The sequence below is a fragment of the Cynocephalus volans genome, chromosome 4 (genome assembly GCF_027409185.1).
Source record: "Cynocephalus volans isolate mCynVol1 chromosome 4, mCynVol1.pri, whole genome shotgun sequence".
NCBI lineage: Eukaryota > Metazoa > Chordata > Mammalia > Dermoptera > Cynocephalidae > Cynocephalus > Cynocephalus volans.
The window spans coordinates 36386278-36458366 of record NC_084463.1 but is presented as its reverse complement, the minus strand read 5'-3'; positions in this window follow the sequence as shown (position 1 = coordinate 36458366).

The window sequence follows — 72089 nt, the reverse complement described above, 5'->3', positions numbered from 1 at the left end:
GGGGCTCATGCCTGTGTCTGGATGGTCAGAGTTCCCTTGAAAGAGTGAAGCCATTGCCACCCCACTGAGGAATACGTGGGTATTCATATCTTTATCCAAACCTGAAGATTGCAGTCCCAGCCCACATGTTCCTGCATGTCCCAGGTCCTCTCAGTTCGGAAATGAAAAAGCCAGGATGCCCAGGTGACCCACACCTAGCAGAGTCTACAACTAAGCCCTGGATCTGCAGTTCAGGCACAGCCTGCTTTGAAACTGGAACTTCCTGGAACCCTGGGCTAGTGACTCTTTGGATTCTATGGTCCTAACCACTTCAAATCATTCTTCCTGAGCCCTGCCTGAGTCACTTCCTCTAAGAAAATTTGTTTTAGCTTCAATGGATTCTCTCTTCTGTCCGTTTCTAGACTTCTGATAGGCTCTATTAGCAGCTGCTCCTGTGCTGTGTTCATTTCATCCTGTCATCTTGTTCTTAATCAGGACCTTTGCCTCCCCTGCCCTGTCCTCTCCCCCTGGTCATACCTCCTCTTATGCTTCCTGGCTTTTGTTCCTTCTGGTAGGAAGCAGGTTCATCCCTATTGCCAGAAACCAGCTTCAGGGTCTTTCTGCCATATGAGCTGGAGTCCTAGGAATGTGCCTCGTCTCTCTTATGAATTTAACTCCAATGATAAAATCACTCGGGCCTCTCAATAGGAGGCTCTGAGGTTTACCATGGGTCGCTTTGCTGCCTGCACTCTAGGGAGCAAGTACCATTCACTTAGTGATAAGTTTCTGGATCTGTATCCCAGCTTTGCCAGCAGTAGAGGACACCTCAACTTAACCATTACTACAGGGGACTTTTTAAATGACCCCACGGAATCGTCTATAGCCTTACAATCTTGTCCTAGAGCAGAGAGAGGGGTTGTCCTTTAAGCCTAAAGGAGAGAAATCAAAAAAAGCAAACAAAGAAAAACAAACAAACAAAAATTGGTGCAAATCCTTAAGAACACCAGTTTCAAAGCCTGTGCCCCTATTTTCTATGTTCTATTACCTCTAAGAACATAAACTGAATACACTCCTGAGCTCCGCGAGGGTCAGTCTCAGTGTCCTATTGTTTTCTAAGACTAAGTCCAACCTCTAAAATCTAATTGGAAGTTTCTAAAATCTTTATTCAGTCTCTCAAAGGGATAGTGCTTTTTTATGATTCCCTGTGACTTCTCTTTCTGTCTCATTGTCTTTTATCCTAGGTTTTCATTATGTCCTCAGCTGGACCCTTCTGACCTCTGTCTCTCTCTCTCTTTTTTTCCCATTGCCCAGATTTGTGTCACCAAGTAAAGAAGGGAATATTGACCCAGCAAGAAGAATTCTCTCTAACACCTGTGTGTATGTGTGTGTGTTTGTACTGGTACTTTCTCAATAGCTTTCCCTTTCATATAAGTTTGCCTGGGTCTTTATGAAACAGTTGAGTTGCTGTAGGGCTTTGGCCCAGGGAGATACTTCCAGGTCACGATCTGGTTTTGAGAGACTACTCTCCTATGTTGGAAGCATATTTATGCATTTTAATTCGACAGGCATATAGTTCTTACAAAATTCCCAGCCTGGATGGCAAGATTTTGCTGCTTCTAAGCTCTAGGGGTAGGGGTTGGCTGGCTTTCACCTGAGTTGTTTAAAGTCACTTGGCAATATTTCACTAAAATCCCCTGCCAGAGAGAAAAATGGCCCTCTACTAGTTCAGAACATGTATTGAGAGTTTCCTCTCTGTAAGGTCCTAAGTGAGCCAGAGTAGAGTAAATGTAATTGATGATATTTTCTACCCTCAAGAAGCTTGGACTTTCGGAGAGGTCTCTCTCTTTCTTACTCTCTCTCATGCTCATATATATAATACGTATACATATTTATATAGTACAGAAACACTTATACATCTACATGAAAACAGCTATAAAATAGAACTCAAAGTGAGTACGCATTTTTAATATATAGGGAGATTTGTCGAGATTTCCTAGACAAGAGTTAAGTAAAAGCAAACTCTGCCACATCCACTTGATGGACTATTCTACGGTCATAAAGACCAGGCAAAAACATGGGCACACAAGTGCTAAGTAAAGAAATCATAGGCTCACTAAGACTGCACCTGCATGTCTTAAACCTAGACATAGTAAACAAGATCGAAATCCAGCAGCCACATTTAAAAGGGGTTGTTTTTGAGACAAAGGGTGATTATTTTCCCTATATTTTCTCTTCTCTCCCAAATTGATATTCGTGAATATTATTTTGTGATAAAACATGTTTTGTTTTAAAATCCTCAATTAAATGAAATAATTAGAGGACAGGAAATTCCACTTTTAAAAAACTCCTTTTTGTTATGCTCTTACGAATCTTTCCAAAACGGCGCATGTGTCTTCCTGCAGAAGAAAACCGAAGGAGTCTCTCCAGGATGTTTGGGAACTTGTCAGATGCCTCCATGTCCCGACAGTCACTTGCTGCGGGGCAGTGGGCTGTGTATAGGCCACCGCAGGGTGCAGGTGTGGTTCAAGGTGCCCCGACCGAAGGAAACCTGGGAAGTTTAAAGTAGTTACATCTCTGAAGTGTTTGCCTGATGTTCTCGTAACGGGGGGCGTGAAGCAAACCACGGCTGTCCTGGCCCGTCCGTCTGTCTGAATCACGGGAAACACCACATGAAGGAAGAGCCTGGGCCCTGTTCCTCCTCTTGTAGATGTGACAGGCAAGCATGTGGGGCAAAGCAGACTCCTTTTTCTAGTTTTTTAAGTCTACCACTACCCACGCATTAGTCGTTCCTGCCAATGAATTCCAAGCTTAAGAAACTATTTAATTTCATCATGAATTTTTTCCAAGAAATGGCACCTTCCCACAGACAAATGTGTGTCTCTGCGGGTGGGGGACGGGAGGTGCCTGCAGGGGACTCGGCACCACCCTGAGTAAGCCGAGCTGCCCCTCTGCTTCTGCTGAGTGTTTCCCAGGTGCTTTTCGTTCAGGGTGTGATTTAAGATGTTTATTGCATTTTAAAACCTGTACTATATTCATTGCTCAAGCGTTATCAGAAAAATCCTTATAAAGCCAAGGCTAATCTTTAACTTCAGACTTGCTTAGCAGAAAATTTATTTTGCAACGGAGTGTGCTGCTATGGTGTAACCTAGACACCTTATTCAGAGTCTCAAAGTCTGAGAGTAGAGAGAGAGTCATTACTGAAACTGGCAAAGAGATGGTAATAGCGATGAAAAATGTCAAGCCTTGGTGTGTGACACAGTGCACAACCTCATTTAATTGCAGGGGAGCAAGCCTGGACTTTGAGGAGTTACAGAAAGTGTCTAGGTGACACCGCACAGCAAACTCTAATGTAAGACAAGTTTTCTGTTCTGCCAGTCTGAAGTTCAGGATCATTAACCCGGCAAAGAGATTCTATAGTGGTGACGATAGCCCAAACCCGGTCTGTATACAAATGTGGAGAGTAACTTGTTTGAGTGAAACATTAACTGATTTATTTAAAAGCAATTTGACACCCAATTAAAAAAAAATAGTTTTCTCTCAGGAGCCAGATGAGGGGTTGGGTAGAGTAACTGAAAAATTAAAGCAGTAGGAATCTGCTTTCACTCCAGGATATAAAAAATGAGTCACTTCTTTGATTTAAGAAGGGGGTGTCATGTATATGGACGTTTTACATGTGTCATGTATGTGGAAGTCAGCTCGAGTGAAGAGAAATCTGTTTTCACTTTTGTTCAGGAGAAAAAGATGAAAAAGTACAAGGAGAAGGAGAAAAAAGGAGATTTAGAAAGTGCTGACAGCGATGATTTGAAAATCCCGTGTTTAATTTTCTGCAACTTAAAATGTCATTTACTTCTGGTTTTCTCTAGATGATAGATTTATGGATTTTTTTGATATATCTTTTTAATAATGAGCATGTATTCAGTGTATAATTTTAAAAATTTACCTTAAAAATATGCCATTTATTCAACTAATGAGGTTGGAATTTGGAAGTAAAATGTTCTCAGTAAATCAAACCATGAAATCCACAGATGAATCAAAATCGATCTCTTCAAGGTCCCCTAAAGAAATAGAAGGTGTCCTGTGGCCAGCAAGATCTGTATGTAACTCACGCTGTCCCACTGGGAAGGTGTAAGAGAGATAAGGTGAGAGGCAGGATTAGCAGGTGCCCCTCACCCCTCTGGCTGGTGTGTAGGACTGTGCAGAACAGAAGCAAAGGGAGCCCTATGGGTTAGCCTATTAGCTCCTTGCTCCAAATCCAAGCTCACCAAGTGACATTTCAGTTATTATAGGGCTTTTCAGGGACATTTCTTAACAGGAAGAGAAATGTGTTAGTTGTCAAATGTGGGAGTATAAGTCCTCTGGGTATATACTCATTTCATTTTAAATTAATAAACTGGCATTATGATTTTATACATCAACCTATAGGGACTCTGTTTAATGTGAGTCAGCTCCACCAGGCTTTGGTGAACAAACTCAGGGTTAAATTTCTGTGCCTGCCAAGATGAGGAACTGCTTTAGAACTTGATGACACCTTCTGTAGGGTCTTTCTCACTCGATCCCCCTCCCCCATGTCTCACTGTATAAATCTGTAAGCTGCAACAGTCGTGTTACAAACTAAATCGTTCATGTATACCAGAATGCTGCAAAAACTAAGTGGTTCTTATTCAGGGAGAAACTATCAATGAATTCATGAAGCAAGATTATCCTTGTACTTTCATTGTTAACTGCAATCTAGTTTAAGTGAAATCTGGGGTTTTTCTCTCAGCATAATATTTTCAAGATTCATCCAAGGCCTTGGATAATCTATGGAGTTCTTTCCTTTTAGTTGTTGAGCCGTATTGTCCTGTTGTATGAAAATGCCAGTTTATCCATTCAGCTGCTGATGGACATTGGGTTGTTTCCCCTTTGGGGCTATTATAAGTAAAGTTCCTATGAACATTCACATACAAGGGTTTGTATAGGCATACATTTTAATTTATCTTGGATAAATATCTAAGAGCAGAAAGTGCAGGGATAATATAGTAAGTGTGTGTCTGAATGTATAAGACACTGCCAAGTTGCTTTCCCAAGGGGTTGTATGACCAGCAGCTTACGAGTGTTCTGGCAGCTGCACGGCCTCATCAGCACTTGGTGTTTCCGGTTTTCCTAACTTCAGCCCTTCTGTTGGGGTGGTAGTGGCATCTCGTGACTTCACTTTGCATTTCCCTGATGGTGAGAATGTTCATGTGCATGTTGAATATCCATGTATTTTCTTTCACAAAGTGTCTGTTCAAATCTCTTGCCCTTTTTAAAGAATTGAGGTGTGTGTTTCCTTATAATCAAGTTTTAGAACTGTGTTATATACTTCAGATGTCAGTTTGTTGTCAAATATATGTATTGCAAATACCTTCTAGCGTACACCTTTTCACTTTCTGGATGGCATCTTTCAAAGAGCAAAAGTTTTTAGTTTTGAGAAAATCTAATTTGTCTACTTTTTCTTTTATGGTTTGTGCTTTTTTTCGTCTAAGTAATCTTTGCCTACCTCAGAGTCACAAAGATTCTCTCCTGTGTTTTTTACTGTAAATTCAGTAGTTTTATTTGAAGGCTCTGATACACTGAGAATTAATTTTTGTGTGTAGTGTGGGATAAGAGTTGAGGTGTATTATTCTTGTTTCCATATGGATATTCAGTTTTTCCTGAACCATTTATTGAAAAGAGCATCTTTAATATTTAATTATTTTGGTACTTGTGCCAAAAATCAATTGGTTATATGTTTGTGGGTCTACTTTTTAGTCTCCATTCTCTTCTATTGATCTATGTGTCCATAATATGCTATTCCCACACTGTCTTGTCTACTGTAATATTATAATAAGTCTCTAAATATGGTCGTTCTAGTTTTCCAACTTTTTTCCTCTTTTTCAAAGTCATTTTTACTATTTGAAGTCCTTTGCTTTTCCATGTAGACTTTAGAATTTGCTTGTACATTTATACCAAAAAATAAGCATGGTTGGATTTTGATTGGGGTTACACTGAATATTTACACCAGTTTAGAGAGAAATTGACCTCTTCATTAAACCAAATCTTCAAATATGTGAATGTGACACAACTCTCAACTAATTTTGGTCATCTTTAATTTCTTTCAGCAATATTTTGTAGTTTACAGTGTACAAATCCTGTACCTGTTTTGCTAAAACTATTCCTAAACATTTCATCTTTTAAATTCTATTAGAAATTATGTTTTCAATTCAATTTGCAATCGTTCATTGATAGCTTATAGTAATACAATGGATTTCTGTATGTTTACTAGTATCCTGTGACCTTGATAAACTCACATATTGTTTTGTAGGTTTTACTTAGGATTTTCTATGTACACTCACTTGTAGTCTGGGAATAGAGGCAGATTTACATCTTTCTTGCAAATCTGTGCTTTTGAGATTTGAGAATGGCTATATTTATTTTTCTTGTCATGTTGTTCTGGCAGTGAAGTCTAGTATAATGCTGGGGGAGAAATGGTGAGAATTGATCTTAGGGAAGATAAATCCAGTCTTTCACCATTAAGTGTATTGTTATCTGTAGGTTTTTCATAGAGACTCAATAGCCTGGGGAACATTTCCTGTCCTTTGCAAGGTCAATATTTGAAACTGCAAGGCTTTGGAAAACCAGGCCCTGTGAGATACATTTGTTTTATGAATCCTCTACAAATGATAAAAAAAATAAAAAGGCAAATGATCCAATTAAAAAATGAATGAAGCATCTGAAGAGACATTTCTTCTAAGAAGATCAACAAATAGACAACAATCACATGCAAGGATGTTCCATAGTCCTAGCCATTAGGAAAACACAAGTCAAAATCACAGTGAGGTGCCCCCTCAAACCCACCAGCATGGCTGTAATCAATGCAGCAGATGATAGCAAGTGTTTGCAAGGAAGTGTGGAAATTTCAACCTCACACACTGCTGGTGGGAACGTGGAAGGTGCTACCACTTTGGAAAGCAGTTTTTACAGCGGCTCAACACATTAAGCATGGAATTCCCACGACTCAGTAATGCTCCTCCTAAGTAAATAACAAAGAGCAGCAAAAACTTACAACCACATGGAAACTCATACATGAATCTTCATCATGGCATTATTCATACTGCTATAAAGTGGGAAAAACCCAGATGTCTACCAACTGATAAGTGAATAAACAGAATGTGGTATATTCATACAACATAATATTATTCATTAATAAGAAATAAACAGAAATGTGGGTGAACCTTGAAAACATTCTGCTGAATGAAAGAAGCCAGACACAAAAGGTCACATATTGCATGATTCCATTTACATGTAAAGTCCAAAATAAGGAAAACTATGGAGACAGAAAGTGTATGAGGGGTTACTGCTGGGTAGGTAGGTTGCAAAGAAATAGGGGTGACTGCCAACTGATATGGAGTTTCTTTGGGGGATGATGAAAATGTCCTAAAGTTGATTATGGTGATATTGTGCAACTCTGAATTGCATACACTAAAAACTAATCGTGCAATTGAAATTGGCAAATTGTATAAAATGCGAGTAATAGCTTGGTAAAGGTGTTTAGAAAAAAAAAAAAAAGACAAACAGAAGCAAATTTGAGAATTCAGCTGTCTTATTTTTGAAGCCAGACCTTAAAGGCATTTGTAAAAATATCAATTGATGCCACTCTTCTCACAAGTATTTTTTGTTTTGGAAAATATAGTTATTTTTATGCAAATATCTTATATAATGGGTTTATTACTGTTATTTTTAAATGAATTAATACCTATTTTTGAAATCTTTCAGATTTAATCTCCAATACGATAAACAAAAGCTCTTTGGTATCCTCAACAATTTTTCAGAATGAAAAGGGGTCTTGAAACTAAAGTGTTTGAAAAGTGCTAAGTCAATAGAAAACACACCCTCCAAGCAAGAAAAGGGGGCCCAGGGACCCCACCTCCAAGGAGAGTGAGCATCTGAAGGGAACGGTGCACTGCGTGAGAGGCTTCTGAGCGGATGCAAAGCCGGATAGCACAGCTGCTGTGGAGTTATTGGACAGGTGGGAGGGAATGCGCCCAGGTCTGAGCGGAGGACGGGCCTTGGAGACGACGAGACTAACCTCTGTCGCAGAAGACTCTGAGAGATGTGCTGCCTGGGACATCACGGAGCACCTGCCCGATGGGCGCGGCTTCAGCTCTGACGTGGGTGACCTGCCAGGAGAGGTAAGGGAGGAGAGTTGGAAGGTTGGGGAGAGAAGACTTGGGATGGAAGAGTGCACTGCAGCAGGGACATGTGATGGGTTTGCTGGAAATGCTAAGGCCCCAGCCAGGCTGATGCTGTTGTTTGAATGTTTGTCCCCCCAAAACTCAGGCTGAAACTTAATCTTCCATGTGGCAGTGTGGAGAGGTTGGGCCTTTAGAGGTGACGAGGCCTTGAGAGCTCTGTCCTAATGAGTGGATTAATCCATTCACGGGTTAATGGAGTAAGGGGTCATCGTGGGAGGGGGACTGTGGCTTCACAGGAGGAGAAAGGAGACACAAGTGAGCACGTGAGCACACTCGGGCCCTCACCTGTGATGCCCTGCACCCCCTTGGGATCTGCAGAGGGTCCCCACCAGGAACAAGGCCCTCATCAAATGGACCCCTTGGACCTTTGACTTCCGAGCCTCCATAACTATAAGAAATAAATTCCATTTCTTTATAAGTTACCCAGTTTGGGGCATTCTGTTACAAGCAACAAAGAAGGACTAAGGCAGCTGACAGTCTTGAATTTTCCGGGGCAGCCATCTGCTGGGTGGTATGACTCTCGGCTGCTGGAGGCTTCTCAGCACACGTGGTCTTGTCAGATAATCCTCATAACTGTCCGCCCTGTCGCCCTCAGAACTTGCCGCCTCTCTCCACCTGGGAGGCCTATTCCTGAAATCGATACAGGATAGATGGACACTGCCTTGGAATGAGGCCCAGGGCACGGCTCCCGCAGAGCCTGAGCCACACAGTGGAGTGGGCTGCGTTTCTGCCACAGAGAAACTCACAAGAGCTCTGGGCCCGCCAGGTGAGGGTGGGTGGCCACTCGGGCTGGACCCTTGACACAGGCCGGGAGCTGGGGTGTTCCCAAAGGCCCCATCCCACAAGGCTTGAGCAGACTGAAATGACGTTGCTGGAACTGGGCACATACGGTTTCTGTCCACGTGAAACTCAGCCAACACCAGACGACAGACGCACCCCTTCTGCATTCCGCCAGCCAGGGACACAAGGAGCTCCTGGCTGCTGGAGCCGCGCCACCTCCTGGTGAAGCACCAGCGGCCACCTCACTTGGGTGAGTTATTTCACTGCTCTGTGCCTCAGCTTCCTCCAGTTTGAAACAGAGACGGTGGCACCTGCTCACAGTGTTGCCACGGAGACTTTGTGGGATTCTGCGAGGACAGCACAGAGAATTGGTGTTAGTTTCTATTGTCCTTGTCCTGACTGGTCCCTGGGTTGACCCACAGGCTCCATCCTGCTTTTCTCACGCCCTGCATTGAGGGTGTCCTTTCCAGAGCACTGAGTGCGAGGGCTAGAGGAACAGGTCATCGGTCCCTCCTTTAGCAATGGGGGCCCCAAGACACAGAGGGAGCCATGAGTGGTCGTGTTTAGAGCAGACAATATGCTAAGGCCGCCTTGGGAGGACAGGCATCCTGGAAATGCAGATGACCTCTGCTGGAGCTGTGTGTCCCGCCGAGACACAGGACCCTAGGAAGGGCTCTGGAAGCCCCACCTGTGCAGTCGTGCTCATGCTCACCGGCCTCCTCTGCAGGCTTCGCTGGGCTCATGTTCTGGTGCGAAGCTGTGTTCTGGCTCCCCCAGCGGGGGAGGGGGGCAATTTAGCATTTGCTGAGGTATTTGCATAAATAATTCAAACACTGCTTTGGTTAAGTGCAACATTTTCATCCTGGAAACGCTGAAAAGTCCATAACAATAGCAGTCTCATGGCTACTGTAGGTCAGCGCACAGGGTCCCTTAGTGTTTCTTAACTCTAAGCAGTTAAAGATAAGTTCGATGCTAATTTCCAAAAAATGTAACAAGTGTGAAGACTGAAGGCAGCACAGTGAGGTTATAAAAAGAAGTGGGAATTGGGGGGTGTAAAAAAGCCCAATTCTGCCCAAAGCTGTGTGCTGTGGGTGAGCCCCTTAACCTCAGACCCTCCTTCTGCAAATGAGGGGCTTCAGAAAAGGACCCCTGGGTTCCTCGTGTGTTAGACAGGGGTCAGTTCAGCTCTGGCTCTGCTGGAGGCTCTGTCTAAGGTGTGAAAGGAACCATTTCACTGCCTCCCCTAAGCACAGTTGGTAAAGATAAATGAGCAAAGAGTGCTGCGATGAACATTGGGGAACAGGTATACCTTCGACTTGATGATTTCCATTCCTCTGGGTATATTCCCAACAGTGGGATAGCTGGGTCGTATGGTAGATCTATTTGCAATTGTTTAAGGAACCTCCATACCATTTTCCATAGAGGCTGCACCATTTTGCAGTCCCACCAACAATGTATGAGAGTTCCTTTTTCTCTGCAGCCTCGCCAGCATTTATCGTTCATAGTCTTTTGGATTTTAGCCATCCTAACTGGGGTTAGATGGTATCTCAATGTGGTTTTGGACGGAAAATGTGGTACATCTACACGATGGAATACTACTCAGCTATAAAAACGAATGAAATACTGCCATTTGCAACAACATGGATGGACCTTGAGAGAATTATATTAAGTGAAACAAGTCAGGCACAGAAAGAGAAATACCACATGTTCTCACTTATTGGAGGGAGCTAGAGATTAATATATAAATTCACACACACACATACACACACACACACACACACAAACCGGGGGGGGGGGGAAGAAGATATAACAACCACAATTATTTGAAGTTGATACAACAAGCAAACAGAAAGGACATTGTTGGGGGGGAGGGGGGAGGGAAAAGGGAGGGAGGTTTTGGTGATGGGGAGCAATAATCAGCTACAATGTATATCGACAAAATAAAATTTAAAAAATAAATAAATAAAAATAAAAAGCATTTGATAATAAAAAAAATAAATAAATAAATAAAAAAAATTTAAAAAATTAAAAAAAAAAAAGATAAATGAGCAACTTCCAGAACCATTACCCGGCACCTGGTCTCTGCTGAGGACTGGGGCCAGGGTGTGCACCTCAGAGAGCACGTTTCCCATCCCAGCACCTCTGTCTGCTTGCATTACAAGCCTCACTCCACACACATGCACTAAACTGGGCACGCTCCCCGGTCAAGCCCCTGCTTTCAGAGTGGCTGAGCTGTGCTGGGGACAGAAGTCTGTCTGCCCCGTCTTCCCTCCCTCCTTCTACTATTGCATTCAAAGCTGGCTACTGTTGCATTTTGCCAAAATGACTGTAAAAAGACCCTAAGATTGAAAAGTACAAATGGGCAGCCTGAAGACACCCCGGCTTCTTCCAGTTCCCTGGCAAATTCATTCATGAAACAAAAAGCGCAGCTCGGTCGATTGGCATTTTTGTTTTGGGGTGCCTTTTTAAAGAGGAGCTGCAAGACCAGCCTGGCCTCAGACAGTCACTGCCTGAGCCTCAGACGTGATGAGAAAACACTGCTCACAGCCATCAGCGCTCATGGTCCCTGCAAAGTGCCCAAGACTCATCTGCAGACACTTCCGTGCCTCCCTTCCCAGGGAGCCAGGTCTCTGCAGAACTGGCTGGCTGCGTCCTGATTTCCCCAGAAATCCCCACTCACCCTACATGGCCTCTTCATAGCCTCAAGAGCCTTGCAGCCCAGAGTGCCTGCAGCAGAACCCAGCCCTTCCTCTGGGGTCTCTTCCTAGTGGCCCCTTCTCTCCCCACGTATTGAGACGAGCGGACTGGGTGCTGAGGTCTGGGAAAGGTTTTGCTTGTTAATCATGTCCCTCCTGGTTTGGTGCATGTTCCCCAAGGGTTTGGCACTGGGCGTGTTTCATATAAATCTAAATGATACATTTGGGTTCCAATGAACCATAAAAAATGCACCTATTTTGGCAGGGAGGTGTCTTTGCTTTAGGAAGAAAAAGGAAATAATCCTGCTTATGAAGGTAGAGTGGAGTGACTGGTGCTTTTTGATAAGGACGTCCATTAAATTAGTAAGAACACGTTTTATAGGTGCTGGAATCTTTACCAGGAGGTCGCCTGTAAGGCTGCAGGGGGAGGGAGGGCTGTTCCATTGCAGGGAGCAGGAGCGAGCAGGAAATACCAAAGAGCAGGTGGGAGGTGTCCCTGCCTACATCCCAGGTGGTAATAACGATGATAGTAGTGCCACTTGTCAATGGCCTCCTGTGTGCCAGGCACAGTGCTGGTGCTTGACCCCTGTGAGCTCATTAATCTTAACGAGCAGCCTGCAAAATGTATCATTACTTCTCCCTCCTACAGATGAGGAAACCAAGGCCTGGTGCAGTTAATCCACTTGTCCAAGATCACTCAACTAGAAAGTAGCAGAGCTGAGGCTCCAGCCCAGATCTTCTGGATTCCGAAGCCCGTGACTTTCATCTCTGTGCAACAGGGTTCAGCCGGTGTGCATTACTGCGTCGATCATGATTTATTCAGGAATTTATTTAGCATTTTACACTCCTTAAAAATGTATGAATGTGGTTCACTTAAACCCAGTGTTCGCAGAGGCTGTATTTGCAGGAGTCCAAAACTGGAAACAAGCCGACATCCTTCAGTGGGTGATGGTTGAGAAACTGCAGTAGATCTGTACCACGGAGCTCTGCTCAGCGGTCAAAAGGAACTGACTCTTGATATGGGCAATGAGGTGGCTGGCTCTCTGGTACCAATTTTCTGTTTTAGTCCGTTTTGTGTTGCTATAAAAGAAACCCCTGAGACTGGGTAATTTATAAAGGAAAGAGTTTTATTTGGCTTAGAGACAGCTGCATCTGGCATGGGCCTCAGGCTGCTTCTACTCATGGCGGAAAGTGGCAGTCAGCTGGTGGGTACAAGCAGATCACATGGCGAGAGGAAGCGAGAGAGAGAGAGAGAGAGAGAGAGAGAGGTGCCAGGGTCCTTTAAACAATCAGTTCTTGTGGGAACTAATAGAGCAAGAACTCACTCATTAATCCCCCCTCCCCCAGGGAGAGCATTAATCCATTCATGAGGGATCCACCCTCATGACTCAATCAGTTTCCAACACTGCCACATTGGAGACCAAATTTCCACATGAGTTTTGGAGGGAACAACACATCCAAACTCCATCATTCCACCTCTGGCCCTCCAAACCTCATGTCACTCTCACATACAAAATACAATCATTCCATCCCAATGTCCCCAAAGTGTTGGCTCCCAGGCTGAGCCTGGTGTGGTGGGCAGGTGGAATGGGCACCCAGCACTCTCGCAGACCTGCCCTTCCCATGCTGTGTGGTGACAGCAGCCTCCCTGCAGGGTGGGCAGAGAAGGAAGGCGTTGACATGAGCGTGGAGCTGTGGCCATCTGATCACACTCCAGGGACGTGGTGGAGGGCAGTGCAGGCTGGGCCAGGGTAGAGCTGCTGTGCTCCCCCCAAACCATGTCCCCATGGCACAGGGCTGACACTAACTAATGGGGAAAGCACGGGGGTAAGAAAAATGTCCCTACTGAGCGGTCAGCAGCAGACTCCCCCATGGGCTCCCTCCGGGGCTCAGTGGCACTCGGGCCTTTGATGGCTCCAGGGTGGACTTGTGGAATGACACCCTCTACCACATGGCCACTCACCACCAGCAAGACCCTGGCCAACCAGGGCTGCGGGAGAACGAGGCTCCAGGCTCCCACTACTTACCTCTTGGACCTGGGACAGAACTCCCTGACCCCTCCACCACCACGATGACCCTGCCACGTAATCATTCTCAGAGATGGGCCACTGCCTGCAGCCAGAGTGCCAGCAGCGCTGTCAGGTCCCGACTTGACCCACTTCCTTGTTTGACTTCCTGACTGGGCTGCTGGTGCCCCATGCCTCACCTGACCCAGTGCTGGCTGCATAAATTTTAATCGGTGAGTTCCTGACTCAGCCTCACGCACACACAAGACACACATGGCACACGCCCACGTAAACACGGGGACCCGGCCTCTGGGTTTGTTCTTCCCAAGAGAAGGCCTGGGTAGGCCCAGGCTGCACCATGGGGCCGGGATACTCACGAGGAAGCCTCTGCCCGCCTGCGGAGCAGCCTTGGAGCAGCGCGGCTGAGCTGCACATGCCAGGAGGCCAGGGGAGAGCAGCGCTTGGCAAAACACATGGTGCAATTTAGGCAGAAAAGCATTTTAATGAATGTTTATGCGAAAGAAGAGAGAGCGCCCTTAATCCCATCATCACAGCGCTAACTGGAGGTGTTCGGAAGCCAGCTTCAGGGACCAGCCAGCTGCGCGGCTCCTCAGCTACAAACCACGGGGAGCAGCAAGGGGCTGAAGCTACAAAGACGTGGGTGACAGAGGGGAGGCGAGGACACTGGCAACCACAGGAAATGGCCTGTTCCCCCAATTCTCCCAGAAGCCCGAGAGGGACAGACTGTCTCCAGGTGGACCACAGAAACACAGACAGACAGAGATTGAGGAAGAAGAAAAGGCTGGAGTGGAGGCTGAGGGGCCACCGCACCCACCCCCCATCCCACAGGGGAAGCCGGGACCCAGAGGGGCAGGGGCTGGTCCAAGTCCCCTGGCCACTCCCTGCTGAGTTGGGACCAAGATCGTAAGTGTGGGTCTTACTCTCTCCAGCCTTGCTGTCACAGCCAATGCATCTAATTCTTCTGAAAGTGAGATTTTGCCAGGTTGTCCCCTCCACAAGTCATTCCCTGTAAGAGGAATCCCTTCACTGTGCTGTGAGAGATGGTGAGGACCCCTGTATAAATGAACACATCCCAAGGGTGCAGGGACAGCGGGTCAGGGCTGTGCCTGGGGCAGCCGAACTCTGGCAGGTCATCTCCAGGGACCCTGCCATTGACTCCATCTTGTCAAGCAAAGATTTCACTTCCATGTGCACCATGATATGTAGACATCTCGGGAGGCCCTGTTATGAAGAGTCACGTGAACTTTGGCAGCACACACGTTGCCTTATCCAAGGAGTCCTCTGGCTGGAGAGCAACCATCACTGGCGCCTGCCGCAGCCTCAGGGGACCCTGACACCCCTCCAAAGGCTCTGGCCTCAGGCTGCATGTCCCATCGAAGCTGGCTGGTCATGGCAATTGGTCCTTACTGTTACATGTGATGATGTGCCAGGCGCAGGCCCCGTCATCAGTGCCCTGAGAGACAGCGGCGGGGAGCGGGAGTTGAGGCTGTGGTAACGTCCCCAGCAAGTCAGTGGGAACCCAGGTGGGGACGGCATGGGAGGCTCTGGAGGCACGACGCCTTCGAGTTTAAAAGCAGCCAGAGAGTGGAGAGGAAGGGCCGAGGGCAGGGTTGGCCCCACGCTCCCTGTGCTCAGCTCGGTGGACAGCACGAGCTTAGCAAGGCGGGTCCCCAGCACCCTCAGGATGCCCGGCCTGCACGTCACCTGATGGCATTCGTGAGCAGGGCCCGGCAGTCAGCAGAGTGCTCAGGCCGTGCTCGTGGACTTGGCTGTTACCAATGTAAAGGGGAGCAGAGGAGCCCTGCAGGGAGCCCCCGAGCAAGAGCAGGTTGCAGGAGAAGAGCAGGAACAGCTGGTCCGGGATGAGACACCGGCCAGGGACGAGGCAGAGGACCGCACCAGCGGGGCCGGGCACCAGGTGGGGACCTGCACGTGAGGCCCTGAGGCCCTGGGAATGCCCTGCCCTGAGGACCCGCACTAGGAACAACAGGCTCGTGGAGAAGCTCCACGCTAAAGAAATCATGGAACAGAAGCGGGTAAAAAGTGCAGGGCAGCGCCAGCTTGCACGCGGGCAGCGATCCCAAACACCTCACTCTTCTTCTTGGACTGACGTGGACACGGTGGCACACAGCACTTGCATGTGTAGCCGAACCTGCAAGTGACAGCCGTGCCCAGACGCAGACCCAGGCAGCCTCACCTCCCCACTACGGACCCTTCCTCCATGACCCAGGCATGCCCCGCTCCCACAGTGCAGGCGCCATGGAAACCCATTCTCCACCTCCCTCATCGTTCTCATTCTTTCCCAGGAGGAAAGTCCCTGGAGACCAATGCCCAGCTGAGAATGACAAAAGACAGAAAAACAAACATCATACAGCCCACTTTTAATGTCACCCAATGTGCCTCAGGCCCAGTGTCCTGGTCCTGACTCCTCACTGGCCTGAGGCCCCCATGGTCACAGCCCCCACGGTCCTCCAGCTGCCACACCTGGTACCGTCCAGCATCCTCTCCCTGTGGCCCTGGTTTGTGTGCATAGCACACGAGCTGCTGGGGAGCCCCAGGCCACTCACCCCTGGGCCTTGGAGAGTGCTGCGTCCCTGCCGTCGAGGGCATCGGAGGGACCCTTTCCCACATAGTGTCAGTCAGCCACGTGCAGCACAGCCCAACTGGGGAGCCGAGCTCGAGGCCTGTCCCGAGGCAGAGGGCAGCCAGGGGAGAAAGCATGGAGGTGGCCGAGCCCCAGTCGCAGCTTCAGCAGCCGAGGGCCTGAGCCCAAGCCCACCCTGGGGACCCAGGACAGCCCCTGGACCAGCGGCCTCTCCTGATCCTTGTGGGGCACAGAAGTGGGGAGGAGGCGACAAGAGGGCACTGGACGTTTACACAAGAGGGGCAGACACCCCACCCTGGCAAGCCCACCTGCGTCTCCCACTCAGCCAGAAGGAGGTGCTGCTGAAGGTGGAGCCAGACACAGAAAACAAGGCACCCGCAAATGTTCACACGGTCTGAGTCAAAATGTGCAAAATCCCACTGCCCCCGGGCGAGCCGGGTCCCCTCCGCGACCTCCGCGAAAGGTTGACCATCAGGCTCAGCGCAGGCTCTGGTGCATCTGCCCGGGTGTGCTCCCTAGTGCCATTTGTCCAGCCGCAAGATGACCGTTGTGCTCCTCAGTGGGGGGCTGCACCCTAACAAAATGTTTGCTTAGGAAAGATCCGCTTCCCTGTGTTTGGTGTCTTCCCTCCTCTTTTTTAAAGAACACTGAGTGGTTAAGTTCAGGGGGCCACAGAGAAGTGTCAATGCCAAGGGTCCTGAGGGGAAGGAGACAGACGTGCCCCTGTGACCTCATGCCAAGGGTTTCTAGCACAGTCCTCAGAGGCCCCGCACAGCTCCAGCCATCTGTGTGATGGAGAACGTGGTCTTCCAATACTCCGGGGTCACATGGCCAGGCAGGGGGACGCAATGGCTTCCCGGCCCCTGGGAGCCACTGCCCCATAGTTCCACACCCAGGCCCCTCCTGGCCGCCCTGGGACCCACCCCCCCCACCCACTGCAGAGTCAAGTTCAAACCTTGCTCCTCTTCCGTGGCGTCTTTCATGTGGTTTTAGTCTAATCTAAAAGCACCTCCCTTCTCCATTGTCTTTGTATTTGTGAACTGTTTTTTAAGTCACCTTTGGAAAAATCTGGTGCCTAGAAAAGTATGTATTTCACGTGTGTGCAGTTCCTGTGTCTACAAAGGATTCTGACCTCTCACCCCACCATGGAGGGGAGAGGCAAGTTCTGTGTGCGTGTGCACAGCTGGGCTCTGCAAAGCCACCATCCTGGCCCTGGCAGAGGGGGACTGGGAGTAGAGCGGGCTCCCCCTGGGCCTATCCTCATCAAAGCTGGGGAGAGGGGAGCATGTCCATTGAGGGGGGCTCCCGCATAGCAGCCCAGGCCAAGCACTCCACAGGTGTTAGCCAGCCCTGCAAGTGAGATCTGCTCATCCCTAGTTTTGAGGAGATCCAGGCTCAGGGAGGCTTGGGGACTTGTGAAGTACTGGCACCCAGGGCTGGCCAGAGCCAGCAGGGGCCTTCCAGCACCATGGCCCACGTGCAGCCCGGAGCAGAGGATGCCCATGGGGCACACCTTGTTTCTCAGAGCTGGGAGAGCCAGTGGGGCTTCGGTAGGTCAAAGCTCTGGTTCCTCCTTCAGGGCGCAGGGCTGGTTATGGTGCAAATCCCTCGGGAGACACTGAGAAAGCCACACGCCCTGCATCCGCGCCAAGTGTGCGGGCAGCAGTGGGAGACAGATGTGCGCACTCGACTGCATCTGCAATTCCATCTGGTCCGCTTTCTTCTCTCTGCCAGGAGCAGGCAGCGGCTTTAGAACTTCCCTCTGATAGATCTAAATGATATTTAAGGCTTGACAAGTTACACTTTTGGTTTTCAAAAGAAATCACTTTTTGTGAAGAACTACCTTTCTTGGCATAAAATAATTGGAAAGTACCTCGGATATCTCAATAAAACACATCAAAAGTAACTTTCTTCAGCTTGTTTTGACAGGTCCCCTTGTGGTTTCTGTCAACTTTAGCTAAACATCAGGTTTTCTCAGACAGAACAAACCATTAAAATATTCAACAGAAAAAAAGCAAATAGATATAATTCCTTTTCTGTTTGCCTGTTTTCAAAAGTTGATATTGAAAGGGGAGGCCAGCCCAACTCAAGCGCATTCTTCTGATTCATACATTTGCCATAATTATTTGCATAGGATTTAAATGTCTCAGCCTTGGACCCTACCATTTTTTTAAAAAATGCTGCCCTGTAAAGCTGAAACATAGTGGGCCAGTTTCATATTTACAAAGGGTTGTCCACTTCTGTCGAGTCAGATAAATGCTGAGGAAACCTGTGTAGGTTTGCGATTAGAATGTTAGAGAGAGGCCTAAAGCAAGCATCTCCCTGTGAGAGATGAAGGGGAACCCATCCTGTGAGCCCAGTAACTCTGCCCTCCATGCTCCACTGGAGGAGAACGGACCAACGGACCTCCAGAAAACAGAAGACAGGACCCCACACTGCAAGGACATGGCTCGAGCTGAGTTTCCAGCTGACAGCGGAGGCAAAAAGGAAACTTGTCCAGGGAAATTATTTCCATTTTCTAGCAAAAAGAAAACTTGTAAATGTGTCTAAAGACTTCTCCACCGCCTAAAAAGAAAAAACAACAAAAAACCCACAGCTTTTTCCCGGAGGTGAGTGGGAGTGGGAACCTGCATGCGCACTCTTGCACAAGGCTGTTTTGTGATGTGGAACGGCCACTTCAGGTGGAGTTCTAAAACAAACTGAAATGCACAAAATCTCTGTTCAAAGGGCCATTCCTTGCCCAAGCTTTTGGAAAGACGACAGCGGCATTTTTGGGTAAATCAGGGAAACCATCTACGAGGAAGTTGCAGAAAATATACGAAACTCTAAATCTCCCATCCTCCTCTCCTGCACCTGCTGCTCATGGACTTGCCAACACTTTGTGCAGAAATGTCCAGACCTGCCTGTCTGTCCAGAGCTGCTTGTCTGTCCAGAGCTGCCCCTCTGTCCTGGACTGCACATCTGTCCACAGCTGCCTGTCTGGCCTGGGCTGCACATCTGTCCACGGCTCTCCTGTGCCCGCCCTCTCTGAGTGCTTTGCAGGCTCTCATCTTAATCCTCATAACAACATTATGAGGCAGCTTCTGGTATTGTCCCCATTTTCCACATGTGGAAACTGAGGCAAAGATTCAACACTCCCCAAAGTCAGACAGAAAGTCACTGAGCTGGCTCCACAGCAGGCCCGCCCAGCCTGCCCGTCATCCTGCCTGGTGTGTGTGACAGTGTTCACTTCACAGCATCCTCAAGAGAACTTTCACAGTACAGATAGGTTGGAATTACTCTTTCCTGATTCTTGGAGTTGTATTTGAGTTTCTTTTGGATGCAACACCGTGTCGAGACAAGGCCAGGAGATGAGCTGGAGAAGCCGGTTGTATTTGTGTTAGGAAAGGTGAATTCAGCCCTGCTGGGAGGAGGATGACTTTAACACATGCTCAGCTCCTGCTCTGTACAGGGCTAAGTTTGAGGGACAGAGCCCAGTAGGGTCTGCTCGTGCCCTCAGGGAGCTAACAGTCCCCCAGAACTTTGCTCAGCAATGCAGGAAAATAGGCTGAGGCTGGGCTTCAAATGGAGGGATTACAAATGGGACTGGGGCCGATGGGGAGAGCCTCAGCCTCGGGGGGACTCAGGGTGGGCGGCAAGCCTGAGAAGGGACAGGCCCTGGGGTGGGAGGAAGGCAGATCCTGGAGGTCTGTAAGGCTGCTAAGGACAGAGGTGCCTGCAGACCAGTGACGCTGGAAGGAGGCTCAGCATGAGTGCATGGGGGCTCAGGTGCAAGTCAGCATGCTCGGCCTGGTGCCACATGGGGGTGCGTGGTGGGGAACACTGGGCACAGCCATTGGTAGCTGCAACCAGAGGCCGGGCAGCAGGAGATGAAAGCCTGAGATTCAGAGAGGAGGGGACAGGACAGACTCTGAAAGGGTGGACTCGGTAAGATGTGGTGATTGGCAGGATGTGCAGGGCACAGGGGCCAGTAAGAGAGGGAGAGAGGGACAGAGAGAGGGAGGGAGGAACAGAGAGAGGGAGAGAGGAAGAAGTCTGAGGGCAAGCCCCAGGTTTCTGGCCCTGGCATCGGGTGGATGGCAAATGTGGAGGGCAGAGGAGGGGGCTAGGCTTCCTAGAGGGGCAGGGAGGGAAGAGGCAGCTGGAGAAGGTTAGCTGCGTGTGCCTGGACAGCCAGGTGACAGTACAGGTGGGCCATCCTGTGTATGGATCAGCAAGGGGCCTGGGCTGGAGACGCTGGGGCAGCGCTAGCACATTTAAATGGTGCCTTAAGGGGAGCAGTTTCCAAGTAGTGGCCGTTATAATAAAAACCCCACCCGGACAGGCCGAGCCCACAGGAGGGAGGGATGGCAGCTCCCAGCAGGTGTGCAAGGACTTGGCTCAGACTGTCACGCTGAGACACTTGTCGAGCCTCCGGGCACCATGCTCAGCATTGGGCTGTGAGGCGCTGAACTGGGTCCCCCAAATTAATGTTGAATTCCAACCCCCAGAACCTCAGCATGTGACTGTATTTGGAGATAGGACCTTCAAAGAGGTAATTAAGTTAAAATGAGGACATTAGGGTGGGCCCTAATCCAATCTGACTCGTGTCCTCACGAGAAGAGATCAGGACACAGACACACAGAGGTATGACCACGTGAGGACATGGGGATAAGATGGCATCAGCAAGCCAAGGAGAGAGGCCTCGGGAGAACCAGCCCTGCAACACCTTGACCTTGGATTTCCAGCTTCCAGGACTGTGAGAGAACAACCATCTGTCATTTAAGCCCCAGCCTGTGGTATTTGCTACAGCAGCCCTGGGAGACCATGCAGGGTCCAACGCTTTAATGCCTCATTTTGCTGGGAGAGAGGCCCACGTGGGTGACAGCACCCTTCATGCCACAGGAAGGGCTGCGAGTCCTGAAAGTCCTGGGAACACAGAAGAGGGAGCCATGGATAGTCTCCATAGGAACAGGTCTTAAAGGACGAATGGGAGATTACAGGCCGGAGGACACGGGTCCCTCCAGGCAGAGACCCCACCGTCTGATGTGGGGCAGGTGTCTTTCTGTGACATTGAACTTTAAGAAGAGCAAGCAGATGAGTCACCTGGCTGAGCTGAATGAACTGGCCCACTGAAGAACCTGACTCACGGACAACCACATAAGTGGCAGCAAACACCTTCCAGCTATGACCGTCCTTGTGGAGACGTGACGATGCTGTGAGGCTCCTCCACAAGGCAGCATCTAATTAAGGGCAAGTGGCTGTGCAATCTGCAGAGTGACGTCCTTTGGCCAGAATGCTGAGCCTCACCAGGACACCTGTCCTTTTCCCAAACATGCAGAGACCATAATAGAGGAGCAGGTGCCAGGCCTCAGACAGGGCAGTGGGGTGAGGGCGCTGCCCTGTGGGGAGGGTCTGCACTCCCACCACCCTCCCGCCTTTCGTCAGCTCCAGACCTCAGCACCTGGCGTGTGGAAGGGCGTGGAGACCCCGCCTCAGGACAGGGCGAGAGGGACCGGCGTCCAAGCATCTTGGGGCCTCGCCCAGGGAGCAGCACATGGCAGGCGCCACAGGCTGAGGGTCACTGACTCTGTCAGTGACAATGATGGTGACTGTCTCATTTTCCTGACCACCACTCCCGGCCTCATCCATCTCAGTGCTAGAGTTCTGAAACTAGCCTCCAAAGGACATTTAGGATCAAGGGGTGACAGGGTGGTTTGGTGTGGATCGAGTGTCCTACAGATGATCCCAAATGCTGTTGGTGGATCGTGAGCTCCACAAATAGCCTGATGTAGTTCTCAGTGGTTTCACGGCGAGGAGGGACACTGTGGACCAGATGTCAGCAGGGACAGCGCTGGCCCCTGTGGGACATTCTTTTTCCGGGAGTGAAGACCATTTTTCCTGGGTGAGCCCCCACTTTGGGTGTCTTCCCCACCCACCAGGCCCCGTGCTAGCCCTTGTTCCCTGACTGCTCAGGACGCCCCTTCCCCCCACCCTTGACCACAGCCCCAGCCTCGGACCTCGGTTTCCTTTCCTGACTCCTGGGGGACTGAAAGTGCACACTGCTTAGCCCTCACTGTACACGGCCTCAGAAGCTGTCAGGATGCGACCAACCACAAGCGTCCGAAGAGGGACAACATCACGTCACCCTCCTCCGAGGCCTGGCGACAGCCCAGCACATAGCAGGATGTGGTAACTGTCACATGAACGAGCGAATGGACAAGCTCTCGGTTTCCCAGACACACCTGGCAGAGGGGCCGGCAGTTCATGGACAGAGAGGAGCATGGAGCTGGGAGGACAGGCGGCTCCAGCACGTGACGACGGGAACAGGTCGTGACACAGGCAGAGGAACGCGTCTTCGTGCCTCTGCGTGTCTCACCATCTGAGTCAAATCGCATGTGAATATGTTACTTAAGCTTGGTCCTTTCAATTTGGGTTGTGTGTGGAATTGATGTGTTAGCGTAGAATTTGTCACCATAACATACAAAGTGCTAGAAAAAAGATGGGGGACAAGCTACACCAAGGCTAAGAATAGAATCTAATTTACGCAAGTTGATTTTACTTGTAGCAGGAGTGATAATTAGAGATATTCTGAAAAAAAAAAAAAAAAAAAAAGCCTGAAAGTGAAGATAATTGGAAGATTTATTTCTCCTAGGCCACTAGATAGGAAAGAATGAAATCTTTAATTACATCAATAAGAAAATAATTATTGATGGTCACAAACGATGTCTCAATTCAGGGAAGCACATGGCCTACTAGAACTGTCTAATCAATTTAAAATCTAAAATTGTTTTTAATAATAAAGACAAACTCTGGGGTGAATAAGCCACTCACTGGAAGACTGGGGGTGCTGCCCCTTTGAATCTGAAGTAGGTGACCCCAGCAGACCGAGGGAGACGATGACCCACAGTGGCAGGGCCTCCTACCCCCTGTTGGCAGCTGCACTTCCAGGAAAATAAATGGGAACCAGGAGTGGTGCGTGGACATGTCAGAAGAGACCCCCCACTTCTTATCTGCTGGTCGCCTCCATGGGCCTCTGAAAGCTCCAAGAACACGGATCTGCAGTTGCCCTCACTTCAAGTTGGGACTATGCTGTTTTCTCTCTAAACTCACCATGGGGAGGCTTCTCCCACCTCTCGGGAGCCGCCCCCACTTCCCCAGCTCCAGGGCCTCCTCCCAGGTCAGCTCCTCTTTCAGGGTCAGCGTCTCCCCAGCTCCCCCGCAGCTGCAAGTAGCACTTCCACTCTGAAAGACTTGATTCGTGCCTGCTCCCCTGTGACCAGAGGCCCAGAGCAGGGAAAAGCACAAAATCTGCAAGTAAAGGTTTCCAAAAAGCCATCTTCTAAATTGACTCGTCTCTGGAGTGATGCTGAGGGCTCTTTGTGAGCAGTGGACAAGGACCAAACTCCTCAGTGTGGCAGACGGAGCCCCTTCCAGTGTGGACCAGCCTACCTGGCTGTTCCCCACCCTTGTCCCTCCCCCATTCCCCCACCTTCAAGTATGCCCCCCCATCCCCAGCAAGCTCGTTCTCATCCTTGGAGACCCCTGCAAACATCACCACCGTGGGAAGCCCCCCAAGTTGGGGTCCACACAGCACATGCCCACACTTTTCTCACAGCACAAGCCGCACTGTAGGGTGAGCATCTGTTTACTTATCTCTCCTCCACCAGACTCTGGGCTGCCCGAGGGCTGGCACCTGGCCTGACCCATGCGGAATTCCCAGGGCGGGACAAAGGCCCTGCATCTGTAAGTGTTCAGGATGGGTAAATGCATTTTGCCGCAAAACAAAGTTTTAATGAACCTTACGAGACAAACCATGGAAACCACATGAAGCAGTTGAGAGGCCACAGGATGGAAAACTCAAAAACAGAGGGGTAGAGACGTATGTGATCAGCATTTGCTTTGCACCTCCTGACGTGCCAGTCACCATGCTAAGGCTGTCCAAGCCTGGTCTCGTGGGACCTGGGGACTCACAGATTTCTGCTCCCTATTCTTACAGTTTTGGAGGAGTGGGGCGTTTGATCTAGAGGGTTAGGCCATGTCTCTTAGAGTCCGCACGCATCTGGAGAAGTCTGTGATTCTCACCCATTCCAGCAGGGCTTGTGGGTGCCTATGAGAACTGAGTTTTTGAGAAAGCTGAAGGTCAGCTCTCCACCACCTGCCTCCTACTGCAGAGGCCTCACAGGCTGCAGAGAACAGCCCCGTCCGCCAGAACAAACACTAACAAACAACAACACAACCGCAGCCAGGACTCATGTCCTGCTCCTCAGTGCTCTTTCTACAAGTCGCTGCCTCCACCCAGTCCAGCTGTTTCAAAGGACACTTCTTACAGCCTCACATGCTCACGCCTGGTAGGCTGCAGACGTCAGGACGTGGTGTCGACCGTGAAGAAGCTACGGGCATCTGCTCTCTGTAAGGAAAGAACAGTTGGTGGGGGAGGAGCACTTGGGATTTTAATACTTAAAAACATTGACAGTCACCAGGATTGACATTCCAAACCAATACCCAGATGGAGAAGGTGGCCTCTTCCGTGGCATGGCCTGAGGCTGCTGGTAGTGTTCAGCCTCCGCTGCTGCATGTGACAGCAGATGACCACAAACCCTCAGGGGCTGAAGCTGACAAGAAAACGTCGATCTGGCTGGTGAAGCTGCAGGATTCCCATGTACCTGCCGAAAGTCACTGAGGGGATTCCATTGACCTTGGCTGGACCCCCTCAGATGTCTGGGGGTGGCTTGCTGATGATGAATATGGGCTCCCAGCTGAGACCCCCTGGGAGACACAGCAGCGTTCCACATGCCACCCCCCAGTAGCCCAGCCCTGGCATTCCCCATGGCCCAGTGGTGGACACAGCCAGTCACTTGACCAAGCCCAGGGCGGGGGGGTGGGGTAAAGCTCCAAGGTTACCCCAAAGGATGTGACCATAGGAAGGGGCGAGCTTTGGGACCACTAACGCCATCAACCTAACACCCATACGCCTGAAACTCCTCTCCACAACATCCTTCCACTGACACTGCCTGAGTTTTTATTCCCTCTTTTAAGTTCCACATGTTCCCCAGGGCTACACACAGATCGTCCGAGAACTCAGGCTCACGATGCCACGGGCTACTTCCTTCCAACCCTCGGCTCTGCGTGGGAGCCCTGGCACTGTGTTCAACACCTCTGCCTCCCGGCACGGGCTCCTCACAATCCAGCCTGACCCATGCAGCCAAAATCACTGCCCCCGGGAGGGACAGCTTTCGTCTTTGGTCTGCTTCACATCTCTGCCTTTTGAAACTGATCACTGATTCCCACAGATGTGACCATTCGGGCACTTAGGGACCCCCTGAATCTCTTCCCAGGAGGTGCATTTGCCAACACTGTCCCATCATTCTTTCTCTCTTGCACTGACACTGTTGACCCCTTGTACCTACCGCGATGCCCAGCGCACAGAAACTGCTCAGTGTGTGTTTGAGTATGAACCTCTGAGCGGAGAGAGCTCCACGTGCCCGGCGCGTCACCACGAGCCTCCAGGGCTTCCCGAACACCAGGGCCCCTCCAGGCTCTTCCAGGTGTGGTATTGGATGACTGGATCCCAGGAAGCTTCTCCATTTCCTCTGCGGTTTGAGGTCGTGTTTGTGCAGAGCAGCCTGTCTGAGCACATTTGCGGGAACAGCGCCCTGAAACACAGAAATGCCTGTGTGTCCCGACAGTCCCGGGAGCCAGAGCTCTCCAACTCCTGACGGTCCCCGTGCCTGCTGGGGCATCCCAGGCCACTCTGAAAGCCATGGAGAAAGCGCTGTGGGGTGCAGCCCAGCCCTCAGGCAGTGACAGGCACCGAGGTTTGTCATCCCAGAGCAGCAGCACAGCATCCTGCTGCAGCCTGGTGTCTGGTGGCTTCGCCAGATTCTCTCGGTAAAGACTTTCCCCTGCCTTCTCAAAACAGCCTTCTAAGAACGGTGGGTCTGGTTCAGTTTGACCTGGGAGAAAACTGTGCTGGGAGACCTCAGGGGATGCTACTCATAGGCACAGAGCACCTGAGCAAGGCGCATGGACCCCAGCATCCCCATGTCTCTCGCCCCCTTCCCCCCACTCACTGCTCAGCCTGGGCAGCCAACAGCAGGGAGAAGACAGGAGACACACAGAACCTGGAAAAGGTCATTTACCAGGAACTGTCGGGAGGGTCCCCCCAGGGAATGAGGCCAACCGGTGACCTGACACGGCCATTCGTGGTGCTCTTGTTGATGGCAACCTGATTTAAGGATTTTAGTCTAGATTGTAGACTGCATTTCAGAGAATGCAAAGGAAGGGAGATACTTGTGCGTGGGTTCTGGGAGCTATGTTTACAAATTGGAACTGGGTAGAAAAAGTGACGGATTCAACTTCCTGTGTGACATCGTGTAACTGGCTTCTCAGCAAGTGCAGGCTACAGCAGACATCAAAATGAAAGTGGCCTCCAGAAGTTCTTTCAGAGGCCATCCGTGCAGCCTGGTGCTCCTGCGAGGCCTGTCTTCTGCAGGAGTCCTCCGAGGGCCTTGCCTCCCACCCAGCTGCGGGGAGGGTGGATCTGCAGACTCGGAGGAGGCCTGGCTTCCAAACACGGCCTGGAAGGATTCAAATGGCTTGGTGAATACGGTAAGTGAGGAGCTTGAGCAGATTATGAAGCAGTGAGATGGATTTTCCTTATGTCTCTGGCTCTGGTTACTATTTTTAGCATGAAACACACATATGCATTTGGGGAGGGGCTCAGTTTCTCCAAAGCCATCTTTAGGGTGATGCCCATCCATGTCTCTCCTGCACCCAACACATGCCTCTGGCCTGCAAGCTGGGTGCACAGCAGAGTCCCCCCAAGAGCTTGTGAGACCTCCAGTGCTCTGCTACACACCAGCCACCCTGAGGCTGGGTCTCGGGGGTAGCTCATGAGCACCCACACGCGAGAGACCCTGCAAGTGATCCCAGGGCAGCACCGGGGGCCCCCGTCATCAGGCAGAGGTCCACTGTGTCCCTTCCTCCACATGTTCCAGATGGCATGGGGCCTGGTCTCACCTCCCTTCTTCATCTTGGAAATCATTACAAGAGCCATTTCTATACATACAGTATAGAAATTTCAGAGCCAAACAGATTTTGGAGAGGTGCTAGGGACAAAGAACAGGAAGAGGGACAAATTCAGGTGATTCTCCCCGAGATGGCCCTACCTGTCCTGCTCCCTGGAAGAGTGATGCATGAGCAGCCTGCTCTGAGCTGAGGAATGAATGGAGGACCAAGGCCCCTGGGTCAGCCCAGGTGCCAGGCCTCGGGACATCCTCTTAACGCTGCTCACGGTCCTCCAGTGCACGGTGTGCTTCAATACCCAGCTTGGGGAGAAAACAGCACTTCTGCCCCTTAGAAAGGTAACAGCAGCATAAAATCAGCAAATCTCTTGAAGAAGCTTTCAGTAAATGTGACAACAGCCACCTTCTGGAACTGGGATTGCAAAAAGAACTCAGCGTCTTCAAATAAATATAAACACTCCCATGTGGGGGGCAGGGGAGAGTGTGAGTCCTGGGGATAAGAGGAGAGAGGTGGATAGATGACAGATGCTAGCCAGATAGGTAGGCAGCTAGTTAGATAGCTAGATGGATGGGCAGATAAATGATAGAGATCGGTCCCTCACAGAGGGCCCTTGTACATGTCAAGGATAACAACGTGCTATGAACTAAAAAGTATGACTAACCCAGGCTTCCCACTTCAGATCTAAACTCAACAGCATCAAAATTGTTAATTCCGGCCAGAAAATGAGGAACTTGCTATAACTCATGTTTCCACAAAGGAGTCTGAGCAAAAGGTGAGGGAAAAGGCCGGGAATCTGAAGACGAATTCTGGTCTGACTTTGCTTAACAAGCCACGTGACCCGGGTTCTCGTCTCCTTAGCACGTGTCTCCTCCCTGCCCTGCCCAGAGGAGCAAGGCCAGCCCTCCTGGCATCCAAACCTCAGCCTTGCCCCACGGCCAGAGGAGGTCGCAAGTACCCACACAGCACAGTGAGAATTGAGTTGCCTTCAAGCACCCCTGGAGGCCCTCCATGCCAGGGCTTCCTCCATGCCAGGGCTTCCTCCATGCCAGGGGCCTCCTCCATGTCGGGGTCTTCCTCCATGTCGGGGTCTTCCTCAATGTAAGGGGCTTCCTCGGTCTCGGGGCTTCCTCCATGTCAGGGGCTTCTCCGTCTCGGGGCTTCCTCCATCACGAGCTTCCTCCTTCTTGGGGGCTTCCTCCTTCTCGGGGGCTTCCTCCGTCTTGGGGGCTTTCTCCATCTCGGGGCATCTTCCATGTCAGGGGCATCCTCCGTCTGGGGCTTCCTACGTCCGTCTCCGGGGCTTACTCGGTCTCGGGGTCTTCCTCGGTCTCGGGGGCTTCCTCGGTCTGGGGGCTTACTTGGTCTCGGGGCTTCCTCCATCTCGGGGTCTTCCTCGGCCTCGGGGGCTTCCTCGGTCTGGGGGCTTCCTCCATCGAGGGCTTCCTCTGTCTTGGGGGTTTCGATCATGTCGGGGGCTTCCTCCATGTTGGGGGCTTCCTCCGTCTCGGGAGCTTCCTGCATGTCAGGGGTTTCCACCTTCACAGACTTCCTCCGTCTCGGGGGCTTCCTCCGTCTCGGAGTTTCCTCCATGTCAGGGGCTTCCTCCACGTGGGGGGCTTCCTCGGTCTCAGGGTCTTCCTCAGCATCGGGGCTTTCCTCGGTGGTGGTGGCTTCCTCCGTCTTGGAGTTTCCTCCACGTCCGGGGCTTCCTTGGTCTCGGGGCCTTCCTCCCTCCGCGTCGGGGGCTCCCTCCGTGTCGGGGGATTCCTCGGTCTCGGGGCCTTCCTCGGTCTCTTGGGGCTTCTTCGGTCTTGGGGGCTTCCTCGGCCTTGGGGCCTTGCTCCGCCTCAGGGGCTTCCTCCGTGTCAGGGGCTTCCTCACTCTCTGGACCTTCCACCATCTCCGGGCCTTCCACCCTGTCCCGGCCTTCCTCCACCTCGGGGCCTTCCTCCCTCCACGTCGGGGGCTTCCTAAGTCTCGGGACCTTCCTCCGTCTCGTGGGCTTCCTCCGCGTCGGGGGCTTCCTCAGTCTCGGGGGCTAACGTGGTCTAGGGGGCTTCCTCGGTCTCGGGGCTTCCTTCATGTCACAGGCTTCCTCCGTCTCGGGGGATTCCTCCATGTCCTGGACTTGCTCCGTCTCATGTCTTCCTCCCTGTCGGGAGTTTCCTCAGTGTCCGGGGCTTCCTCCGTCTCCGGGCTTCTTCCATGTCAGGCGCTTCTTCCATGTCAGGGGCTTCCTCCGCGTCGGGGGCTTCCTCCCTGTCATGGTCTTCCTCCCTGTCCGGGCCTTCCTCCACGTCAGGGGCTTCCTCGGTATTGGGGCTTCCTCCATCTCGGGGGCTTCCTGCATGTCAGGGCCTTCCTCCATCTCTGGGCCTTCCTCCCTCCGCGTCGGGGGACTTCCTCCGACTCGGGGCTTCTTCCATGTCAGGCGCTTCCTCCAAGTCAGGGGCTTCCACCATCTCGGGGCTTCCTCCATGTCGGGGGCTTCCTCGGTCTAGGAGTTTCCTCCATGTCAGGGGTTTCCTCCATGTCGGGCCTTCCTCCGTCTGGGTGCCTTCCTCCCTCCGCGTCGGGGGCTTCCTCAGTGTCGGGGGCTTCTTCCATCTCGGGGGCTTCCTCCACCTCGGGGGCTACCTCGGTCTTGGGGGCTACCGCGGTCTCCGGGCTTCCTTCATGTCACGGGCTTCCTCGGTCACGGGGGGGGGGGGTTCCGCGGTCTCGGGACCTTCCTCCGTCTCAGGGGCTTCCTCCGCGTCGGGGGCTCCCTCTGTCTCGGGGTATTCCTCCATGTCGTGGGCTCGCTCCGTCTCGGGGGCTTGCTCCGTCTCGTGGCTTCCTCCGTGTCGGGGGCTTCCTCCACGTCGGGGGCTTCCTACATGTCAGGGGCTTCCACATTCACGGACTTCCTCCATCTCAGGGGCTTTCTCCATCTCGGGGGCTTCCTCCACGTCGGTGGCTTCCTCGGTCTCGGGGCTTCCTTGGTCTCGGGCATCCTCCAAGTCTCGGGCTTCCTCCATGTCACGGGCTTCCTCGGTCTCAGGGGCTTCCTCCCTGTCAGGGTCTTCTTCCCTTTCCGGGCCTTCCTCCTTCTCGGCGCCTTCCTCCCTCCGCTTGGGGGCTTCCTCCATCTCGGGGGCTTGCTCTGTCTTGTGGCTTCCTCCGCGTCGGGGGCTTCCTCCATCTTGGGGGCTTCCTCCGTCTCAGGGCTTCCTCCGTCTCAAGGGCTTCCTCCGTCTCGGGGCTTCCTCCATCTTGGGGGCTTCCTCCATCTCGGGGCTTCCGCGGTCTCCGGGCTTCCTCCATTTCACAGACTTCCTCCATGTCAGGGGCTTCCTCGGTCTCGAGTGCTCCTGCACCTCAGGGTGTTACTTTCAAGCCTCTGATGCTCCATGTTATCTCTCACACGTGTCTGATAATCGCTGGGGGACCCTGAAGGTCCTTCAGAAGTTTTCCTCCTTCCACGGCCACACATGTCCCGGTTTGCATGCTGGCGTCCTGACCTACACGGACAGGTCAGAGGCCAATCGGTTTTCATTCCCCTTCTCCTACTGAAGCATCCCCGTGCCTTTCAGGGCAGCATTGACCCCAGACTTTTCTTAACCCTGAACGTCCCAGCTTCCTTTGCAGCTGGTGTTGTCAATGTGATGTAACGACGTCCAAGGAGGGAAGAGCAAGGGTTTACGGGGTATTCTGGCTTCTTCTGACTTTCCTGACCCAGGTGCCCCCTTTCTTTCTCGTTGCTTTCTCCTTTTCCTCATCCTGCTTTTTTCTTCCCTCTTCCTGCTTTTTCTTCCTCTTCTTCTGGAGAGTGTAGACGTGAGGCAGGAGGCTGAGCATCCATTTTGTAGCCATGAGGCATCCATGAGGAAGCGAGCAGGAAAATGACAGGACTCAAAACGCAGTGCCGGAGGAAGTGCGGCTCCAGCCCTGCCTGCCCACTGCCTGACGGGCACGCCTGACGGGCACGCCTGACGGGTGAGCCACTGTAGCGTGGTGTCTGCCGCATTCACCCAGATGCAATTCCTGACTGATACAGGCCGGGCATTGCTGCTGTCTCAGTAGAACAAACTTCCATATATGAGAATAACTTGTTCCTGACTTTCAGTAAAATCCAATAAGCACTCTATGTAGTATTTAGTACATGCCCGAGCACAATGAGTTCTGAGAAGGAACTTACGTTTTGCTGGTGAGATAGATCCCAGTTGAAGTCTTTAGGGCACAATGCAACTGGGGCACAAGGTATCTACATGAAAATAACGAAAGTGCCCCAAACTGCAAAGACGAAATGCCATGAGAATTCCCCAAGAAAGTCAGTGGCATGGCCTGGAATTATCTAGAGAGCCTCACAGGAGGAGGTATTATTTGTGATGAGACTTATTTTTAATGGGGGAGGGCCAGCACAATTAAGACAAGTCCCAGTGGAGAGGGCACCCTTGTGTTTGCTTACACCTTGAGTGCAGTCAACTCAATCCACAAAATTCCAACAAACAGGAAGAACTAGTAAAGATTATTTTCATCTACAGATGTAGACCTATGCAATGCTAATTGATGTTTATTAAGACATCTTTGGGGAAACAGAAAAACCCCAAAGGAACTTATTATCCAAAGACTCAATTGCTCCCAAATTGTTTGGGTGTTAAGAGTAAGTTGGTACATTGTCGGTTCACATTCAATCTAGTACTTGTGAAATAAATGAAGATGTTACATGTCTGTTCAGTCAGTTAATTATACTCCCCAAAACTTATCCATACCGAAAATCTGTGGCTAGAGAGTAATTTGCTTAGATTCAGTCTGCATATTAAATGATCGTCTGCTTTTTTCTTTTTGTTTTGGCTGTATTTCCCTTTTGCTTTCCTTATTTATATTCAGTTACTTCCTCCAGTACCCTAAAAAACAAAGGGTTACTGTGATTAATTTCTAATAAGAAATAATAAGGATACAGGGATCATGTAGGAAGTTAATCTTTCTAGCCCAATTCTACAGAATTGAGCTCAGGAGCTCAAATCTGTAGTTATTAGGCAGGCGTTTATGTCAAAGGCAAATTCATTTCTGGCAAAATAGGGAAACAGATTATTTTAGATCCATGAAAAATTAAAGGACTTTGCACAAAGTAGCTAATCTATCACAAATGTGTTGTTTTGAGTTTTCAAAAATAAGATTTTATAAGCAAGGTATTATGTGTTAATTATCTAACACTGGACTGGTACAACCAAGTCAGCGTCTTTGGTCACACGTTCCCAGTCCATCTTGGACTTCTGAGGTTGAGCGTCACATCATCTTGATACACTGGACTAAGAATAGTTATGAGCTATTGCTGCTGCTCTGAAACCCCAAAGAGTAATGACTATTCCAACAAATGATGAAAAAATGAACATCAATGTCTTGACAAAAGGCAAATGAATTATTTATGCAAATGGAAAACTGAAACTGGTAGTGGGATTTGTCCATACCAACCTTATGAAAGAAATGATCCTCAGATACCAATTTGGCTTAGCACAATAGAGTTCCTCAGAACGCCATGAAAGTAGCTTCAATAACTGTTCCACATCCCTTGACGGTGGCTGTTTCCCAGACTCAGATTTCCAACCCTAGATTGTGCAGGGACTGTCTTTTTCCAGTGCCCACGTCACGTCCAAGCTCACCAGGAAACTGGCGTTAGCTGTAATGCACAGCAGCCATGGCCTGGAGGTTAGGTTGTCCGTGTGTTGTTCCAGTTTTGCCTTTTTCTCACCCTACCAGCCAATCTAAACTTGGTTCAACTTTTTAAATAGTTCTGAATATCTTGCAATGATATGGGAGTTCAGTTTTGTTTATTCTTTCAGTTCAGTTGCAAGCTATGCTCATAATACGTCTAGAGCTGACTAAGGGCTTATATGTCATTCATTTCAACCTCTTACTTTTTACATATGCGAAACTGGGACTCAAAGAGGAGAAATAATTTATTCCAACTCTTTCAACTAAAGAATATGAAAGCCAAGACCAGAACCCACACCTCCCGAAGCCCACAGTGGTACTTTCTTCCTTTCACCACTTCATCTCAATCGTACTTAACAAGAGAGATGGTGCATTTGGGTCACTTTTTTAACAGCTTTAAAGAAACTTCCTAACAAAAGGTTAATCTCAGTGGGGTTCTGTTATGACATAGGTTATTACATTATTTAAAATCTACTATAAAACAAATAAGGCTTCACTCCTCAAAATATTAAAAAATAGAATTACCACATGATGCAGCAATTACACTTCTGAGTACATAAACAAAAGAACGGAAAGCAGAATCTTTGCATACCCACATTCATAGCAGCACTATTCACAACAGCCAAGAGGCAGGAGCAGCCCAAATGTCCATCGATGGGTGAATGGATAAGGAAGATGTGGTACAGACATACAAGGGAATATTATTCAGTCTCGAAAAGGAATGAAATTCTGACACCTGCTGCAACATGGTTGAACCTGAGGGTTAGGCTAAATGAAATAGGCCAGTTACAGAAGGACAGATACGGTATGATTCCATTTACACAAGGCCCCTAGAGTAGTCAGATTAATAGAGACAGAAGGTAGATGTGTGGTTGCCAGCAGCTGGGAGTAAAAGAGAATGGGGATGTGTTGTTTAATGATGTAGACTTTCAGCTTTGCAAGAGGAAAAAGTTCTGGAGATCTGCCATACAACAATGTGAATATGCTTCTCAGTGCTGAACTGTGAGCTTAAAATGGCTACGGTGGTAAATTTTATGTTACGTGTTTTTTACCACAATTAAAATTAAAAAAAAAAAAATAATGTTTCTCAAATATAACTACCAGATATAATCCGAGCTCAAGATGATGCAACGTCTTGTGCAGGCCTGAGTGCTCAGATGGCATTGCAAAGTCAGAGCTCAATTTTTCATCTGCAGTGGCTGTGCAGAGACACCCGACAGGGCAACACAACAAATGCTTCTTTTTCTTCTCAAATGTCACCAAAAGAAATATTTTTGTATCATTTTGCCAGTTTTCAAATCTGTTAAAAAAGAAATCAACTCTAAGACCTTTCTCTCTGCTGCATACTATAACTGAGACAACTAATGCTGAGAAGCCTTTTGGACAGATGGTTTCACTATTTTAATTAAGTATATATATATTAGACTGTTGGAATTAGTGTATTTGACACGACAGACGTTTTCTGTGCTCATTTAGAATTTTTAGTCATTTACTGTCTGTGTGGTGTCAGAATCAGGGCCCCTCATGAATTTTATTCTGTTCAGTTTAGTGCTTTATTTGTATTTTGTCATTTTACGGTTATTTCTGAGTAGTCTTCCAGTGTAATATGTAAAAAAGATATTTTAAAGAAATAGAAAATGCTTTATTGTAAGCATGAGAACTAATTTGAGTTAGGATGGGCCATTTAGTGACCACTACTCAATTTGAACATTTTCCATTTTCAGCCATAATCCCACATGAGGTTTTCTCCATGTGTTGCCTCCTGGCTTCAGGTCTGTCCCTTCTTTTCCAACCTCAGTGGAGGCTTAAAACCCCAGACTTAAAATCCTCCTTTGTGCTCTAAGTAGTCACCCGGTTCCCTCTACCATCCTGCTGCCAAATCTCTCTTCTTGAAATACTGCACTTACTGTGCTTTAGGAACCTACAATGTCTGTCTCACATCCCCTAACCTCAAGCCCAAGCACCCACTCTTGGTTCCCAGTTCCTGGGCATTTGGCTTTGCTCAAGCTGCCAACCGTGAGGCTCCTCCTCGGCTCCACTCTGCAGGGTGCTCTGGTCAGGAGGTGCTTATATCCCCCCTTGGACCCTCTCCCAACCTCTTCACCCCTTTTAATCCCCCTTTTTTTTGGAGAGACGGGGTCTTGCCGTGTGGCCCAGGCTGGAGTGCAGTGGCTATTCACAGGTGCGATCCCACCACTGATCAGCACAGGAGTTCTGACCTGCTCCGTTTCTGACCAGGGTGGGTTTACCCCTCCTTAGGCAGCCTGGTGGTGTCCTACTCCTGGGGGGGTCACCATACTGATGCCAAACCTCGGGCAGACAGCTGACTGGCACAGCACACTTCAGCCCAGAACTCCTGGGCTCAGTGATCCTCCAGCCTCAGCCTCCCCGGTAGTTGGGACTAAGGTGCGTGCCACCGCGCCCAGCTCCTAATGCTTCTTAATCACTAAAACTCAGTTTACACACTCCTATGAATCTGCCCAACAGAAATGGAAATGCGTCCACACAGAGTCTTGTACACAAATGTTTATGGTATCGGTATTCATAACAGCCCCAAACTGGAAACAATCCAAATGTCCGTCGCCTGATGAATGGACAGGTAAAATGTGTCCTATCCATACAACGGATGACTCTTCAGCAGTGAAAAAGAAGAAACTGATACAAGTCACGACGTGGATGGACCCCAGCAACGTTGCGCTGAGTGAGAGAAGGCAGACACGGAAGACCACACGTTGTATGATTCCACCTGCGTGAATGTCCAGAAAAGGCGAATCAACAGAGGCAGAAGGCGGGTTAGCAGCTGCCTGGGCCGGGTGTGGGACTGGAGGGGACCACGGACAGGTACTAGGGACCTTCCTGTGGGGATGGAAGTGTTCTGAAACTGAATTGTGGTAGGGGTCACACAATTATAAGTTTGTCACATACCATTGAATTATACACGTAAAGTGGTGTATGTTAGTGTGTAAAATAATTAACATTATTACTAAGTAATGCAAAAATTGTTAAAACCCTTAAACATGTTTTTAAACCTAGGTAACATCCTCCTCCCTGTTCACCCATCTTCCCTTCTGCAAACTTGAAAAGCGCCAGGAGTCACAGCATGTCCCCCGGGCCATGGAGATGGTCTAGTCAGCGCAGGCCTCGTGGTTTTGGAAGTTCACTTCCTCCCCTGAGAAAGCCCTTTGAGAGCCTTGAGTATTCACCCTCCTTTACTGTCTTCATCCAGTGTGGACCCTCGTCTGGGGCTCAGGGCCACCCCAAGTGTGGCCACCGTCTCCCTCCCCAAATGGCTGCTTCATGGGGAAAGTCGAGCCTGGCACAGTGAGGGCGGGCGCTCTGCACCTGCCCGGCTTCCCTCTTTGGCTTTGGTTCTTCCTCTCCCAGGAGCAGACCTTCCCCAGATCAAACCCCACATCGTCCCTCCTCTGACCTCCAGCCCGGCTCACCTGCCTCTGCCTCCCAGTAGCACCTGCCTGCTCGTGGGCTCACGTCTCACTGGCTCCGGTGGCACGTGCCCGTGTGCAAGTCCTGTTTGCATTTCTTTATATTCTCAGTCATGGCTGGTGGGGAAGAACATGCAGGGGAACCTCCATGAGCTGCAATCATCGCACCTCCTCACCAGCAGCCCTGCAGCCCTGGCGCCCGGCAGGTCACCACCATTTTACGCTTAGACCTAAAGAGGTCACCTGCACTGGCCCCTCACCCCTGCCTCAGTTGCCCTGGTAGCTCCCTCAAGGTGGGACCACGTGATCTGTTCGTGAGTCCCTGGAGGGTTGAAGCTTGCATGCCTCAGCAGCCAGAACACAATAGCCCCACTGAGGCCCGCTACTGACCCCTGAGTCTCCATCACTGCAGCGAAGAGTGAGACGCTTCCTGAAGTGGGACCACATGGCTGCGCCATGGACCCCACCACTGAACACTCGTCCCAGCTCCCCTCGCTGCTCCCCTGCACTCTGCCTCCTGGTGCCAGCAGAGTTGGAGATTTTGGAACTAAATCCAGAACTTCCCACATGTCCCTTTCATGCACCCCCTCGGCAGACACAATCCCATGTCCCCGACTGTGGGTGTTCACCCGTCCCGTTGGGACAGCATCCTGAGTCCAGCCTGAGGCTGACCCAGCCGCTCTCCCGGCCCCATCTACTCAGCGTTGGACGTGGACTTTCAACCCTTTATCCGTGTCACGGCTCTCATCGGTTACACGTGGGTTTAGACACGAATGACAGAAACTTGGTCTGACACTGACTGAGACAAAGGGACTTTTGCTTGTCTCATAAGAGTAAGTCTGGGGCAGGGTGCACCGAGCCCAAGCCCTGGGCCTGCTCCTTCATCTCTCTGTCTTCCTCTGTCATGTCCATCTCTGGGACAGCTGCCTGATGTCACGGACAATGCTGGCGCTCCCATCACTGCCATGTCACAGCACGGCTACATCAACCACGTGGCACAGTGAATGGTCTCTACTGGGAGGGTTTGCCTTCTTGTCTGAGGAACGGGTGCGTCCCCAGGAAGTGTGCCTGTGTGCTACTGCCTGGAACCAAAGGAGAGGTTAGAAAATCGAGTGTTGAGTAGAGCATGGTGTTCCCTGAGAAAAATCAGAGTTCCAGAGCGGGCCCTGTGTGCTCTGCAGCAGCGTCTGCCACAGGAGGAAAAGCATCGGAGAGAGCAGACCCTGGGCTCCCACCATGGCTGGCCCCAGACCTGGGCATCAGTCAGCTCAGGCTGTCATAACAATAGGCCACAGACGTGGGGCTTAAACAACAGACACTTATCCTCCCACAGTCCTGCAGGCTGGAGGTCCGTGATCAAGGCGTGGGCAGGGCTGGTTCCTCCCGAGGCCTCTCTCCTCAGCTTGTAAATGTCGTCCTCTCCCTGTGACCTCACATGGTCGTCCCTCTATAAGTGTCTGTGTCCCGATCTCCACTTCTTATAAGAATACCAGCAATATTGGATTAAGTCCCACTCATATGATTTCATTTCATCTTAATTTTCTCTTTAAAAGTCCTGTCTCCAAGTACAGTAACAGTCTGAGGTTTGGGGGGTTAGTACTTCAACACATGAATACTGGGAAACATAATTCAGCCCATGACAATGACAATGACCCAGGGGTCATTCCTGAGATTGCCAGCCTTATCCAGACACATGGACATGCACAATTCTGCAAGCAACGTCTGAATATTTTCCCCACAAATATATCTATTTGTTCAAATTTGTTTATTAAAAGAACTTAGGTAAGTCTGGACATAGTATGTCCACAGCCAATCAAGTAATCCTAAATCATCCTTTCAAAAATCATATAGTAGATCGAGCCATTAATTAGATGATCACTTGTATACTTGTAACCCAAATCTGGTATAACTTAAGCCAAGTGTAACTTAAACAAAGCGGAAAACTATTAAGTGCCCAGAAAAACTGGCTTAATTTTCTTCTAAATATAGGTCCAGAGATTATTATAGCTCCCCTCTTGTCAGGTACAGAAGGGCCCAACTTTAATGATAAAACACACTCCTGTAAAATCCTGTAAGACAGATCTCTGTAAGCCTGTGCTGCTGAATTCAGGCTCCAGAGTGGAACTGGCATCATTAGTGGGCAAAAATTGAGAGAAATAAAGAGCGTTTCTTATACAGAATTTTTAAAAAATAGCTGCCTGAGGCTGAGAAGCAGAAATCGGGACTTGAGTTTTCAGGGAAGTGTGAGTCTGGGCTCCGGCTTCCTTGCCCACCTGCGTCACCCACAACCAAGCAGTTCCCCCTGTTGTCATCCACTGTCCTCCTCAGGGCTCCCAGATGCCCCGTCGGACACAGAAGGCCTTTAGGGCTGCAAAGAGCCTCTTCCGCATCCCACCCAGCCCTGTAGCTGACACTTCTCCTGGCTGTGGGTGTCTGAGAGACTCTGCTCTGCACACCCTGGTGGGAGCAGCTCATCTGACCCCCAGCCCTGGAGGGGAGGCCCTGGGAGGCTGGGGAAAAGGCAGGAGAAGGACAGGGGACATGACCCCACGTTGGTCTGAGAAAAGAAAAAGGAAAAGAAAAAAGAGGTGAATCCTTATCTCAGCCAGCTCGGGTAGTTTCCAGCAATAACTTGCAGAAATGAGCATTATGAGTTTCAGGGAAGTCTTGTGTCTAGCGCTGCCTGCCCAGATACCCTAAGGCCCCGATTCCTGTGTCGCACATCTACGACACCTGAGGCCAAGCGGGATCCAGCAGAAGCTCCTGCTCCCACAGGCGGCCAGCGTCCTGCACAGCACAGGAGCTAACAGACCCTGTCCTGTCTTGGCAGAACTCACGGCCAGGGCAGCGGGACAAATTAAATATGAGCGTTTGGTTTATATTTTGGGACTATAGTGCACACAACTGATAAGGGATTTAGGGAAAGATGGAACTTAAGAGTAGTTTAGTCCAAGGCCTAGCAAACAGTAGGTAATTAAAAAGTGTTTCTTCAGCTTCCCTGGACTGAACTCAGGGAACGTGCAAGGGCTGAGATTTCTGGGGCGGGGTTGGCCAGTCCTGTGTCACACACAATGAGCGAATGTGCAAGGTGACCCCTCGACGTGGGGTCCCTGTGTCACCGGGATGAGATCAGCCTCCTTACAGAACTGAATCAGCACCGAGTGACCACCCCTTGGGACAAGCCCAGGTCGCCCGCCCAAAGCAGCATGCGGGGATCGGGGGACAGCACGGGTCCCGTGTTGAGTGGGGCGGGGAGTCCCAGAAGACGCTCAGCCTCAAAGGCCCGTTCGGAGCATCATCTAGAAAGGAGGAGGAAGAACAGAGGTCAGGATTTCTTCTTAAGAAACTGGTCATAAAAGGGAGGAAAATGGGCTCAAAGGGAAACTAAAAGTGTCATTTAAGGATTTCACGATAATAAGAGTATCGTTGTTAAGTGCCATAAAATGTCTTAAATATCTTGTCAGAGCTCTGCCCTAGAGGTTTTGTTACAAGGGCTCGCAATGGAGGACCCACCTCTGTCCTCCACCTGGTAGGTGACGAGGTTCCAGGGGCCAGCCTTGATCGGGGTCACCAGGCTCGGCAAAAGCGGACCCAGAGGACGGGCCAGGTTCTGGGCCAGGTATATCTTTGTAGAAAAGTGACTAGGCATGACTGAAAGGCAAAGAAAGAGCAAAGGATCAGATCAAGCTTCAACTGTCCTTCGAGTGGGGAGTAAGAGAAGTGGTTTTATGCTGTGGAGAATATCTCACAAGACCGCGCAGAAAGAACGGAGGGGGAAAGATACTGCGTGGCTTGTGAATCCAGCTTTGCGCTGCTCAGAGGAAGGCAGAGGGCCCAGCGCCAGCCCCACAGACACGAGCACGTGCCTCCCACCATCGCCCGGTGCCGGTGAAAGCCAGTCCTGGGGTAGAAAGTCACAGCTGAAGTCTGCCGAGCCTTACTGTGCTCTGAGCTCTTCATCGTCATCTCCTTGAACCACCACAGCAAACCGTGTGTAGCACCGTTTTACAGAGGGTGTCCGTGAGCTTTCGAAAAGTCAACTGACCGTTGTCACCCAGCTCTTACATTTTCAGCTCAGGTTTGAGCACAGACAGTCTGACCCCAGAGCTACTCCTCTTAACACTACATAGCAGAACAGCAAACCAGAGAGGACCTGGACATTCAAACAGCTCCAGGTGTGGCGAGAGAATGTGCGAGGCCCACCTGTAACCGTCTGAAACTTCACTGTCAACTGCAGCGACCAGCCAGGCACACATGAAACCATCAAGCAATAACATAAGGTTGCAGATTACAAAATAAGAACACGAATGATAAAATGGTCTCCCATACACCTCTGGCCCAGGATCACCTTCTGATATAATGTCCGGTTCTTGGGCAGGAGCTCTGTGGGGGGTCTCCTTTCTGACCCCCATATTCCCCCACCCTGCATCCATCCTTCTGCCATGTAACACTGAGTCCCTCTCACTGAAAGGGTTGAGTCCATGTCTTCATCTCTCAAGTCTGAAATCAGTGATAAGATGTGTTTTGACAACATTCAGTTCTCAAAATGTAGTTTGTGGATCCCTGAGGGTCCCCAAGACCCCTGCAGGGGGTCCATGATGTAGAAATTATTTTCTTAATAAAACAAAGATGTTGTGTACCATTTTCACTGTTGGTTTTTGGAAATGTGTCAACATTCAGAGCAATTATTGCGCAATTCAGTGAATCGATGTTTTCCAAATGAGCAACACAACATGTCCAAGTTGCAAGATAGACTGATGGATTTTAATGCAATGCAGTTAAAAAGTCGATCGGCTCAGTTCCAGGTTCCGCATTGAAAATAAACTTTAAGAAACTACTACTCGTTGAGTTCTGGTGCAGTATCAAAGAAGATTATCCACACTTACCCAAAAAGACAACTCAAATGCTCTTTCCTTTGCTATTTATATGTTGGTGTGAGGTCAGACTTCCTTCATATACTGCAGCAAAAACACAAGAGCAGACTCACAAACCAGCATCTTCTGTCAAGCTGGGCACTACAGAGATTTCCAAAACTTTAAAACAATGGCACTAAAAAGTTCTCATTTTTTTTGTTTTGGAAATATGGTTATTTTTCATTCAAATATGATATTGATGCTAACATAAATTATGCTATAAATTATAAATTATAAACATAAGTTATAGCATAAATTATGCTAATGGAATTTTATTGTTGTTCTGGCATAAATTAATAAATAGTTTTTAAAGTTAATTAGTTTCAATTCCCAATATAGTGAATGTAGGTGGACATAAATCATATAAACAAATGCATTTTGGGATCCTCAGTTACTTTTAAGAGAGTTACTTTCCTACCAAAAGCTGGAGTGCTGTGGGGCTAATCTAGCGAGGCAAGCATGAGAGGAACCCGGCCTCACCACGCTCAGAGCTGCAAAGGGTCTCCCCTTGCCCGAGGGCACTTCTGAGGCCACAGGGGTGAGGCTGTGCCCAGTGTCGTCCTAGGAGGAGGATGACAGACACGAGAAGCAGCTGCCCCCGCTGAGACGCTTGGCCACACCAGCGACAGCAGAATCCCAGCCACCCAGCCCAGGTCCTGGGAACTCTGCAGACGCACAGAAAATATATGTTTACGACTGTCTGCACCAAGTTTCTGTGGTTGATTAACAACCTCTCCAACCTCTCTTGACACTTCCATGCTCCATCGGAAAACGATGCCCCCTCCTCCTACGCATGGGCGATGGTGGCACGGTCCAGATGATGGTGCCACGGTCCAGATGATGGTGCCCAGAAGCCCACGCAGACCTGCACGGGTCAGAATAACATCCTTGCACCACAGGCCTGCAGACTCTGCAAGGATCCCCAAGGATGGATGAAGGCCATGTCCCCCACAGTGCCTAGGACTCTGGCCTGGGAGTTGGTGGCTGAGCAGGCACAAAGGAGGCCTGTGGGCCCAGGACAGGCACGACTGTCGTTGTCTGCAAACCGTAAGTCCACCCCGAGCTTCCAGCATTGCAGTACCAGGGCCTGCTCGGGGTCACCAAAGAACAGGCCAAAGTCTGCACTGGTCAGAGAACCCTGCGCACTGCCAGATAATCTGCTCCAGATAGACACACTACCAATGCCGTGTCCCGCACAAACATTGGGCTCTGCAGTCCTCCAAAGCCAGCAGATGCACAGGTGTCAGGCCACAGCCTGGGGAGGAGCGCTCTTCCTGCATCAGTCCTGAAGACGCCTCTCTGCTCACACAAGGCCACCTCTCCACGCCACTGCCCGGCTGCAGCACTGCGGGTCTTCCCTTGTTATATTAAGTTGTATGAAGTTCCTAAGAGATCTCTTGCACTTGCACAGGAGGAGCCTCCATGCCTCTGGACAGCGCACCAGCCCCCTAAGGCCATTGTTACGAGTGGACAACAGTCCCACTGAAAACAGAGGACCACTTGCACTTTGTACCCACCTTGAAACCCAGAAGTGGAAATCACCAACGCACAGGGGACATCCTGATGCCACAGTGGCCTCATGGGCGTGGACTCATTCAAAGACATTCAAAACCAGGTCACTCATTAGGTTTGATTTGATCCAGGAAGATTTCTTTTTTTTTTTTTTTTTTGAGCCCTTATTAAGTTCAAAAAAGTCCATGTTTCATAGCTTGAAATGCGAATATTCTTCGACATCCACAGACCTGTGTGTTGAGTTTTGTGTGCATGTTTCAGTGGTTATAAACACCAGGAACTGTTGTGTTCCTCATGCATTGATTAACAAGCTAGTTTTCAAATTCTGATTTCTACTGAAAATCTCCTCTTAGACTTTGAGATTCCATTTTAGTTTTAAATCTCTGCAGTTTGGAATATCTTGGATTTTTTAAAAACTTTAAATTGTGGTGAAAAACACATAATGTAAAATTTACCACCTTAACCATTTTTAGTGTACGCTCCAATAGTGTTAAATACACTCATGTTGTTGTGCAATGGATCTCCAAAAATTTTTTTAATCTTGATAAACTGAATCTCTATACCCTTCAAAGGACAACTTCCCGTTCCCTCCCCCAGCCCCTGGCAACCTCCATTCTACTTTTTATGAATTTGATGACTCTAGGGACCTCATGTAAGTGGAATAATAGAGTTTGTCTTTTTGTGACTGGCTTATCTCCCTAGCATGATATCTCAAAGTTCATTCATATTATAGCATGTGACAGGATTTCCTTCCTTTTTAGGCTGAATAATATTCCACGGCATGTATATACCACATTGTGTTTATCGTTCATCTGTTGATGGACACTTGGTTTGCTCCACATTTTGGCTATTGTGAATGAAGCTGCTACGAACGTGGGTGTGCAAATATCTGTTTAAGACCCTTTGGGTGTATGCTCAGAAATGATATTGCTAGATAATATGGTAGTCTCACTTTTAATTTTTTGAGGAACCACCATACTGGTTTACCCACAGCTGCACCATTTTATATTCTCACCAACAGTGTGTGAAGTTTTCCGGTTCTCTACATCCTTGCCAACAAGGATGTTTTTTGTTTTATTTTGTTTTGTTTCTTTGTAGTAGCCATCCTAATGGATGTAAGGTGGCATCTCATCATGGTTTTGATTTTTCATCTCTCTAACAGTAAGTGGTGTTGAACATCTTTCTGTGTACTTGTCTGCCCATCTGCCATCTTTGGAGAAATGTCTATTCAAGTCCTTTGTCCATTTTTTGAGTTACTTGGTTTGTTTGCCTGTTGTTATTGTTGTTGAGTTGTAGAAGTTCTTTATATATTCTGGATAGTAATCCCTTATCAGATACATGGTTTGCAAGTATTTTCTCTCATTCTGTAGGTTGCTTTTTCACTTTGTTGATTATGTACTTTGACACACAGAAGTTTTTAAGTTTTATGTAGTCCCATTTGCCTATCTTTGCTTTCATTGCCTATACTTTTGGTGTCATAGCCAAGAAATCATTGCCAAATCCAATGTCATGTAATCTTTTCTCCTATCTTTTCTTCTAGGATTTTTATAGTTTTAGTTTTTACATTTAGGTCTCCAATCCATGTTCAGTCAATTTTTGTATATGGTGTAAGGTTGGGGTCCAGCTTCATTCTTCTGCATGTGGATGTTGTCCCAGCACCGTTCATTGAAGAGACTGTCATTTCCCCATTGAGTGGCCTTGGCACCCTCATCAAAGATCATTTGACCATATTCATGAGGGTTATTTTTGACCTCTCTATTCTATTCCATTGTCCTTTATATCTGTCTTTATGACAGTATTACACTCTTTTGGTTACTGTGGCTTTGTAATATGTTTTGAAATCAGGAAGTATAAGACCTTTTGCAAGATTGTTTTGCCTATTTGGGGTCCCTCGAGATTCCATATGAACTTTAGGATGGATTTTTCTATTTCTGCAAAAAAATGTTGTTGGGGTTTTGACAAGATTACATTGAATCTATAGATCACTTTGGGTAGTCTAGGCATCTTAATGATATTAAGTCTTCCAATCCATGAATGCAGAATATCTCTATTATATCTTCTTTAACACCTTTCAGCAATATTTTGTAGTTTAATGTAGTTTCAATGTTTTGTGTACAAGTCTTTCACCTCTTTGGTTATGAGTATTCCCCAAAAGACTAATTTTTAAAAAATACTATCCCATCTAAGCACAAGGGAGTTTTCCTTTCTTCTTCTTCTTTCCTCAGTCAAGGTAAAGTCTAAGTATGATTTCTTTTCAAAAAATCATATTTGCAGGTTACAAAAGCCTGAGCAATCACATTACTGTCAGCTTGCTTCAAAGTAGGCCCTTTCAGATCCAGGCCAAGGCCAGGAACAATTGGGACCCGGAAGATGCAGTCTCCAAAGACAAACTTCCACTTTGAAGGTTGGCTGTGCAGTAACCAGCACCCACTGGTGAGCTCATGGATCATATCCTCCTGCAGTTTCCAGCTCAGATAATGCAGTGGAACTGAACACCAAGATCACTGATTACAGGAAAATGGGGAAATAGCAAAGAACTCCAACCCATCATGAATTCTATTATGAGTAAGTCAGCTCAGAGTCGTGACTAACCCTTACAAGTGGCCAAACTGTTCACAAGGCATTGAGTGGCTCTGAAACACCCCACCCCTGCTGCTGACAAGGAGCGGGCTCAGGTCCATGTAGTTGGATTTGCCACCAGGCTTCCCCCAGGCCAGGGCTCCTGTCCCAGGCTTGGAATATCAAAGGATGCCAGTGGCTCAGACTGACACAGCCACGACAGCGGGGGACAACATCTTGACACCTAAGCCCTGTGCATTTTGAAACCCTCACCCCAACCCTGACACCATCACAGCCAAGCGGAGGCTTTGATAAAAGCCCCTCCATTCCACAGGGCTCACCTTTCACAGCTGAACCTGACCCCCAAATGCTCACCTGCACAGCCCACCAGGCAAGCATAAGAATAGAAGCAGTTCAGGTGGGTATGGAGTAAACTATATGGATGCCTAGAACTTGGTGAGGATGATCCTTTCCAAAATACGAATAGGGCAATGTGGAATGACCATAAACTGGTGCATCAAAAGGTACTTTAAAAAGAATGCTCCTAGAGGTATGCCCCATTCTCAATTCATACCCAGAGGAATGGAAATCATCATGTCGAAGGGATACCTGCAATCCCATGTTCATCACAGCTCTGTTTACAATAGCCAAGATGTGGAACCAACCTAAATGTCCATCAATGGATGACTGGATAAGGAGACTACACCATGGAATACTATTGTGCCATAAAAAAGAATGAAATACTCCCATTTGCAACAATGTGGATGAACCTGGAGAAACTTATGATGAGTGAAATAAGCAAAAGACAGAGGGATAAATACTGCATGTGTTCACTCATATATGGGAGCTAAGAGAGAAAGGGAGGAAAGACCACAGTAGTGCATTGGTCTTACAAAGGGAGGGAACATTCCTAGGGCTACAAAGTGGAGTGAGGGGGAAAGGAGGAGGGGAGGGAGGTTGAGGGATAATTGGGTGGGGGACATGGGGTACAAAAGTAATTTCTGGTATTGGGTATGCCCCCAGTGTGAATCTGGCCCTCAAATCATGGGCATGAAGGGTGATAATTAGCTTTGTATCTCATGAATATTCATAATAAAAATAAATAAATAAATAGATAAAATAAAAGAATGCAAGGTAGGAGGGAAGTGATGTCTGGTTTGAATGGAATTCCTCCCACCCTGCAACAGAAATGGAGGAATCAAACAGTTGGTCTGAATATTCTGGGAGCACCAAATGTGCGTGGACCCCCTGTCCAGTAAAAAGCAAATGAACTTACCTGCTACCATTACACTTACCTGGGGTTCAGAAGTGGTTATAGCTATGGCAGAAGGGATTGTAAGCCCCAGGCCCCGTCAGTTGTACTTGTTAGCAGCTAGTCCCAAGAGGTCATGCAGTTCCAAACAGGGCTCTACAGTCTGTAAGGAGGTGCCTAGAGCAGGTCCAGGGGCCCTTTTACTTCAGTCCACTCTCCAATGTCCTGTTTAACTGCACAGTGGACAAGAACCAGACGGGGACTTCAGGTTTGGACAGATGCTTGCCCAGTGTCCAGGTTTGCCACACATGAAGCAGTCACCTGGGGGCAAAATGGGAGGCTTACCCTGAGCTTTGCCTTGAGGTGTTTGTGGTTTCTGATTTCCCTGGATAGCAGCAGGCAGTAACAGACATTTGATTTGGTTATGTTTTAGTTTTGGGGTTTTGAATTTTTCCTCTCTGTTGTTAAAAAACTTTGAAGGCCTGTTTTATTAGATTTCTTTGAGGGGCTTGGGGGTCCTCCTCTAATTTTTTGAGCTTTTTGTGTATATTGGAAGCTGATTGGAAAATGAAATAGGTGTTGATGTAAAGTTTTTCTCCCTTTGTTTTAGTGTTAAGCTTGGTGTATTTTATTACAGCCTCACTTAGGCAAGACATAAAAAGTGCAGGGTTTTCATTTGATTGTTCAGTAGCTTCCTTAATTTTGTTATAATTGACTACCTTTAAAGAAGCCTTTTGATATAGTCCCATTTGTTTATTTTTTCTTTTGCTGCTTGTGCTTTCAGGCTCATGTTCATAAAGCCTGTGCCCAGACCTAATTGCTGATGTGTTTCACCTATATTTTCCCTTAGTAACGTTACAGTTTCAGGTCTTATACTTAAGTCTTTAATCCATTTTGAGTTGATTTTAGGGTATGGTGAGAGATACATATCTAGTTTCATTCTTCTGCATATGGATATCCAGTTTTTCCAGCACCACTTGTTGAAGAGGCAGTCTTACCCCAATGTAGATTTTTGTTGCCTTTGTCAAATATCAGATGGCTATAAGCCCGAGGATTGATTTGTGTGTTCTTAATTCTACTTCACTGGTCTGAATGTCTATATTTATACCAGTACCATGCTGTTTTGGTTACAATAGCTTTGTAGTATAATTTGAAGTCAGTTAGCATTATGACTCTGGCTTTATTTTTTTTGCTCAGGATTGCTTTGACTATTCGGGGTCTTTTGTTTTTCCATATGAAAGATAAGATTGTTTTTTCCATTTCTGTGAAGACTGTCATTGGTAATTTGATGGATATTGCACTGAATCTATAGATTGCTTTGGGTAGTATAGACATTTTCACCATGTTAATTCTTCCAGTCCTAGAGCATGGAATACCTTTCCATCTATATCAAACTAAAAAGTTTCAGCACAGCAAAAGAAACAATCAACAGAGTGAAAAGACAATCTACAGAGTGGGAGAAAATTTTTGCTAACTATGCACCTGACAAGGGATTAATATCCAGAATATGCAAAGAACTCAAGCAATTACACAGGAAAAAAACAAATGACTTAATTAAAAAATGGGCAAAGGAGCTGAATAGCTATTTTTCAAAGGAAGACATACAAATGGCCAACAGATACATGAAAAAATGCTCAAGATCTCTAGTCATCAAGGAAATGCAAATTAAACCCACATTGAGATACTCTCCAGTTACACTGGCTATGATCAAAAAGGTGCTGAATAACAAATGCTGGTGAAGTTGTGGAGAGAAGGGAACACTCCTGCACTGTTGGTGGGACTGTAAATTAGTACAGCCACTATGGAAAACAGTATTGAGGTTTCTCAAACAACTACAGATCTTCCATATGATCCAGCAATGTCTCTTTTGGGTGTATACCGAGAGGAATGGAAATCATCATGTGGAAGGGATACCTGCAATCTCATGTTCACTGCAGCTCTGTTTACAATAGCCAAGATATGGAACCAACCTAAATGTCCATCGATGGATGACTGGATAAGGAAACTGTGGTATGTATACACTATGGAGTACTACTCTGCCATAAAAAAGAATGAAATACTCTCATTTGCAACAACATGGATGAACCTGGAGAAACATATTGAGTGAAATAAACAAAGCACAGAGGGATATACAGCATGTGCTCACTCATGTGTGAGAGCTAAGAGAGAAAGGAAGGAAGGAAAGAAAGACCACAGTGGTGTGTTGTTGTTACAGAGGGAGGGAACATTCCTAGGGCTACAAAGGGAGTGGGGGAGGGAGAGGCGAGGGGGAGGGAGGTTGGGGGATAATTGGGCAGGGACATGGGCTACAAAAGTAATTTCTGGTAATGGGTATGCCCCCAGTATGAATCTGGCCCTCACATCATGGGCACAAGGGGTGACAATTAGCCTTGTATTTCATGACTATTCTTAATAAAATAAAATTAAATTAAATTAAATCAACAAAAAAGAAAAAGAAGAAGCCTTTTTCATCCCTTCTATGAGACATGTGAGCATGTGACCTCTTCTTCTTCTATCTGGGGATTTTATCTGGTAGTCCCTGTTTGGGTCAGGCCATGGGATAGCTGTCAGACCCACAGGATACTGGGCTTGATCCTGAGTATGCATAGTGTCTGCGTGGGTTCAGGCAGCAGTCCAGACTCACTACTTCTTCTCCAGTGTTAAATGTCATGTCAAGTGAGATCATAGGATTGATAGAGATTTTGGAATTCTTTTATATACTGAGTAGGATCTGTAGCGTATGATCCTAATTGCATTTATATTTGGACCATATTGTTGAGGGAAAAGGGAACATAGACCATAACAATGTCTTCCGCTCCTGCTACTTCTCAAAGGGGAAGACTAGGAGATGGGGAGTGAGAATTGTTTGGATGTTTTAGGGTTTTAGGTGAAAGAGGAGGTGGCAGTCCATGAGAATGGGTTAAAGGAGAAGAGGGTATAGGAGAGGGGGTTTTAGGATAGAGTTTGGAGACATAAGGAGAAGTGGTGGGTGCAGGCAAGGGCAGGGTGGTTTGAGGTAGTGCAGCCACATCTGCAGGGTTAAAATTGAAGCACGAGGGAGGCAATGGAGCCTCTGGTCAAAGTTGAGAGATCAGGAGGGCAGTTGAGAAGGAGAAGAAGATTTGGATGGGTTTTCATTGAGCAAGAGGATTTAGTAGAAGTTACAGGAGCAGCATAAAAGACAAGAGCGGAGATAGACAAAGGCTTGACTATAGGGGATTTCAGACCACTTTCCATTGTGATTGAGGAAGTTTTCTAGATTACAGAGAATTTGGAAAATAAAAGCCAATTTGGCTTTTAGTCAATGGCTTTCGTTATCCAATTTGTATTAAGGCCATGTGTTATTATAAAAGAAGATAATCCTCTTTGGGTGGATGTGAGGTATAAGACCCAGGGTCTTTAAATTATGGAGGAGACATCCCACGGGGGAGGCTTGAGGAGGATGAGAAATTTGATTGCCCATAGGTTTAGGAAAGGAAAAAGAGTTTTAATTCCTAAGATCCCAAAAACTGAGACAGGCATCCATGTGACACTTTAGCAACTTGAGAAGTGAAAGACTAGTCTCTACTATCAGGCATCCCCAGCAGTGAGGAATCTTGGTCACCTGGTGACCAACACAGCACCCCTGACCTGGCCAGGAGTTTTGTGAGACAGTCTTGGACTATTTAATGTTGGAGGGCTGCAGTTTGACAGGAAAAATATAACTTGACTCACCAAGAAAGTGATTGATGTCTGGTGTTGCACACAGAGAATGCAACAGAGAAGTGGATCAGTAGAGACATTGGGCTCAGATTCCCAGTTGGGGGGAAGGGAGTAAGAGAGAGTAGAGAAGAGAGATGGGTGGGGAATGCAGTGCTCACTCAGGATCTGGGAGTTAGCCCAAGATGAGCTGCCATTGCTCATTGCTTCCCAGGTTGAAAGAGAGAGAGAGAGATAGTTCCTCTGAGTTAGAACAAAAAAGGGAAGAGAGAACGTGTCTAGCTGAGTTAGAGGGGCTGGGCAGTGACAGCCGACAATCCTGGTCCCTGTACAGGCCTCCTATTATGTTAGGTTGGCAAGACAAAGGGATCAAAGGACTCCAAGACAAATACCACATCAGGGAGTTTATTTCCAGCAAACCCGGAGGGAAGAATGAAAGATCAGTTTTCACCTTTATACAAACTAATAGAGGTTATATAGGGTTTGAATTAGGAGAAGAGTTTCGGTAGCTACCTTAAGTATTCAGTATGTTGTAGCTGCTCGGCGGTTTTCCTATTTTGTACAGAATCTGGTTTTTCTCAGAAAGCACTTTGCGTAGGGGTAGGAGGCAGGGTGAGGAAGTGGTTAACATGGCTGTACTTAAAACACTAAGCTGATTGTGAGGTCTTATTCCAGTATTTAATAATAAAAATTTTTAAAATTAATTAGTCAAAGATCTTACTAATACATTTACAGCTTTCTTCATAAAAACAAAAATTAGAATTACCCCATTGTCTTCCTAATTTCTGGATAGTGCCACCACATGCATTCCCTGAGCAAACCTTGAGAGTACTTTCTGTAAAAAAGTATGTACTGTCACAGGACCACATCTGGGTTTCCTCGCCCAAAATCCAGTTATTTCAATACAGTGAGATCAGTATTGCAGAGATAGAAAGTAGATATTTATTACAAGGCCAAGAAAGGAGACTCAGGGCAGCTAATTCCGGAATAAAACATGGCTCTTTGAAACTTTTTAAGCAAAGACTTTTGGAGGCAGACAGGGTGGAAAGGAGCTTGAGGGGGCCGGGCAGCTGGTGGATGCTTCTGATTGGTTGAATCTCTTGAGACAAAGAAAATTCTCTGAGACATTGCTTATCTTTAGTCTGGGTTCATTGAGGTCCACACCTTGTCATCACATTCCATTATCTGGGAAGGTTAGACTTTCCTCCCTGTGAAAACTTTTCAAGGCTATATGTCAAAATAGATGATCAAGAGAGTTTAATGGACCTAGATTATGGCCCCCTTTATTGCCTAGGTTGCATCTCATTTGCCCAGATGCCTGTCAAATCAGTACTTAATTGCTAACAGTAAATTCCAACTTCTTAATTGGAAAGCCTAGTTCCCAGAATCTAAAACATATCATATGGTGGTAGCGGGAACCCAGACAAAACCCACTTTTACCTAAACTTTTGAGGGGCTTTATGTTTTGGGGGTACCTGCTTGATCTCCATACTCACCCCTCAATACTGTACTTGATATTTTATACATCTGTGGAGACACATCTGCAACCGTGACTCTAGGCTTCTCTACTTAGAGGTTAATTCACACATCATTTTGTTTATTACACAAAATGTCAAGGCCCCCTGAGACTAGAACAATGGAGGCGAATTGATAGTAACCCAGGATGGCCTCAGGCCAACATGGGGGATGGGTCTTGATAACATCTGGATTTATAACTGGTTAGTTCAAGGTTTATACTCTGCTAAACCAAGATCTTGCTTTCCCTGCATTCCCTTTCTACCTGGGACTCAGTAAAGATACAGGAGTGGCCTGTGTGCGCAGGGCCTCATGATAATGGCTACACTTCAGGACTGTTTTGTGGTCTCAGACTTTCCCCTGGTTCTCACGAACCTTCCTAAAGGCATACTTATCCTGAATAAATATTGAATGATGTTTTCACAGACTTGCTGGTTACTGTCAATTCACGGGAAAAAAAGCCAAATTTTATTTTGTTAGAGTCCTAAAAAAATCATTTCAATGAAATATTCTATATTTCTATATTTTATGTACTAAAAATATCCACTAAGTGCATAGTTATAATGTGCCTACAGAAATTAATCAATTTTAATCAATTTGTTAGTTTTCATTAATTTGCCCTAGACATTTAATAAATTAACATAAAACAGGATTAATTTAATTCAGGACACATAAACACACATACATATTTATACACACATACATATACATAACTGATTTTTAAATTTATGAAATTATTATATATTATACACATAATTAATTTGGCTGAAATATTTAATCTAACACACAAGCTGAGTGTTATTTTCTTAAAATATTTAGCACAAGACATTCTATATTCTTTTTTCCAACAATTTTGTTGGAAATTCCAGTTAGAGTAAAAGAATGTGTATTATTACCACAAGTGAAATATTCACTACGGTTTGTAGTATTTTGAAAATTTGCATTTATACAATTTTTACTACATATCAACAAGGAGAACTACTTTTTCTCAATGTTTATACATCTCTTGTAGTTGAATTAAAGGTAACATTGATCCACTGTCAAAATTTAAAAATGAAAAATTTTCAAAATTTTGTGGCAATGAAAATTATCTCAAAGTATAAGTACATAGAATTGTAATATTAAGGTGATTTGAAATGTTTGGGGGGTTTTTGAAGACTAAATACTTGTTTTTTCACATTGACAAACAAATCACTAAAGATGCAGATGCCTATCTTTTATAGAGGACAAAAAGTGTGATGAAATAGTTGCTGAGAAACTTTGTTTGGCCTGCTTGGCAATGACCCACTGTGAATCACAAACATAAGTGTGGGGGATCTAAAATAAGTACCACACTCTGGATGGATGAGGCCATGTGAAACAGAGGAAGCCTCTGGTCGGAGTCTCAGGGAAGAATTTTGACTGTGCGTGTGATGGATTCAGAAGTGTAGACAGGCTGTCTAGTTGGCTCAGTTGGTTAGAGCACAGTGCTTAACACCAACGTCAAAGGGTTTTTATCCCCTTGCAGGCCAGCCATCAAAACAAACACACACATAAAAACAAACAAAAAGAATAATTCCAGGGATGATTGCCTAGTCTGATAATTAGGGGCATCTCATCATCATAATACAAACTTTCACCTCCAGCCACCCTCCTGTCCCCCACTGCCCAGGAATCACCACAGCCCTAAGTGTAATACTAGCCCTCGGCATGGGCCTGACCTGCCTGATGAAGCAACAAGTGACTGGAACATGAGGCTGCACTCAGAAGGCCTTGGTGCCAGAGAAGTGAAAGGTGGAGTCCAACCTAGTGTGTGGAGAAGAAATGCCTTGATATTCCACATCGGGCATTGCCTGTGCTTGGAAAGCCCCCTAAGGGTTATTGGAGCACAAGACAGAAATGCATCAAAGTCAGACTTATGCCCACATTCAGGATAAACATGCCTTTGGGAAGGTTGGTGAGAATGAGGGAAAGGTCTCAGACCACAAAAGAGTCCTGAAGTGCACTTATCATCATGAGGGAGACCCTGCACACACAGGCCACTCCTGTATCTTTACTGAGTCCCAGGGAGAAAGGGAAAGCAGAGAAAAAAGAAGGATCTTGGCTTAGTAGAGTATAAGCCTTAAACTAACCAGTTAAAAATCCAGATGTGCTTTTGACATCTTGGAAGGGCAAATTTATTATTTAAAATTTAAAATTTTATTTTTTGGAGCTTTGCACTATTTTATTTATTTTTTTATTTTAGTTTTAATTGACAATAATTGTATACATTTATGGGGCACAATGTGATATTTTGATATATGTTTACATTATGAAATGATTAATTGACAAATCCATCACATCACATACTTGTGTTTTTGTGTGGTGAAAATGTTAAAATTCTACTCTTTCAGCAATTTTGAAATATGCTATGCATTATCATTTATTATTTTTGCCATTCTTTAGAGAGCACCAACAGTTATTAAGCAAACGTATCTCACAGGGCCTATTTTCCAAAGCCCTGTAATCTCAGGTTTAGCCTAACATTTTGGAATTACATATAGAAATATTAACCTTGCAAAAGACAGAAAACTTTCCTCAGGCTAAAGTCTTTGTAACACTGCAAAGTTGCTGGCTCAAGGATAGAAAAGTCACTTGAATGATATGTAAAATACTGGGGAAATTGCTGTAGGGAAAAACAGTATTTGCTAAGATCAAGCTTTTGTTGGCAGATCAACTTAATCTTTTGCAAGTTTTGTTATAGAATGTCACTTTGCTTGTTCCACTGGTGCTACCAGCCTCTATTGTTAAACTATAACCCCACCTATGTTCTTTTCCTGTAACTTCCTGGTCTGGAGAATAAATGCAGGAAGAGAACCACAGTTCGTGGTTAATTTTCAATGGAAGGAATGCCTCTCTCTTGAAGGTTCCGGGAAATTATCCCCTTTGGGGTTTCTCATTGCTTGGAAGAAATGGGCTTTGAGTAATCCTTTTTGCAGCTCTGCCACCCAGGAGAAGAGACGTGACAAATTCGTGTGAGGCAAAGCAACAACATTCTGTGAAATAGATCACTAGAGCTTACTCCTTCAGTCCAGCAGAAGCTTTGTACCCTTTGATCAACAATTCCCCTTTGCCCATCCATCCTTCTTCCCCACCTTCTGGTAAACAGCATTCTAAACCATAACTCTATGAGTGTAACTTTTTTAGAATCCACATATAAGTAAGATAAAGTAGCAATGCAGTATTTGTCCTTCTGCGCTTGGCTTATTTCACTTAACATAATGTCCTCCAGGTTCATACATGTTGTTGCAAATGACAGAATGCCCATCTTTTTTATGGTTAAATAGTACTTGAATATATATATCTATGTATCTCTGTGTGTGTGTATAAATATATCCCAGAATTATATAGATATATATGTATCACGTTTTTTCATCAATTCCTCTAATGATGGACACCTACATTGCTCTCATATCTTAGGTATTGTGAATAGTGCTGCAATAAACATGGTAGTGCAGATATATTTTCAGCCTACTGATTTCAGTTCTTTTGGATATATTCTCTGGAGTGAGATTGCTATTTTAATTTTTCAACCTGTGAATATAAATATGGTCTGATGAGATTAGGAGAATTCAATTATAAAGAAAGAAACTAATACTTCAGAGTGGTGAAATACAGAAACTAAAACATAAATGAAATCAAAATGAAAAAATGCAAATAAAATCCTAGATAATCTTGACATTCACCAAGGCTATGGTGACCTGAGTTATTTCCAGATAGTATCCTCAAAATATAGCAGATATTGTATTTCTTCACAAATGAGAAATGTAGACAATCCTACACAACCTTTATATTCTAGCCTATAGTTTCAATGGAAAATCTGGACAGATAATCTCAAAATAATTATAAGGATGAGAAATGATATAAATTTTAGAAAGGTCTTGATTTAATCAAGTATTTTTACATTTTTGTAAATATATACATAGGTTTCCACACATGAGATTTTTAAGGGGAGGAACAAAATAATTAACGCCAGCATATATTTCCTTAAGCATGTCACAAAACTTGACATTACCTTGACTCATTTTTACCAACAGTTAAAGAATTATTGGGAGAAAATTATACGAGCTCAGTATGCCCTATTAGGACAATCAATTTTAGCTATCACAATAAGCAACTTCAGTACCTTAGATAGAATTTAGTCATCTTTGATGTCACATTCTGATGTGGGCAGGGTTGTCCTCTTTCTTTGCAGCTTTGCCATTCCATAGCACACGATATCCAATGACTCGACTGCTGGAAGAGACAGATGGATGACTGGAAATGACACATTTTACTTAGGCTCATTATCCATTGCATAGAGCTAATGACATAGTTACAATCTGAATTCTGTTGAGAAAAGAATTATGGAAGATTACATGGGTATTTGCTAAGCACTATTTTCAGTACAAATGTTTCATTTCATATAATATAAAATAAATGGACTAAGTGAATAGAATTACTAGTAGCAAAAAAGTTCTTGTATCTAGTTAAAAAGGGGGTGCTAATAAAAATTAAATGTTTCTTATGTTCAATTTTGTTTCTTTGTTCCAGTACAGAACAATTTGTTTCTAAATGGGAGTAAAATTCTTAAATACATGTGAAAGAAAAGATGAATAGGGGAGCACAGATAGAGTCAAGAGATAAAGAAAAATCACAAATAAGCACTTGTAGTGGAAGGTTTCTTTAAATTTTCATGATATCAATGTGAGGATAACATTATTTTATAATAACTTACTAGTGAAGAAATTGACATACTAAGATCAAACAAATTGACAAATGTAATTGTATTTTATATTGTTTAAATTAAAAAAAAAAAAAAACAACCTGATCTCTGGAACATTTAACCACTAAGCTAGCCTACATATATCAGTACATCAAAAGTTTTATTCATTGTGTTTGCTAATTGATATCATCATCATCACGTCGGTGGGTTTTAAATTACTGACTTATTACTCTTTGAACTCACTACCTCATGGCTTATATATTTCATTACATCCTACTATGGACGTGACAGTCAGGCATACCAAGGACTTTGGATATGGACATTTTTGTCCTAGGTCTTGTTCGACCTGCTAAGGTAAATGCTTTGCGTCATGAATGTGAAAGTCTCCAATAAAGCAAGCAGGGTTAGAGTTATGACCATCAAATTTTTCTGCTAGAGTTGTGAGCTGCTCTCCAGTCAGAGACTCTTTGAGACTAGTCAATATGTATTTCAGAATCTGTATGCCCCAACACATAGCTTACGGAGTGGACGTCGTAGACCATACTGATTTTTTGTTTTCCTTAAGTACCATGACTTTCAGGATTACTTCATCTGTCTTTGAATCCTAAAATCATACTAAGACTACAAACCTGATGAATGTTGCTTTTATACAAAATTTTCAGTTATGAGGCCAACTGGTAATTATTTTTTAGTTCACAGTATTTATTCATCAACAACAGCAACCAATCAGTGAGTGATACCATTAATGAGAGAATTACCCAGGACTATGATTTACTTAAAGGGAAACCAAGTCTCATTAATTGTGTAGCTGCCAGCAAATTCTAAAAGGATGATTTCTAAGCGAACAAGGGCGAAAAGCTGAGTAGCATCCTAATTTCTGATGTAGCGCCCCTGAAGAGTAAGTTATTAGTTTAGCATAAAACACCTCAGGTCGTGATGGGGCTTAATACAGTGTGGAAGACTTTCTATTGCCATTACCTTTCTTTCTGTCCCTTTACACAAGAGTCCAGCGTTCATGATTCTGGTTATTGCCTGGTGACATAATATGCCTTCCAGACTCCTCCCTCAATTGTTGTTCTAACCTGGAATTTAATGTCCTAAATTGCATTCTCAATACAATAGGCAAGGCATGGTTGTTTTATACCATGGCTCTGTATTTACCTCTTTGTATTTTAGAATAAATGTAGTTTATCTTAATAGATTAAATGCAATTCTATATCCAATAGACTAAATGATTGCTATCAGATAGTAAAAAAAAATCACATAGTGCACACAATAGTAACACCCCAAAACAAACAATGCCCACTGAAACATTACTTTCACATTTTTTAATATAATGAACACTTCTGTAGGATTTTTCCCATGGCTCCCATCACATCCTTATTTCAAAGACTATATATCATAGGGTTGAGCATTGGTGCCAGAATGGTATAGAAGACAGATACTACTTTATCTTGGCTTGATGTATGGGAAGAGATTGGCCTCATATATACGAAAATAATGGCAGCATAATATAGGCTGACCACTGTCAAATGAGATGAGCAGGTGGAGAATGCATTCTTCCTACCCTCAGCAGAAGCCCTTTGGATGATGGTGACCAAGATGAGTGTGTAGGAGATGAGGATGCCTGAGAAAGGAATAAGAATCAGAATAGTCGTACTGATCAACACCCCTATCTTGTAAGTCAAGTGTTCTCAGAGGATACACAGAAGACACTGGGAAGTTCACAGTAGAAATGATAGATTTCTCTGGGCCCACAGAAGGGGAATCTCATACTGTACACCGTATGTACCAAAGCATCGGAAGCACCACCCATCCATGACATAACAGTCATCTGTCTACAGAGGAGCCAGTTCATGAGGTGGATAATGTAGAGGCTTCCAGATAGCCACATACCTATGATAGGACATGGGGCCCAGGAGGATACACTCAGTTCCTCCTAGGGCCAGTCCCAGGAATATTTGCATCCCACAGCCAAAATAGAGATGACTCCTGTGCAGAAGGTCGTCAGACATCACCTTGGATACAATGGCAAGTGTGAACAGATGTCAGTGAGTGAGAGCTGCCAAAGGAAAAAATAAGTAGTGAAGATGGGGGGGTCTACCAGGATCAGCAGAATTAGGCAGCTGTTTCCAGTCAGTGTGACAAGGAACATCATCGTGATAAATGCAAAGAGACAGAAGTGATTTGGGGAGTACTGCAGTAGACCTCGAAGAATGAAGTCTGTGACTGTGTAGTTCTTCAAACGTGTCATGCTTGGAAACTCCATAGAGATGAAAGAAAAAGCACATAAATATGAAAACTATTTTACAGTAAGATTAGACTATTTGGAGTTAACCCATCAAAAACATTATTCATATGATGTAATTTCTGAGGAAAAAATAGTGACTTCGGTATACTTAGATTGATAAGATGATATTTGCTACATTAATGTGGAAATATCAAGTAGATTGATTTTTGATCTTTTAATATGTTTTGAATACAGACTCTTCTGCTCAAAGTAGGTTGGATGAAAGGGTGACTTTATAGTGTTTCATTAGCACTTTTGTTGATGGCTCTCCAGTGAACTACAACTAATCAGATCAACGTCCTTTGCTCCATCTCTGCAAGTTCTCCTTGACTTCAAAACTCTGATCCCTAGAACAAAGCAAAGCTCCGTAAGTGAATATGTTAAAAATGATAAGCACTGTGCACAGAGACTTTAACGTAGACATAAGGATGTTTGGGTTCTGAGTTGGTTAGTAGAATCTAATTCTCCTAAATTGATTTGGCATTTTTAAAATAGCTTTCTCACTTCAGACAACTAGACGGTTCTATATATAATAAGCATTTCGCACACAGTTTCCCCACAAATACTACCCACTATCATTCATTCTTTGGCCTATTTTCCAACTTTCAAGAACAAATATAGATATGGGCAATATTCATGAGGTTCTTTAATCCTGGTGATGAAAGAATAATTCACTGTTCCCAGAGGTAAATGTTCACTTTAGAAATCCTCTGCCTGATACAGTCTCACATTGTGATGTGCGCCTTGATCTCAAAAAAGGAAAGATTTTGCTCAAATATGCAATCACTTCTTATCTTCTACCAAGGTTCAAATTCTTCAGCCATGTAAGAACATTCCTTCAGGAAATGGTGTCAATTTTTCTCTTGAATAGTGTGGTAAAACAAAAAGTCTTAGAAAAGGGTTAAAGATTTCATTTTTTAAAATTTAGGCAAGCTCATCATTTAATAAAATTACATTACTGTTTGCTACATAATCTTTGTATTACTTTGTGATTTAATGCTTTATTTCTCAGTAATCCATACATAATAAATCTCATATTATGGTTTATAATGTGGAAAAGATTGTAGTTGCCAGTGAATGCTGAATTACAAACATATTTTCATGTCAAAGTTTCAACACTAATGTGTTTCATAACATAAGGGTATTTGTCTTCAAAATTTAACGAAATTCTTTTGATAATAAAGTAGACAAAAGCAAACATTCACATCATTAAACAGGAGAATAAATAAATGCATATCTATAACCATAATAAATATTATAAGTATAAAGCAGAAAAATAAAAATCATATCATCAGGTTTGTCCAACATTTTGCAAAACAGGTGAGCATCTAAACACTGAAATAAAATAGTGAGATGCTCCTTATTTTATATCCAACAGCTTTTTCATTAGCCTGTATTGTAATTTGTGATTAATTAGAATTAAAATAAACAGTACTTCAGATGATAAAAAATATTACATTTATGTAAATACTTTATGTTACAAGTCTCATGCTGTAGAATGAATACCTAAATCTTTACATGAATATACCTTTCTCATAAGCCTTCCCATCTGGATCCCTCACTTTTCCCCATTCTACCATCCCCCCAAAAAACTCTACAAAAATCTTCCCCATGCACAGATTTTAGTCCCACGACCACCTTATGCCATGCCAAATACTCCAGTCCCTGTAGTGTCATCCTTTATATGCTATAGCAACGTGGAGTATCATGGCTACAGCTCTTTAAATGTTTACTACCTTATTGCACTTTATACCTATGGTAATGCCTTAATTATTATTAAATATCTGTCATTTTTACAAGTAGTTTACACTCTTTGAAACAATGAATTTTGTTTATCATATTTATATATATTTACTGATGATTAAATATATTGATAATTGCACTTTTGTGGAGAAAACATGGAATTTGGAGTCAAGATTCCATACCAAGGTTTTTGTTTTCTGCACTTACTAGCTGTATGTCCTGGGATAAAATACTTAACACACTCTAAGACTCGGTTTTAGCACTCCCCAACTTGAGATTATAGTCCTTCTACCTCAAATACTTTTCACACATGAAATTTGTTAAGGGGCCATATATTTTTTTAAAATTGTTAATTAAAATGGATCAAACAATACTATTTATATGCATTTTTGTGATAAAAGTCAAGCAGATTGATACGTTCCAGATCTAACAAGGGAAACTAAATTAGAGCTCATGTTTCTGTACATTTTGCCAGTGCTGAAGACTGAACCTGTGCCTCAGAACAGCCATTATAGCACCAACACAGATGGTCAAGAGTAGATGGTTATTTTGTGCAAATTGGTGAATGAGTAGTAGACTTAGCTTATTTTCCTTTATAACATTTCTTTCTTTTGGGGACAAAAGACTGCATTTCATATAATTTACTCAGTTGCAAGAATCTTCATAGAGTTTGCCTACATTTTAAATTTCCCATCACTTTCAACATCCTCTACATAAGCAACTAGTAAACCGCAGGAATGGACTACTTGTTTTGTACTCCCCAGGAATGTTCACATTATAACCATAAAGCAGTGGCCAGAATAAATGTAAAAGAGACATCATTATCACAAATTTGGGTTTTCTGTTCATCAAGTTTGTATTTGCAGTCTCTGTTTGCCAGTTATGGGATCCTGACTTCAGGTAAGTTTACGTTCTGGAAACTTTAATCACCACAAAATGGGATTAGTATACCCCCTGGAAAGAAAAACATATTTGCATATGAAGCTTCTTTATAACAATGGATGGGAGAAATTTAATACTAATGTTTATATTCTTTCTACCTTCCTTCATTACCTGCTCCAAATTTCTGGGCAGTTTGCTTAGAGGTATTTTCTTCCTTACTTCTTGTTCTCCCAACACACACCCCCCTTCCACTCTTTTGTGATCCCCTACTTTTCTCAGTTCCCCTCCTTTTTTCCTCTTCTTCCCTCCCTCTCTATCTTCCTTCCCTTTTTCTTCCTTCCATCCTTTTCTTCTTCTTTCCTTTTCTTTCTTCCTTTCTCTTTCTCTTTATCTTTTTCTTTAATCATATTTTCAAAAGTGCTAGCTTTAATTTTAAAGTTGATATATTCCAGAAGTTTTTTAATTAAGCAAATTAATATTTATTAACTTAAAATAGAGATGATATCTCAAATGATTGCCTCACATACTATTATAAAAACCATTAAGATAATAAGACAACTTGAAAATGTTATTTATTTATCTGTTGAATACCTGAGCCACATATTTTACCTAGTATGTTCAATGACAAATTATGAATATAGATGTTAATGTAAGAAAACAATAATAGAGACACTGTGAGGTAAAAGTGAGGATTTCAAAATATTTGGGTCTCAAGAAAAATTGGACTTGTAAAGGTAACAAGCAAAATGTAAAATGTGTTAATAGAAGAAATCTGTAATAGGTTGCTTTCACACAGTCTTTTATAGCCACCTTATCTATTTTGAGGTAATAAGATTTTATTACCTTATCATTATTTGGAAAAAATTACCCACTTTTATAAAAATGTAAAAAGCTGAAAATCTAAGTAAAAAATAGGAATAAGGTTGAATTTCTTCTTTCTTTGATACTGTGAGAATGCATGTAATATATGTTTTTCTATAGTTTTTTGTAGACACAGCCAAGTTAGAAAAATGCTTTGTCTATGTAACAGAATAACCATTATTTGAAAGATTTTACAAATAGCAGAAGAGTCTCTGAAACCTCAGTCTGTGGCATGTGTCTGAAATCTAAGCATTAAGATGTTTAATAGTCATGCATTTGAAATCACGTGCTTAGAAACAATCATTTTTATAGATATTCACTTTCTTGGTGATTAATTGTTGGTTCACAAAGACTAGGGAGCTAACTCAATACAACTTGGCCACCTTCACAAATGTAATGCTGAAGCTCAAGAAATAGGCCTTTAAATAAGGAATATATGTTATGTGTAACTTCTTACATATGGCACCTGGAAATAAATACTAAAGAAAGTAATTTAAATCCAAGAATGTATAAACATGGGAATTTTATTCTCCCTTGATATTTGAATAATTTTGAATTATCTCAAGTGAGATTTTCATCATAGAGAAAGGATCCAGGGAAGGAAAATGCCTAATTAGATACAACTATTAAAAACTTATAACTCCTTACCACCCTCACTTTTTTTTTTCAAAAATAAAAAAAAGAAAAGGAAAAGAAAAAGTAAAAAAGTTAGAGATTTAATTTGACTTGATAAAAACCAGGGTGAATCATGACAAAATGGAATGTGTTTACAGATATAAATACAATTATATTCAAAATATTTAGACATCAATTGAACTATTTTACAAGAAATAAGGTGGGGATGATCACACTTAAATAAAGTTTTCCTAATATTCAATTTTATTTTGCAATTAGGTTCATGAAAATCTTTTATAAAAACTAATCAAAAATCACTTATTTGGAACATTTCAAAGGTTATAATAAAAAATCAGTAAGACAATTTGAAATATTATGTCCTATATAATTCACCCAAAATAATAGGAACTTCAGTTAAAGTGGAGTAAAATATATTGTAGATGCAGCTTCCAAATACAGGCATAACTTGGAGGTACTGCAGGTTTTGTTGTGAACCATCGCAATACATTTAGTCACACAATAATGTGAATATTGAAATAAATTTAGTCACTCAATTTGTTTGGTTTCCAAGTGCATGTAAGTTATGTTCACATTATACTGTGGTCTATGAAATGTGTAACAGCGTTATGCCTAAAAAAAAAATGTGTACCATAGTTAAAAAGTACTTTACAGCTAAAAATTGCTAACAATCATCTAAGCCTTCAGTGAGTTGGAATCATTTTGCCAGTGGAGGGTCTTGTGTCAGTCAGTGTTGATGGCTGCTGACTGATCAGGGTGGTGGTTGCAGAAGATTGGAGTAACTGTGGCAATTTTTAAAAAGTAATATAACAATGAAATTTGACTTACTGATTGACCCTTTCTTTCACAAGATATTTTGGCGTAGTAGGCAATGCTACAAAACCGGATAGTGTAACGTGTTCGGTATTCCTCTAAATACCTGAATTATTTCCAGTATGGGTATTTTAAATCTCTAAAACATATTATTGTGTCACAGGATAGTCTTTGCCAGTACTACATAACCTTTATTATGATTTCCATTTTATATTTTATACAAAATCTATATAAGAAATATTTTAATTAGGAAGAATGGATTCATATAAGGTAAAACAGTGCACAAGAAGCAATGACAAGTTTACCAAGGGAAACATGTAACCACGCTGTGATCATTTGCAAATAAATAAATAAATTCTAAAAATCCAAATAAGGAATAGGAAATTCTATTTTTCACAATCATAATTGGTGAGTTGAACTCATGTGTTAACTTTGTTCATCGAATTTCACACAAAACTCTCAAAAACCTCCTCCAATATGACTCACTCTTACCTCTTACAAAGACCCTTATCACCCTCCTCATCCAGAAGGCACATTTATGAGTTAGCTCTGAAATCATTTTTGATGTAAAAAGTGCAGCCACTCCCACTCAAAGTCTACTTTGAATCTATTTATAAACTTCACTGTTCATCCATAGGTTACCACACTCATTTCATAAACTGATCACCTTAAATCTAAAATTACTTCCAACCTAGCATTAACCCACATTGCCAAAAGCACTGCCAAAAGAGTTAATATAACTAAATCAACACCTATGTGATCACATAAGTGCTTGCATATAAACATCTCTGCTCCAGAAGAACATTAATGTTACCTGTGCTATATTAAAGCATTTTTGACATGGCCCAGTTTCCTTATGTCCAGAAGGTCCATCACAGGTCTGGACACATTGTATCTTCTCTTTCATATCAAATAATATTTATCAGTCAGATTTGATTTTTATATGAATATCTTAGTTTAATTATGGCCAAATAAATTCTTCTCACATTTGAAGTACCATAATAGTCCATCTAAACTTTTAGCATATATTTTGTCACACATCATACTGAACCTCCATTCAAAGCTATAGTAACCTCAGCAGCATGGTACTGGCATAAAAGCAGACACATGGACCAACGGAACAGTACAGAAAACACAAAAATAAATTCACGCATCTAAAACCAATTGATTTTTGACCAAAGCACCAAGAGTATACACTGGGGAAAGGAAAAACTCTTCAATAAATGGAGCTGGGAAAAACTGGGTATTCATATGTGGAGGGAAAAAACTACACTGTTATCTTTCATCATATATAAAAATAAATGCAAAATAGATTAAAGAGTTAATGTAAGACCTGAAACTATAAAACTACTAGAAGAAAGCAGAGGGAAAAAGGGCTGAAAACTTTTCTTCTAAGAACTAAAACAAGACAAGGATGCTCACTCTCACCACTCTTATTGGACATAGTACTGAAAGCCTTAACCAGAACAATTAGGCAAAAGAAGAAAATAAAGGGCATCCGAATTGGAAAGGAGCTAGTCAAACTGTCACTATTTGCAGAAAACATGATCTTATATATTTTAAAAATCCCTAAAGAATTTACCAAAAATAATTTAAAACTAATAAACAAATTTGGTAAAGTTGCAGGATAAAAAAAAAAAAAACATGCAAAAATTAATAGTATTTTTATACACCACCACCAACAAACTGAAGAAGAAATCAAAGAACAATTAAAATTTACAATAGTGACCCAAAAAAGTACCTAGAAATAAACTTAACCAACAAGGTAAAAGTTTTCTACAATAAAAATTACAAAAAAAACCCCAAAAAACCTGAAGAAAGAAATTAAACTGAACACACACACACACAGACACACACACACACACACACGCACACGCACACACACACACACACACACACACACACAAATGGAGAGATATCCCATGTTCAGGACTGGAAGAATTAATATTATCAATTGACAATACTAACCAAAGTTGTCTACAGATTCAGTGCAATACCTATTGAAATACCAATGACATCCTTCACAGAATTTTTTTATTCTATAAATCATATGGAACTACAAAAGACCACAAATAGCCAAAGCAATCTTGAGAAGAAAGAAAAAAGCTGGAGACATCGCACCATGTGACTGCAAAATTTATGACAAATCTATAGTAACCAAAACAGCGTAATAAAAACAGACACACGTTCTGAAGGAACAGTATAGAGAACCCAGAAATAAATATCTAAAGCCAACAGATTTTTGACAAAAGCACCAAGAGCATACATTGGGAAAAGGACAGACTTTTCAATAAATGGTGCTGGAAAAAACTGGATATCCATATGTAGAAGAATAAAACGAGATTCCTATCTCTCATTATGTAAAAATCAACTCAAAATAGATTTAAAAATGCAAGACCTGAAACTATAAACCTGCTAGAAGGAAACTGGGGAAAGTGCTTTATGACCTTGGCCAGGGCAAATATTTTATGATGCAGACTTTAAAAGCACAGGCAATAAAAGCAGAAATAGATAAATGGGAATACATCAAACTAAAAAGCTTCTGCACAGCAAAAGAAACTATCAACAAAATGAAGAAGCAGCCTGCAGAAAAAAATATTGCAAACTATGCATCTGACAAGCGATAAATAGCCAGAATATATGAGGAACTCAACTCAATATAAAAAAAAAACCCACAAAAAAATGCCAAAAACCCAAATAATCCTATTAAAAATGGGCAAACGAGCTAAATAGACATTTCTCAAAAGAGCACATACAAATGGCCAACAAGTATGTGGAAAAAAGCTCAACAACACTAATCATCACGGAAATGAAAATTAAGTCAACAAAGAGATAATATCGTATCCCCCATTAGAATGGCTATTATCAAAAAGGCAAAAATCAACAAACACTGAAAAGGATGTGGAGAAAAGGAAATCCTTATACAGTGTTGGGAGGGATGTAAATTAGTACAGCCAGTATTGAAAGATATATGGAGCTTCTCAAAAATCAAAAAATAGAAATAACATATGGTTTGGCAATCCCACTACTGGGCATGTATCCAAAGGAAAGGTAGTCAATATGCTAAAGGTACATCTGCACACCAGTGTTTGTTTATCGCAGCACTACTCACAATAACCAAGATAAGGAATCAACCTACAAGTGCATCAGCAGCTAAATGGATAAAGAAAATGTGGTATATACACCCAATGGAATGTTATGCAGCCAAAAAAGTGAACAAAATCTTGTCATTTGTGATCAACATAAATAAGCCTGACGGATGTTATGTTAAGTAAAAATAGATCAGGCATAGAAACATAAATAATGCTTGTTCTCACTTACATATGGAAGCTAAAAAGGTTAAACTCATAGAAATAGAGAATAGAACTGTGGTAACCATACTCTGGAAAGTAAGTGTGGGGAAATAGGGAGAGATTGGTTAACAAATATATTTGTAGCTAGATAGGAAGAATAAGCACTAGTGCTCTATAGTAGTGCTGTGTCTATAATTAATACTTTCAAATGGCTAGAAAAGAGGGGTTTGTTCTCAATGCCTAAATATTTATGGTAATGAATATGCTAATTACCCTGATTTGAACATTACACACTGTATACATGTATTAAAAGAACACTCTGTACCCAATAAATACATACAATTATTAGGTGTCAATTAAATATTTTAAAAGTAAAGTGAAAGTAGGATTTCAAAGTTTGTGCATTTTAGTATAGAGAGACAGAAACACACATACACACCTATATGTAGACATGTGTTAGATGGCGATATGCTATCTAAGGAAAAAATAAGTAAGTAGATAAATGGACTAGGTCCTAACTGGATTTGTATTAGAGTGTAAGAAAAGTAAAATCAGTGTGAAATAAAGAACAGCTTAGTCAGGCTCACTTGCTTCACATCTGCTACGAATGGGCAAGATGCAGTACATTCATCAGAAACAAGTTATAATAAGAGTAGTGTAACTGTGTATGTGTGCCCATTTATTGATTCAGCATGATTGTTGGAATTATGTAATGCTTGGCTTGTGGCCACTATTGTGTACTAAAAGTATAAAGGTAATTGCTCTGAACCACTGGGTCGGCAGAGCATGGAGGGGCACAGAGTTTCGGCAGAGCATGGAGGGTCAGCAGAGTGGGGTCAGAGCCTGAACTTGTCTTGGAGGAATAAAGCATGTCTGTGAAGCTCATATCTAAAGAATAATGTGTGTCTACCTTGCAAAAAACTGCCAGAATTTTCTTTCAATCACAACCTGCACAGGAAGGGGCAGAAGGATCTGAGATTCCTGCCTGACATAGAGGAGCGGAGATACATTCTCTATTAATGTAACATTTCAGTAGACACCTGAAGGAATTGTGGAAGTAGATATTCATATTTCTGGTAGTAAAGTGTTCACACCAAATCAACTGGATTAAGGTACTAAAGTAGGAGCCAAGTTACATTGTCTAAAAATCAAAATGTAAAACAAATATTGCAGGATATATTGAAAGACCTCCATCATATTGTGGCAATTGAGGATCATAGATGAAAGAGGGAAGATAAGAGTTGAGATTTTACTTGAATTTAAAGAGTTTCCAATAAATTCCAGTTGTTGTAGGGTTTGGGTAGATAATTGACAGGATTTGCCTTACTACTTGAAAGGAATTAACCCAAGGCGAAAACAGTACTATAATTTAGGTAGATAATACCAAAGTCCAGGTGAGTGAGTGTGCATAATGACTAGATTATGTAATAACTTATGGAAATGGAAAGTAATAGTCATATTCTGAAGACATAATGAGCAAAGTGTTATCAGATTGAAGAATACATAATTTGAGAGAAAAACAGGAGTCTTTAATGCTGCAAAAGCTATGGATGTGAGTAACTGATAGAATGTTAAAACAGATATATCATAGATGGGTATTAAGAAATACCTAGAGGTTAAAGATCTCTACAAGACCTGGAAATCACTGCTGCAAGAAATTAAAGAGAAAAAATTACCCTGAAAAAGAAATTAAAGAGAAACATGGAAAGGCATTCTGTGCTTTTGACATAGAAGAATTAACATTGTGATAATGTCCATTCTACCCAAAGTGATCTACAGATTCAATGAAATTCCCATTAAAATACCAATGACATTCTAAACAGAAATAGAAAAACAATCCTAACATTCATCTTGAACAGTAATAGACCCTGAATAGTCAAAGAAATCCTGAGCAAAACGGTAATAATAATAATAATAATAATAATAATAATAATAATAATAATAATAATAATAATAATAATAATGCCAGAGATGTAACACTACCTGACTTCAAATTATACTACAAAGCTGTTATAACCAAAACAGCATGGGACTGGCATACAAACAGTCAGAGCAATAGAATGGAATAGAGAACCCAGAGATTATCCCACATATTTACAGCCAAATGATCTTTGGCAAAGGCATCAAGAACATAGACTTGGGTAGGATATCTTCTTCAATAAATGATGCTGGGAAAACTGGACATCCATAAGCAGAAGAATGAAACTAGAACTTTGCCTCTCACAATAAATCATAATCAATTCAAAATGGAATAAAGACTTAAATATAAGAGCTGAAAGTATAAATCTAATAGAAAATATAGGGGAAACACTTCAGGAAGTAGGAATGGGCAAGCAAACATTTTATGAATAAGATCTCCAAAGCACAGGAAACAAAAGAAAACTAAACAAATGTGATTATATCAAACTAAAAAGCTTCTGCACAGCAAAAGAAACAATACAGTGGTAAATCTACAGAATGGGAGAAAATTTTTGAAAACTATGCATCCAACAAGGGATTAATATCCAGAATATAGAAATTGTTTCAATATATATATAAAAAAAGAACAAGTAACCCAATTAAAAAATATGCAAAGGAACTGAATAGGCATTTCTTAAAGGAAGATATACAAATGTCAACATACACAGGAAGAAATGTTCAACATCACTAAGCATCAGGGAAATGCACTCAGAGATCATCTCAACCCTGTTAGACTAACCATTATAAAAAAGGTAGAGAATAACAAATGCTGGCAAGAATGCAGATAAGGGGGACCTCCCCCCACACACACACTGTTGGTGGGACTGTAAGTTAGTACAGTCATTATGGGAAAGAGTATGGAGGGTCCTCAATAAACTATACATTGAACTACCATATGATCCAGCAATCCCACCAGTGGGAATTTACTCAAAGGAATAAAAATCTTCATGTTGAAGAGATAGCTGCATTCCCCTGTTTATTACAGCTTTAATTACAATAGCAAAGATATAGAACCAACCTAACTGTCCATTGAAGAAAGACTGTATAAGGCAAATATGGTATATATACAAAATGAGATACTACTCTGCTATTAAAAAAATAAAATTCTGTTATTTGCAGCCACACGGATAAGCTTGGAGAAAATTACGTTAAGTGAAATAAGCCAGGCAGAGGAAATACCACATCATCACTTATAAGTAAGGGGCGTGGGGGTGGCGTTGGGGGAGAGAGATGAGAGAGAGAGAGAGAGAAAGAAGAAAGAAAAGGAGAGAAAAAGTGAAACCCCAGAAAGCAGCCCAATCTGCCTGACTGATGGCACCAGTATCTCTGGCAACCTTGCCGTCCCTACTAAATGATCCCATCTGCCCAAATAATGGCACTAGCATACCTGGCAACCTCACCCCACAGGAAGCAACTCTGTGACCCTGACTGATGGCAGCAGTGGACCTGGCAACTTCACTGGAAGCAGCAGTCCCTGCCACTGCTGCAGACATTTGTTCTGAGTGAGCGGTTTTGGATAGCCACCACTACAGGAACTGCCATTGCAAGGGCATCTCACTGTCATGCCTGCAGCCACTGACACCTTATAGGCAGCCCGCTGATGGTTCACCAGTATAGACAGAAGAAGAGTCACCAGTAGAGCTCAGGGAAAAAGGTGAATGAGAACAGATCCATGACCTAGTAGTCTAACCCACAGGGGAAATTATGGTACCATACAAGGTAGCACACCTGGGGGTGGGAGGTATGTGTGCAGCCCAATGGACTGCTTTGATCTGGGCAGAGACACATGCTGAACTCCTTGAGAGTAGAGAAACCCAGTTTACCTGCATAGAATAAGGAAGAAAATTCCATATCACTACCAACCCATTCCCCAACTGGAGAAATAAGGTCTCAAGAAGAAAAGAGCCTTTGCCTGTAGAAAAGAAGAAAGAGAAAACCTGCCCAGGGTCACCCATTCAAACTGAAGAGCACCATGTACCCAACAGGGTCACAGGGAGCCAACAAGCCTGCTCAGGGTCATCTACCACAGCCAAATACTGACAAACACCCAGGCACTTCTCCCAAGAACTTGAGAGCTTGCCCATGTCCTCTATGAGTCAACATAGTGTCAACAACTCAACAAGGAATCATTAAGTGCCCCAATAACCAGGCCATGGAGGCACTCACATGCATTTTGAACCAATAGTACCTTGAACCAATACTAAAGCACACTACTCAAGTGTTAATATAAAACACATCAACAAAAGGAAGTCTCTCTACTCAAAGCTCACTCCAGAGCAATAGAACAAGTAACTGCTGCACCAGATGATGAGATATCAATGTAGAGATACAAGAAAATAAAAATATAATTTAAAAAAAACAAGAAAAAATGACAGCAGGGAAGGAATTCTCAAGTACCAGTCCCTGTAGAGCAGGAAGCACCTGAAATGAACTGACTGAAAAGAAATTTTGAGCAACAATCTTAAGGAAACTCAGTATGATACATGAAGACTCAGATGACACAACAAAATGAGAAAAAGTAACCAGGTTCTGAAGGAGGAAATAAGCAAAGAGATAAGTGTCTTACAAAAGAATATAACAAACCTCCTAGAGCTGAAGGATTCATTCAATGAAACATAAAACACAATCAAGAGCTTAAGGAACAGGTTAGATCAAAACTAAGAAAGAATTTTAGATCTCAAAGATAGTCTTTTTGAAATGAGACAGGACAAAAAAAAATTTTTTTGAAAAGAGAGAGAGAAGAGAGAAAACAAGATTTTAAAAAAATTGAAAAAGAAAAGAAAACTTAAAGAGTTAGAAGACAATCTGAAGTGCACAAACACCAACAAATCATGGGTATTCCAGAAGGGTAGGAGAAAGGAAAGGCATTGAAAACCTATTCAGTGAAATAATAGTGGGAAACTTTCCAGGTATAAGAGAGAGATAGGCCTTCAAATCCAGAAGACTCAAAGATTCC